Source organism: Leopardus geoffroyi, chromosome A1 (genome assembly GCF_018350155.1).
Source record: "Leopardus geoffroyi isolate Oge1 chromosome A1, O.geoffroyi_Oge1_pat1.0, whole genome shotgun sequence".
NCBI classification, from domain to species: domain Eukaryota; kingdom Metazoa; phylum Chordata; class Mammalia; order Carnivora; family Felidae; genus Leopardus; species Leopardus geoffroyi.
Genome location: NC_059326.1, coordinates 152,471,374 through 152,543,462, shown reverse-complemented (window position 1 = coordinate 152,543,462; position 72,089 = coordinate 152,471,374).

Below are 72,089 nucleotides of genomic sequence, written 5' to 3'. Positions count from 1 at the left end.
TGTGGGAATCAAAGGTGACTAAGACCTATCCTCAAAGACTAACTAGTACATTTTGCACTGAATGCACCTTGTCAAAAAGCAAAGTCAAGTACAAATAACTACTATTCAAAACCTGGTTCAAACCTGAGTGGCCAGTCAAGAGAGGAATCTACATAAGGAGTCAAGATTATTAACAAATACAATCATCTTAAACAAGGCTAGGGGTTATAAAAGAAAGTAACTCCAGGAACAATTCCAGAGTTTATATGAGGACCGTTCCTGCTGTTTATTCAGTGGTGGAAATCTTGGAAGTTAAAAGCAATTGAGGAAAAAATACATGATAGGAGTTTGTAGAAGCCAGTCTATATCACTCTCTGACTTCTTTTAGAAATGTTTTAGTCTCAGAACAGAACAAAGAGAACAGGTAGGAATTTTAGGCTTCGGAACTGGCTGTGCAAATAATTGGCAGAGTTTGAGGTGGAGTGACCAAAGAGAGATTAGTGGACTAGACAAAATGAGGTTCTGACTTTCTGGGAGAGACCAATTGCTAGGAAATAATTGTCATGATGGAGTTAAGTGATATAGACTGTCATGGTATACATTCTTAAATAAGTTCTAGCTAGATACTACCTTTCTCTCAGGTGTTATAAACTCTCCAAAAGTCACATTCAAAATAATCTGACCCTCCTCCTCTCTGTTTATATTTCAAATTTTCATTTCTTCTTTTACACTGTAAAGGATGTTTGTGACATTAACTTTTCATGTATCTTTGGAATGTAAGGTTTCTGTGAGAGGTTTAAAGATGTGGTACACGTGACAAATGTACTCCCTACATTATTCATGTATCAATCTTGAGCTCGAAGAAATCTTACATTCTTGATACACAGAGCTGTGTGACTGTAGCAGAAATGACTGGTCAGTCCAACTTGATGCCTGTTCAGTGACATCCTTGGGGCAGTGCATGAGTGAGAACCTGGAGCCTTAAATTTATCACCACTGTGGTATTAAGGTTAGTTGTAGGAAATAATATTTTATAGTTTCATGTTCAATTTAATCACATACTGAGGTGGATTATTTTAAATATAAAGAAATTATATAGAAAATATCTAGTCTGTGTACTCATTGTAATTAGCTCATCTATATAATTGAGAAACAAGATTTGGGGCTGAACTTGCTAGTGTTTGGCTTGTATTAACTGAGTGATTTCCTGATCCCTTCTCTACTTATTCCTCACAATCTAAACCATCAGTCCATACAAGTAGCATGGCTATATTTGGACCAGAAAGCATGGTACTCTTGGGCGCCTGGGTGGCTCAGTTGGTTGAACATCTGACTCTTAATTTTGGCTCAGGTCATGATTCCAGGGCTGTGGAAAGGAGTCCTGGGTTGGGCTCTGCATGGAGCATGGAGCCTGCTTGGGATTCTCTCTTTCTCTCTCTCTCTCTCTCTCTCTCTTGGTCTGCCCCTCCCATACTGACATGTGCTCTCTCTCAAAAAAGAAAAAAAATAAGACTATTTTTTATAAAGTGTTGAGGGGGAGCACCTAGGTGGCTCAGTTGTTTGAGTGTCCAACTCTTGATTTGGGCTCAGGTCATGATCTTGTGATTCATGGGATTGAGCCCCATGTCAGGCTCTGCGCTGACAGTTCAGAGCCTGCTTGGGAGTCTGTCTCTCCCTCTCTCTCTCTGCCCCTCTCCCATGCATGTTCTCTCTCTCTCTCTCTCTCAAAATAAATAAGTGATCTTAAAAAGAAAAAACATGGTACTTTTCGTCAATCAGAAACTTTTACAGTGAAATGGGCCCATGACACTGTCTTCTTATTGTCAAAACAACATAGATAGATGAACAAACTGCATGTATACAATGTCATTTTATTAACAGGTTTTAAAACTTACTGTGTACAGACTATCTCTGGATATATATTGCTTGTGAAAATTATCATTGATCTTCAGAGGTCATTTTCATTCTCTACACATAGTGGAAATCGGTGAGGATGTTAACAGTTTGAGATGGTCTTAAGTGATGAAGGACAAATTTGAACTAATGTCTATTTGTGGCTACTAAGAAACCCATGAGTTTTATTCGCCACCTACACAGGTACACAATTAGTGCCACCCAACTAAGAACGACCCCTCTTGTATAACCAGCTAAATTCCCCTGGCTGCTGGGGCTATATTTTTTGCTTGATGCAGACATCGGCTAGTTCCTTCCCAGGTGCCTGCTCTTTATGTTTTCTACAGACTTTTCTTCCTCAGTGGCCACCTGGTTTATATTCCTTTTGTTTGATTCTAGCTCCCATCTTCTTTGGTTCTGAATAGTTTTGCAGAGATCAGCATATTCTATTTCTTGCTGAATGCTTCCCTTTCTGTAAGTTACATTTTGTTGTTTTTGTACTCTCATTTAATCTTTTTCTTGCCTCTTTTCTAATTAACTCCATCGTTGCCTCCTTCATTATGCTTGTAATGAGGTCACAAAGGTGTTCTGAAATTTCTGCTTTTCCCATCTGCTTCAGGGTTCCAATTAGTTTTCTTTGGAATTCTAAAGTTTTTTGCTTGGTAGAAGCTTCCAATAAGGCTAACTCTAGGATGGCCTCTTTTCCTCCATCAGTTCATATGAAAACTTTCAAGATTATTCAGGCTCTCAATGGTGTAAAAGGCATCATTTTCTTTAGCATAGAAATGGAGTTAGAGACAACAACAGTTGAGCTACACAGAAAATTTAAATATCTTTTGAAAGAGTGTGAAGTCTGTTCTTCCAGATTGCAAGTAGATGCAGGTGAGAAATTTCAGAAAGACACTTTTATCCACACTTGGACGTGAAGGGTATGTAGCTAACACAACAAAATGAATTTTAAAGGAAATTTGCAAATAATATATTTTAAGGAAAAAGTTTCTTAACTTTAGTATCTTGCTCCTGGAGCATTATTCTCATATAGAATTTTTCAGACTATTGTTCAGCTATTGCTTTGGACTGAATTGTGTCCCCCTGAAATTCATATCTTGAAGCCCAGCACCCAGTGTGACTGTATTTGAAGACAGGGCCTATAAGGAGGTAATAAAGGTTTAAAAAAGGTCATAATCTTGGGACCCTAATATGATAGTATTGGCGTACTTATAAGAAGTGGAAGAGAGACCAGATGTCTCTCTTTTTTTCCCCATGTGCTCTGAGGAAAGGCCATTTGAGGATAAAGCAGAAAGGTGGCCATTTGCAAACCATGAAAAGAGTTATTACCAGAAACCCAACTTTGATCCTAGACTTTTTAACCTGTAGAACTGTGAGAAAATAAATTTCAGTTGTTTAAGCCTCCCAGTCTATAGTATTTTGCTATGGCAGCCAGAGCAGAGTAATAAAGCCATTAAAAGAAATTCTTTTAAAGAGAGAAGCACTTATGTAGTTTATAAATTATTTGCAGCAAATAGAGATCATGGGGAATAACTTCTAAAGCCTTGACTCCCTGAATGGGTGTGAGGGGGTTTCTGTTCGTTAGGGCTAGGGTGAATATTCAGAAAGGAGAGTTTTGTCATCACATGGTACTTAGGAGACATGCCTATCCATATGTCCATGTTATGTTAATGAAGCTTGTGCTTCAACTTGGGTAGAGATTTTAACATTATAATGAGGTAGAGATAACTGCCGGACACTTCATGGTCCATCTGCACAGTTGTGAGTCAGTGGTCAAGCTCAAACTGGTCTAGGCCAGTGGGAGCTCTTCATGTTGTTTGCCTCTAAAAGGTAAAGTTAACATTCCTGGGAAGGATGGGGTCAGTGGGGGTCTTGCTGGTGACAGTTTAACCTCATTAACCCTATGGGGCACAATTTCATATGCACCAAGATCCTAACTTAAAAAGTATAGAAGGAATTGAAACCCTCATATGTTGCTGGTGAGAATGTAATCTAGGCAAAGAGAGCAGCACATATACACCAAGACCAAAGGTAAGCCAGAGTACTGTCCATACAAGAAATTTCAAAAGCTATAAGATTGTTTGGAGTTTAAGGATGGCTCAGTCGGTTAAGAGTCCAACTTTGGCTTAGGTCATAATCTCATGGCTTGAGAGTTCGAGCCCTACATTGGGCTCTGCACTGACAGCTTGGAGCCTGGAGCCTGCTTCAGATTCTGTCTCTCTCTCTCTCTTTGCTCCTCTCCTGCTCATGCTGTGTCTCTCTCTCTCAAAAATAAACAATAATAATAATAATAATAATAAAGACTATTTGGAGTTCACTGAGAGGAGTTGTAATGAGAGGTAAAGTTGGAGGCACCAGAGGGCACAGATCATAAGAGGCCCTGCATGGAGGGCTGAGAGTTTTGGATTTTATCTTGATGCAATGGTGAATCTTTAGTAGGGTTTTGGATCAAGAGAATTCTCCATTATATTGGTACTTACCTTGTTTTCTTTTTCTGTTTGTTTTATTTTAGAGACAGAGAGAGAGAGAGAAAGAGAGAGATGGAGATGGAGAGAGAGAGAACTTAAGCAGGCTCCATGCTTAGTGTGTAGCCTGACACAGGGATTGATCCCAGGACCCTGGTATCATAACCTGAGCTGAAATGAAGAGTTAGATGCTCAACCTACTGAGCCACTCAGGGGACTTAGTACCTATTGTTTTTGAAGAATCCTCTGTTTGGGTTCCATTGTTATAGTAGGTATTTACCTAGAGGCTAGCAAGAAGTAATTTGAAAGTAAAGGAAGAAGAGGCTTGGGAGGTCTTTAAGCAGTGATTTTATCACTTTTTACTCTTCTCCTACTTTCACCTCTTATCCTGTTGAACAGGAAGTTAAAATCCTGGGTCAGAAAGAAAGGGAGACACTTAGGCTGGGGTTTTGGACTGGTTGGCAGGAGAAGAGAGCTGTGACTCTCTTGGAGCTTCACTCTGGAGAGATATTACCAAAGGCTGGCTTTACTCTGAAGTGACCAGAGACTCAAGTTAGGGTTTCCAGCTCTCCCTAGATCTTCCACCCAGCAGGTATGGTCTTGTCTTCCCTACCCTGTCTATCTACCTAGCTACCCTATCTGAGCTTTTGATATTGACAGCTCGTACTGACAGGTGACTCTTAGTTAAAATATAATTACTCTGAATAATATTTTAATTCCATCTTATATTTTAAATTTATGTTATTTAAACCCTCTGTACCACTCTCTTATGTAATAATGACATTGTATTTTCCATATATTTTGGCCACTATAGATAATTTCTGGCTTTTAATCTTATCATCTTCACATACAATATACCATATCGCAAACCAATATTATATACAACTAACTAGAGGTGGAGTCCTTAAGTGCTTTCATGTGGGAAGCGGTGGGTTCAGTGTGGAGAATGGAGCTATTGTAGGGAGTCCATGTGAGGGACAATAGCAGCCTGAGCTGACCAGACATAGAGGCAGAAATGATGGAAAATAATTAACGTACAAACAGTGGACATGGTAATGCCGAATGATAATAATAACAAAGAGCACTTACAAGCCACTTTATTTTGTGCCAAACACTGTACTGTACTTTACCAGGATGTTCCTATTTTACTTATTTAATCCCTACAACAGACTTTGTGAGTTAGAACCCCATCACCTATTCAGATACATCCAACCTTGACTGGCAGCATGTTTCAGCTGACCTTCTGAACACCTTTGGTCATAATAGTATTGATTTTCTATCAGTTCCATTAACATGCCTTGTTCCTCCTAACTCAGGCCCATTGTGTATGCTGTTCTCTATCTGGAATGCTCTGCACACCCATTCCCTCCTATTTCCAAGTCAAAAGCAGTTATCCAGTTAACATTTACTTTCAGATCTAGCTCAAATGCTTCCTGCTCAGAGAGTCCTTTCTTATTCCCAAATCTAGGTGAGATCTAATTATTTCATGATCTTATGACACTATGTATCTTTTTTCCATCAGTAATCTGAGTTATAAATTTATGTTTATTTGAGTGTTTATTTGGCTCATTGGTGTTTCTTACACAAGGTTATAAATATGGGGGATAGGAACCATACCTAGGTTTCAGTTTTATGTATTTATTTATTTTTTGATCATCATAATCCCCTCAGCACTTAACACATTGCATGGCATATAGTAGCCATTTGATTAATATTGTTTAGACAGACTGAATTTGGAGACTTTTACTTTCCTCTGTTTACTTTTGAAAATTCATCCGTTTACAATGATCCTCTCACTACACTTATGATATCCCTTCCCATTACTTACAGTGACCATGAGTACTCCAAAAACTATGGCATTCAGGGTTTCTCTTCAATGATAGTCATCATGCTACTCTGACTTCCTTCTTGCATCTGCCTCCATGATTCATTCCTCTCCCTATTACTAGCGTTCCTCCAATGAAAACAAAGCCTTTTAATTTTGTAGATTCATGATCAAACACAGAGACGTATGCCTTTGAGTTGACCACTCTTCTAGTCAAAACCTGAAGCAGTTATTTTTGAGACAAAAGGATGGGAAATGATCAAAGGCTGGGAATTTTAGTGCAAATAAATGTTGTTTCATGCATTTTAAAGACATGACATTCATAATATCAGAGTGCAAGATGAAATCGCTAAAGTAGAGATTGCATTTCAAGAAGGTAGTAAAACTTTAGCTTCAAAGGCAGGGAGGACCAGCAACTTGATTGCTTCTCTCTACCTGCTTGAGGGAAATTTAAAAATGAGGCAGAAAAAGAGACATCTCTGAACTGAGTTTTCAAAAAGTCAAGGAATTACAAAATTGAATCTACTTTGGGATTTTTATTATGTAAAAATATTCTATGTATATAAAAGTGAAGTGACAAGATGAAAATGTTTTTTGAGGTAACAAGATTATAGGTGAGTTTTTCCTTTATTTCATTTTGATTAACATTCCTATTATCATGTGCAATATATAACATATTTTTCAAAGACCTCCAGACCTTCTGCAAAGTTCCAAATTATAATTACTGTGTATTTGCCATGTGCTAAGTTTCCTATTATATTATTGGAGTTATTTCCAAAGACAACCCTGAGAGGATGATGTTGAAAAGGTTTAAAAAAAAGATAGAAATTTGCTCCAGGTCTGGTACCTTGTGAGAGGCAGAGCTGGTATTTGAGCCCTGTTGGATCAGACTTCAGTTTTGATCCATTGTCCTCCTCTGTCTCCTTTTAGAGTCACTTTTAGAGTCACTTGACACAATCTCCTCAAAGACTTTCCAAATTCCCTGATATTGTTGCACGTATTTCTTCCTCTGCTGCTTTTTTACAATTAGTTAATTATTTCAACAAATATTTATTAAGCATTTGCGTTATTATTCTGGTTTCTGGATCAACAAAGGTAAACATAATGGACAAATCATTACTCTAAGGCCATCTAGTAGAAGAAAGATAATAAACTGTAAAAATAGCAAATAAGAAAGCCATGAGGTCACAGTTAGTGATATGTAGAGAATGAATGTTTGTTATCTGCAAGTGACTAATTATTGGACCCCAGAAGCTTCACATGGTGTGAAGACCTTGAATCTGAAACACTGAATCTGAGACCTGAATGATAAGGATGATACCAGCAAAGGAGCAAATTTTTACAAAGGCCCAGCATGGTATGTTTAAGTGATGGGAAGAGAAGACCAGTGTTGCTAGAGCATAAAAGATGGAGAGGGATGTTATTGGAGAAGAAGCATGTAGCTAGGTCATGTAGGGATGTGTAAACCAGGGTAAGGAAAATAATTTTAGTTTAATGGACATAGAAAGTCACTGAAGGATTTCAAGTAAAAAAAAAATACTATTCCTGTTGCTGAGAGGAAAATGGATGGTAGGGGAACAAGAGTAGAGACTCATAATGCTGCTTTGATATTGTCATACACTGACGCTGGGAGCTGACAGTGGTTTTGATGGGAGCAGTGGTTTGCAGGCCAGGGTGTATGTCAGAATCACTTGGATGGCCTGTTAAAACACAAATTGATGCCTCTTCCTCTCCCTCCTGAGTCAGTATTTCTGGGATGGGGCCTAAGAACTGTTCAGCAAGTTCCCAGATGATACTGATGCTGACTTGCCAATGGACAAAGATGTTAATAATACAGACAAAAGGGGAAAGATTCAGAATGTATTTCACAATTACAGTGGTAGAACTTACTGATGAATTGAATTTAGGGAGTGGAAAAAAAGAGGAATCGACACTTAGAATTTTGGGGAATTTGGGGAGTACTCTTTACTGAAATGAGGAGTTCTTAGGAAGGAGCAGTTTTTGGTGGGATAGAAGTAAGGGAAGAATCAAGATTCAACTAAATTAGCGACAAATATTTTATATATTTATACTGGATTATTTAAATATAACTTTACATCATTAATTACAATGATCTAAATCCTTTCACTGAACGGGGAAGGTTAGTGCAGGTAGCATAGCTAGCTTGAGCAGATCCCAACTAAGTGTTGGGGGTCAAGATGGGGGCTAGAGCAAAAGAGGGCACAATGAGGCTGTTGGAAGCCAGAGGTATGATTCAGGCCAGCTGAACTGACTGAATCAAAATATCAGAAATAAGTATGGTGGACTCTATATGATAGAGTTGGCTGGTATTTTTGTCTAGGGCATGTAGGATGCATTGTGTTTGGTTGAAATAGAGCAATTTACACAAGGAGTGGCAATCTGGAAACATGTTTATCAATATGTACACATGATAATAATTACAACTAACCTTTACTGAGTGCATAGTACTTGTTAGGCATTGCTAAGTGCTTTATATAGATTATTTAATTTAACTCTTACAATATCCTTGCTAAAAGCCAAAAATTCAACTGACTACAGTAAATTGGCTTTACTCCACAATTGGGTTTTGTCCCATCTAGAAAGTAGAAAGGAGCTCTGAAGAGCTGTAGAAAATAGAAAGCTTTTGTAGGCAGAAGGGGGCAGGAGTAAGGATGTCATAAACAAAAGATAGTATTCTTTCAGGCAAGCTGACCTTCCTTTGGGGAAGGGGAGTGGACCAGGGTCTATTAGGCAGATTACCTCTCTGGGATTGATCAGTAAATTCCAGACTGATGTGTTTAAAATTCTAGTCTTTGGGAGACGTTGAAACTGCAATTAGGTTAGGTTTTAAGACCTTTTTTGCTGATGTAGGGCTTAGAACAAGTGACTCTATTTTGGACCTGTTGTGGTTTTTTGAACACCATATACAAGGAAAACCTCTTTCCTCGATTCTCACAACACTTCTGACACCAAATGTGTGGAGTTTTGTAAACCAAGCAATTCTCCATTTGTTGGAGGACACCAACTGGGAGTCCTACTATATAGCCCAATTCTGACACTGACTGGAATTAGTGAAGACCCCACGGGTTAAGAGCTCATTCCCAGAAGAGGGCTCCCCACGTGAGACACCAATTACACGTCCCAGGTTGTCACCTGTAGTTCTGACTGACTTGCTATAAATCAGGGATTCTGCAAACCCGTCTTTGGGTTTGATAATTTGCTAGATGAGCTCACAAAACTCAGGAAAGTGCTTTGCTTATTATTATTGTTTTGTTTTGAGAAATACAACTCAGGAACAGACAAATGGTAACAGTGCATAAGACAATATATGCGGGAAGTGGTGTGGAGCTTCTGTGACTTCTCTGGGTGGGTCACTTTCCCCTCACCTTGATGCGTTCACCAACCTGGAAGCTCTCTCAGCTCTTTGGTCAGGGTTTTTATAGAGGCTTTACCAGATAAACATAACTGATTAAATCATAGGCAATTAGTGATTAACTTAATATCCATCCCCTCTCCTTCACTGGAATGCTGGGGGGATGGGGCTGAAAGTGCCAAACTCTCATCACATTGTTGGTTCCCCTGGCAACAAGCCTTCCCATTCTTAGGGGCTTTCCAAAAGTCACTTCATTAACATAAACTCAGGTGTGGTTGAAAAGGTTGTGTTATAAATAACAAAAGATACTCCTTTCACCTCTATCACTCTTGCACTATATCAGGAGTCAGGGACAAAAACCAAATATTACAACTAAAGATACCCCTTACACCTTTTTCACTTAGGAAGTTGTAAAGGTTTTAGGAGCTCTGGCTGGGAGCCAGAGAATGAAGACCAAAATACATATTGCTTGTTTTATCACAAATTCATGCTTTATGAGATAGGTATCATTATAATCCAATTTTATAGAAAAGGAAACTGGTTCTGAGAGGATCGAGGCAGGCAGGCAGTGTCTAGGGACCCAGAGGTAGTCCCACAGGACCTGTCAAGAGGGTCCTTGGCTTCAAGCGGGATAGTAATCAAACTCCAGCCAAGAGGAAGTAAGAGCAGATTGAAGATACATGGAGAGTGCAGATATGGACAGAGGATCTATGGAATGACTCACACAGAAAGACTCAGAAGTCTCCATGGCAGGCCCAGAAAGAAGGTTGAGTGAGCCTTGTCCTTGCTTGGGGACTGGAGTTTTTACTGAAGACTGTGGTCTGGTATACGTATCCTCTCAGGCATCTAGAAACTGGTCAAAACAAGGACGAGAGTGCTCAAGTGTCCTCCATGATAGATGTTACTTACTGTGTCGGAAGACTTGAAAAACTCTTTGACCTTTAAAAGGAGGACATACGTTATCTGTTTTGTAAGTCATGTGTGTAATGTGGAGGTAGAGGTCCTAGCAAAAATAGAAGCAGGAAAGGAGGAACAAAAATTTTCATGGGATTCCTTTAGTTTCCCTGTCTCAGGGTAACTTACCTGAAGTGACATAGCTAGATAATGACAGAGCTGGGATTCCAAACTGGGTGCTGTTCAATTTCGGTATAGTTTGGAAGGTTTTAATCTGTACCAGTTTGAAACAAACATTTTGCTGGGAAGATTAAATAGCTTTTTGCTGCCTAGTCTATAAAATGTTTAATGTCAGGCTTTAGCCAGGGACGTTATCTCCCTCCACCCACTTATGGTGATATGCCCCGATTCGAGAGACCCCCCGAAAACAAACCACCAGAGTCCAGAGTCAAAGCCAAGTGGCAAGGGTCCTTTATTGCAGGTTCGAACCCGGTCCTCCGCGCACTCGTTGCCGGTGACGCTAAGAGGCCCCGAGCAAGGATCTTACAGCTTCTTTTATAGACAGGCACAAACAAATTAGGGATTTTTTTGAGGTTACAGAGTTGTTATTGGTTGACATTTAAATTTGAACGCTCAGCAGAACTTGTTTGGCTCCCGCCTTTATTTCAAACCACTCAGCAGAACTTGATTGGTTCCCGCCTTTAGGTCAGACTACAACCAGGCGCGCCCTGGCTGGTTTCGGGAATGGCGGGGGGGGGGGGGGGGGGGGGGGGGGGGGGGGGGGGGGAGGGGAAAGATCTTTTCTTTGCAGTTGTGAGTACACCTGGTAATTTTTCTCTTAGCCTCTCATTGGCATTACTTCTATTGAAGAAGCTAGATCTAGTAGCATCATATTATTGATTGCTCCTCTTCCAGGAGTGTATTTCATTGTAAGCTTGAGGACTGTTTGTGTGATTTGTGCCTGAATTCAGTATCTTCAGCACAGAATTAGCTAGAGTTTATATCACTGTTGTTTTTTTTTTAAGTGTTAATACATTAATCATAGTATGAAAGTGTTAAATTTCCTTGAGAAGACTTTTTTTTTTAAACTTCCTAGAAAAGGGAAAATCCTCACATACTGAATGGCCAGGCTCTTTGTCTACTTCTCCTCTCTTTTCCTCATCTTATATCTTTGCTTCCTCTCCACTTGTCATACCCTCACTTTCCAAAATGATGTTTCCTAGGAAAACAGAAAGAACAAAAAATAGCCCAAACACATAACCCCTTAAAGATAGGTGTGCCTTGGGGCGCCTGGGTGGCGCAGTCGGTTAAGCGTCCGACTTCAGCCAGGTCACGATCTCGCGGTCTGTGAGTTCGAGCCCCGCGTCGGGCTCTGGGCTGATGGCTCAGAGCCTGGAGCCTGTTTCCGATTCTGTGTCTCCCTCTCTCACTGCCCCTCCCCCGTTCATGCTCTGTCTCTCTCTCTGTCCCAAAAATAAATAAACGTTGAAAAAAAAAATTAAAAAAAAAAAAAGAAAAGAAAAAAGAAAGATAGGTGTGCCTTTATCCTTTGCCCTTGCTCTGAATGTGTCCCTCTGCTTAGTACATGTCTCTTCTGAGCCCTGACTGCTGGTGTGGTCCCTGATAGTCCCTTACACAGACAAGAAGGAAAATTCAGTAGGTTTGCTTAGGGGATCAGAGAGGTAAGAAAGATATTTTCTTAACACATTAAATTTCATGGAATTTTTTTTAAGTTTAATTAATTTATTTTGAGAGAGAGAGAGAGAGAGAGAGAGAAAGGGAGAGAGAGAGAGAATCCCAGGGAGCCTCCACGCTGTCAGCACAGAGCCCTGTGGGGGCTGGATCCCACAAACCATGAGATCATGACCTGAGCCGAAATCACGAGTCGGATGCTTAACTGACTGAACCACCCAGGCACCCCTCATGGGAATTTTTTTTCTGCCCAGAGAAGCTTTCTAGGGCTGTCCACTTGCTATTTTCCCAGGTCTCTGAATGAGTTTTTCATTTAGACAACTTGAGAAACTGAGCAAGGGTGGGAATGTCGAGGAACTCCTGAACTGAACATAGGTTCTTTGAGGGCAGGGAGATAACTTTTATAAAAGAAATCTATTACTTTGCACCTACTGTATTATGTATTTCATAGAAATGGCTTTTCAGACTGTGCAGCAAAGACCACAGATACACAGTATGTTTAATCCATTGCTGGCTGCCTTTCATTTCTGCAGAAAGGACTTTCAAATACATCTTATATTTATAAGTGAATAATACTTGAAAAATAAGACTTTCCTCATTGTATGAATTTCTGTGCTTTGAAACAGTTACAGAATTACAAACATAAAGCAAAATAAGTTTTGATTAGGTATTGATTTGAATTAAATGGAAAAGCAAGAAAATCCTGAGCTGGTCAAGTATATAGACAGAAATATGATATGATTGGAGGTTGGGAAGGTGCTTGGCAGAAGTTCTTGTTTCTAAATATTTCTCTAATGGCACAGAGAGGTTCTTAGCTGGGAGGTTCTTGCTAATTTAAAAGTGATCTCTTGAAAGTAGCATCGAGTTGTCATTAACACTTGATATTGGAAATATTTGATATCTAATTAAGAGTAAGAGTTAAGGAGAATGGGGTCCAGGGTAGGTTGAATAGAATGGAGTTAAAGCATTTTGCTGGAGCTAGCTTTTTGTGGAGATGGGTGGGAAGGAGTGAGAAGAAAACAAAGAGAACAACTGCCCCTGTTGGGCATATAGAATCTCCCATTCTGAGGGGGACTGACTGCCTTGCTTAAAACGCCTGCTGGCAGGAAGGTGGGGGGATTTTAACATACTACACGACTGAGCTTTTCTTCTTTGGCCAAAACAGTTTATCTTGCTTAAGGGGTTGGTAAGGGGGTAATGAATCTGAAATAGGGGCAGCTGTTTTATAGAGGAATCAATGGCCTGTGGCATTGGCCTAATACAACAAGGTGGGTCGGATCAATTAGATTGTCCCTTTTAGTTATTTGAACTAAATTAATGGAAAGAAGTAAGAGCTCAAGCTGAAAGGATGCTGTCGTGTGAAGCTGGCACCACAGTGGACCATAATGAAATCAAAGTTTTTAGGGAGCTGACAGAAACAGAGTGTAACTGGTTCTTCAAACCTGTGGGTAATCTCATAATAAACTTTGCTGTTCTTATGATGGCCTATGCCAATCCCACTTGTAGTCAAAGGAATCCAACTAATATACTGCCTGATTAATTTTTGTTTAGGTTGATCTTGACAGCAAATATTGAAATATGTAATCACTATGCCACTAAATTTCTAGATATAAGAAGCAGATAGCGTTATTTAAAAGAAATGTATCAGGGCGCCTGGGTGGCTTAGTCAGTTGAGTGTCTGACTTCAGCTCAGGTCATGATTTCACAGCTTGTGAGTTCCAGCCTCGTGTCGGGCTCTGTGCTGGCAGCTCAGAGCCTGGAGCCTGCTTCAGATTCTGTGTCTCCCTCTCTCTCTGCCCCAACCCACTCACATTCTGTCTCTGTCTCTCTTAAAAATAAATAAACATTAAAAAAAATTTAAAAAAATAAAAGGAATGCATCAAATTTAATATGCTCATTGGTAATCTAATTTCAGAATCTCTCAGCTCATGTCAGTCTTCTTAGCCCACCTACTTCTCTGATTTAATCTTGTATGAACATAGGTTCTGAGACTATGCATAGGTTAAAAGAAAAAAGGATGAGTATTTTTGACCTAGAGGGATGTTAGTAAGCATAGGTAGACAACTATGAAATTATCTATAGCACTTGATCCTATCAAATAGATGTGAGGGAAATTTCAACCAGATTTAGCTCAACACTACCATGTAGTAACATCAGGGTGTGCCCAAATTGAGTTTATTAAGCTTTTTTTTTTTTTTTTTTTTGATTAATCCACTTTAGAAAGTATACCTTATAGGAAAGTTTCCCTGTGGCATCATTCCTAGCATTTTGGTTCCCACAAACGATTAGCTGTATCATAGGATATGAAGAAAAAATAAGAGCAAAAGATCATGAAATGAGACCATATTGTCCAAACATGCTATGTATGCCTTGGCAAACAGAATGCATATATTAAGACAAATCACATCTAACTTGCCAGAGAACTGGATCAAAGCTGGCACAAAAAAAAGACTCTTGTTGGACAGATCAGTCAGCAAAGCTTAAACTGTGGTCCCTGTGAAGTAGGGAGATCATTCAATGTATTGTCCAGACTGGGACACTTTTGAGAGTAGTAGGGACACTACTATTAATTGCTAGGTCAGTAGATGTAAACCAGAATGCTTTTAGGAAACTGGATGTATGGTTGCCCTACAAGGAAACCAATTCATCATTGCCTCTGAAAAAATTTCTTTGATGGCCAAAGAGCTAAAAGGTAGAAAGTCCTGAATTTGAAAAAAAAAAAAAAAAATCTAAAATCTGGGTCTCTTGAAAATGCATACTGTTAAAATGACTAATAAAAGTCAACATATCAGAATTTTTGCCTTTAGGGCCACATTTTGAGAAAGTTTATTTAGGCACTGTAGTGGGAACTTGACCTCACTTAAAAGCGACATCTCCAATACTGCTGTGAGGAGTCTTGGCTGCCAGGGGCCCAGATCACATAGGCCAGGCACATAAACTCTGAAGAGTTTTAGGGCCAGATCACAAACACTGGAATTTAGTTTAGTTTAGTTTTGTTTTTAATTGAGATAAAATTCACATAACATAAAATTTAGCATTTTAACCATTTAGAGTTCAGTGTCTTATGGTATCACCATCACCATTGTCTGGTTAGGGGACATTTTTATTACCCCAAGAGGAGGCCTCATACACATAAAGGAATCAGTCTGTATTCCCCACTCTCTTGGCCCCTGGCAAGCAGTGAACTGTTTTTTGTCTCTATGCATTTGCCTTTTCTGGATATTCCATATAAATGAAATTGTACAATCTAAGGACCTCTGTGTCTGACTTCTTTCGCTTAAGATAATGTTTTCAAGATTCATCCATGTAGTAGCATGTATCGGTACTTCACTACTTTCCATGGGTAAGTTATATTCAATTGTATGGATGTACTATATTTTGTTTATCTGTTCATCTATTGATGGGCATTTGGCTGTTTCCACCAAATGGAACTATTTTGGACTATTTTGAACAGTGTTGTTACGAACATTTTTACACAAGCCTTTGTTTGAACACCTGTTTTCAGGTCTTTTGTAGTGTATATACCTAGAAGTAGAATTGCTGGATTGTATGGTAATTCTATTTGAAACTTTTTGAGGAACTATGGAGTTAGTTTTGTGGGCAGGACAACCGTAAGTGTATTCTCATGGAGGTCACCCAGGAGAGGGAATTGGGAGTGGCCATCTTTGTATAGGACCATTTCCTCAAAAGTTTGAGGCATAAAGATGTACGTCACTTTCTAACACCTGATGGATGTATATTTGTTTGGTTATTTCTGAAGTAGGAAGACTCAAGAAGGTAGCCTTAACACCCAACCCCTTACTTCACCAATAGATTTACATATAAAACAATGTAGGAAACTTGGCAGGAGTTTTTGGTTAAGAATTTTCTCTGTGTCGGGGCACCTGGGTGGTTCAGTTGGTTAAGCATCCGACTTTGGCTCAGGTCACGATCTCATGGTTCGTGCATTTGAGCCCCGCGTCGGGCTATGTGCTGACAGCTCAGAGCCTGGAGCCTGCTTTGGATTCTATGTCTCCCTCTCTTTCTGCCCCTCCCCCACTCATGCTCTGTCTCTCAAAAATAAACAAATATGAATATAATTTAAAGAAAAAAGAATTTTCTCTGTGTCCAACACTTCTATTGGTGCTACTGAGTCCCTCGTATTTCTTAGATTTATTTTGTTTACGAACCATTACAAGTTACAAAAGGAAATATCCCTGTGTTTTTTACTTTGTACTTGTCATATACCACTTACCTTCAGAGGTTAATCTTTTAGTATCTTAAGAACCATGTTATTTCCTTGTTTTGATGAGCGACTGCTAATACACAAAGAAACTAACATACGATATAAGCACACTATTTCTTTTCCCTTTACTCTTTATAAAAGTACTATATTTATCTTTTTGAAATAATTTCTTTTCTATGAAATAATTTATTTACTAGAAATAAACCTCTTTGTTGCATAAGAACAGAAAGACCACATGTCTTTGGAAAGCTAACGGATAGGAGTCTGTGTTTTTTACTATTTTACTAATATTGTTTCAGAAGTTTAAATAGAGAGTTGACTAGCTTCCAAAATTAAGTTGAGAGTACTGTAATTTACTTTGGTTTCTTTTGGATGGAGGGTCCAAGAAACAAGTTTTATCCTGAGTTTTGTTGTTTTCAACTAACGAACAGATATGGGATATCTAGAGGAGCAACACACATAATGACTACCTATTATGATTAGGAAGTGTTTCAAATTGTTTCCCAGCTTCACAAAAGCTCTAACCCTCTGCCTTTTAGAATGTTCACTCAACAAATTTATTCAACTTATTCTTCTTCTTATTTTTTTTTACTTGAGAGAGAGAGAGAGAGAGAGTGTTGAGTGGGAGAGAAGAGCAGCTGGAGAGAGAGAATCTTAAGCAGGCTCCATGCTCAGTACAGAGCCAGATGCAGGGCTCAATCTCACAACTGTGAGATCATGACCTGAGCCAAAATCAAGAGTCAGATGCTTAACTGACTGAGCTATGCAGGTGCTCCTCATTCAACAGATTTATTACATATGAGCACAAGATATATTCTATCGATGTGAGTACTTTTGAGCTCATATATGCTAATTTCTTTGCATTTAAATATCATTGGGGGGGAGGTAGATTGTAGATATATACACATATTTATAATTGTATAATCGTATGATTATACAAGAGTCAATTGATTATATTTTCATTCTCCTTTATTTCAAGATATAAGATGAAAATATTCTGTACTCTGTCCTTTATTAAGAGAATTTTGAATATTTTTGTCTTTCCATTATTGTGGCATTTATTTTGCAAAACAAATTAACTTCCCATTTATGCTCCCAAGCAACACACCTGTATTTATTGAATAACTAAGACAATTATAGTTTTGCTTTATTAAATTCTAAATGTTTCTTATATTATAAAACTAGCACAGATGATAAATAATAATAAAAAATTTAAGATGATAATAAAATAATTAGAGGCAATGGCAATAAGAAGGATGAACTAATGAGCAAGACTAGCAAAGGTAATGTTTCATGTAGACAGAAAATGTGTCTCACACACTGAAAACCTTGCAAAGATGTTGGAGGTCAGCACTTTGGTGAGATAATTAATTTTTATCATTTTGGAGATCCAGGCTAGTCCTATTGTATGTGTATGTATGTGTGTGTGTGTGTGTGTGTGTGTGTGTACGTCTACAGAATCAACAATGAAATGTAGACCATAATTTTTAAGTTTTTTCCCCCAAATTTGTTCACCACTATTATTGCAAACCTTGAGGTCTGAACACAATACTTGGGTGTTCAGTGTTGGAAAGAGGATGGTTATCAAAGGAAAATCACCCTGAAGTACCAGATTCTTTTGAATGGCAAAGAAATAAAAATAATCAGGAAGAAAGAACAGCAGCAGAGGGACAGCATCTGTTTCACTTTTTTAAGAACTGCATCTCATGGATCCATTCATTAAAATTCCAATGTGCCTATGCTTGCTTTCTGTGAAGCTGCATTTTAACCCCATTAGATTTGGAAAAGAGAAAGAGAGGAAGGGCAAGAGGGAGAGATAGAGGGAAAGCGTCCTCATTATAAGTGTTTCACATCTACTACATTGGATAATATCTACTATGGGGATTGTAAACTTTCAGGCGCAGTGATATATTTTTGAACATCTGAGATACTACACACTGAAAACACCATGAAATAAAAATAATCTCTTCACACTTCCCAACTGGCTGTTTATCAACTTTTTCCTTTCCCACATTCATGCATGAAGTGTCCCTTTGCAGCCAGAAACCCTGTGGTGTTTTTGGCTCTGATTTGGACAGTAACTTGCTTATTTTCAGAGTTAATGGCAAAAAGCAAAGAAAAATGTAGTCCATTAGTGTGTTACGTTATGTAAAGAAAACAAGATTGCTAAATTCTGCCGTCCCGTATAGTTTCCAAGCATTTATTTAAAGCTCTTAATTTCAAATCAAACATCAAATTGAACAGCCCCGAATAATAGAGCTGGAAAAAAGTTAAGTCTCTGTGCGTCTTACAGTGATTGACCCACTTATTTAAAGTTTCTGTAAACGCATCCTCCATCAAGCAACCTCCAAGGGGAAACACACAAATGTATATATACTTAAATAACCACAGCAAATATTTAATATTGACTTTCCTGTTTTTCTTTCCTTCCCTTCACCCCAAGGGGAGAACAGTGTAGGGTTTAATTCTCTCCATAGCTGCATGCTTGTGCGTGTGTGTGTTGCAAATTTAACAAGCAATGATGATAAAAGATGAGCAAAGTGAATTGCTGGACCAAAAGGGTATGTGATCTAGAAACTTGCTTTGAGGTTCATCAGGTGCAAGTTTTTATAATGGATACTGAGGACGAATGACATTGCTAGTTTGTCGATGAGCCTGAAGCTAAATATATGCTGTTTGGCAGAGGGTTTCAAAGGACATGATAGCGCTACTGAAGCAGATTTTTCTTCTTTAGGCAAGGGATGCTCCTGCTAATAGGCTATTTCAGAAGCTCAGTGCAATACTAGCTTCCGGGCCAATAGTTCCAAGGAAATGTTTTATTTTCTCAGAACAATTAATGAAATTATGCAATCATAGAATTAAAGGGCATTTTCTCTCAATTTATGTAAAAGCAAGAAAAAAAAAGACATATCTCAATGCACTAATTATCTGTATAAAGGCAGTTGCGTACTTATTCTTTATATCTTTATAAGTGCATAAGAAATAGTTTAGAAGAATACACTTCTAACTGGTAACAGTGTTTACCTCATGGGAGCTGATTTGGATTGGGGTGATGACTGGAGTGGGACTTTAGAATTCTTTGTACTATTTGTAGTGTAGTGCACATGCATAAATTTGTCATTTGAAAAATTAAAATAAGTTATTTTTTATTTAAAAAATATTTTTAAGGTTTATTTTATTTTATTTTATTTTTAAAAAATTTTTTTTTCAACATTTATTTATTTTTGGGACAGAGAGAGACAGAGCATGAACGGGGGAGGGGCAGAGAGAGAGGGAGACACAGAATCGGAAGCAGGCTCCAGGCTCCGAGCCGTCAGCCCAGAGCCTGACGCGGGGCTCGAACTCGCGGACCGCGAGATCGTGACCTGGCTGAAGTCGGACGCTTAACCGACTGCGCCACCCAGGCGCCCCAAGGTTTATTTTATTTTTGAGAGAGAGAGAGAGAGAGAGAGAGAGAGAGAGAGAACATGAGTGGGGGAGGAGCAGAGAGAGAGATGGGGACATAGAATCCTAAGCAGGCTCCAGGCTCTGAGCTGTCAGCACAAAGCCCGATATGGGGCTTGAACCCATGAACTTCAAGATCATGACCTGAGCTGAAGTCAGATGCTTAACTGTCTGAGCCACCCAGGTGGCCTCCAAATTAAAATAATTTAAAGTTATCTTTTCCAGGTTCTTGCCCGACAGAAGGGCAGAATCTTAGACAGAATCTAAGTTATTCAAGATAGCGTGTTATTTTTCTAGTTAAAAATTTTATTGAAGGAAAGTTTCATTCCTTGGCATTCTAGTATATTTTAGACTCACCCATGGTTAACATCTTTTCCTTTATCTCTGAGTTAAATTAAGGGAACATAAGTATCTTTAAGCGTTTCTTTTGGTTCTCTTTTCTTTTTTAAAAGTTGAATATAAGTGAAGAATGCTGAGCAATGTTTCATGAAACAACAGGGCATTGCTGAAAATACCCAAGTAATGACAGCATTCAGGACAATTTGACTATCAACATCCCCAATAACATGGAATTATTGCTAGACTAAAGTGTAAGGGCAAGAGTAGGAACAACACTACATTTTGTGTATAAAGCCTTGACTTACAAATATCATAATCCAAAAGACTAAATTTGCGGGTGAACAGTGTAACACACATCAAGAGTTGTGTAGTGGAGTTTTCCCTTTCATCTGCATATGTAGCGTTTACTTTCAGTAGGGGTATTTTTATAATAGAAGATATACCAACACAGTATAATTTGGATAAATCAATCCCCAGACTCTTGATGTATGGCTTTTCCCTTGCTAGGTTCCAATGAGTGGCTCACGCCTCCAGATGCCACATTGGCTAGAAGGATGGTATTGTATTTGTGGGGGCCAACCAGTTTATAAATTTGTCTAAGAATTTCAGAAATTATGCAAACAAAAAGGAAGCCCTTCCACAACAGCACTCATGCATACATATGAGGCCTGCATCAGCTCGTGTCCTTGGCTGCCATCAGTTTGCTTTGCACTGACATGTTCTGCTGCTGCTGAGCCCCAGACTTTCTCCATCTGCCAGTCTATGCAGCACCCATCTTTACCCACCTGGTCTTTCACAGGAAGATGACTCTGTGTGGTTTTCAGTGGGGTCTCAGTGTCTAGTCTTTAAAAAAAATTTTTTTAATGTTTATTTATTTATTATTTTTTTTGGAGAGTGAGCAGGGGAGGGGCAGAGAGAGAGAGAGAGAGAGGGAGACACAGAATCTGAAGCAGGCTCCAGGCTCTGAGCTGTCAGCACAGAGCCTGACACGGCTCATGAACGGCTAGATCATGACCTGAGCCAAAGTCAGCCGCTTAACCCACTGAACCACCCAGGGGGCCCTAGTCTGTTTAATTATACACACAACTCTTCTCTTTTGAGGCCCCATTGCTGAACACAGAGTTGCTTCAGTCTGCCCATTGAGAATCCCACAGTTACCTGGGTATCCTTCCCTCCTGTTAGACAAGGGTATTATCTTCTGCCCAGAAGTTTACTCTCTAGGCCAGGCTTTTCTTCATTCCTTTAGGGCCTTTTCATTTATTAGGCTACATCTGCTTCTCTTCCCTAAATTTCTTACCTGACTTTTCCTCTTGTTTACTGACAGCTATTATTGCACCCGTGATATCTGTTTACTTAATTGCCTGATTTATATACTGTCCAGGCTTCCTGACTACTACTGCCCTTTGTTTAGTATGACACAAAAAGGTCATTCTTCTATATTAGCAAACTATTAAACAAGATAAACATCTTGAGTTTCTAGTAATTGAGAATTCCAGGGATTGTGTCCCATGAAGCAAATAATTACTAAGAAGAATGAGATAATGTATGTTAAGTTGCATAAATCACTTTATGAAGGGTTGATTTATATTGAAAAGGATAGATGTATAAAAGCACAATGTAACTATCTTTAACTTTTTTTGTTTTAAATTTTTGTCCGTATATAATGGGGAAAAATCCCCTTTATTGCAAGCCCGATGTATATCATGATCATAACTATTTGTGTATTTGTGTGGCCACATCATGGTCTGAGCATATCATCAATTACTTTTTTAGAAAAAGTACAATTAAAAATATGTTGGATGGGGTGCCTGGGTGGCTCAGTTGGTTAAGTGTCCAACTTCGCCTCAGGTCATGATCTCACGGTTCTTGGGTTCGAGCCCTGCATCAGGCTCTGTGCTGACAGCTGAGCCGGGAGCCTGTTTCGGATTCTGTGTCTCCCTTTTTCTCTGCCACTCCCCCACTCGCTCTCTGTCTCCCTCTGTCTCAAAAATAAATAAACACTAAAAAAATTTAAAAAAATATTTTGGAAAGCCAAAGCCTATAATTTTGGTTTACATATTCTAACAATTTAACATTGAAATGTTTATATCATCTTAGAAACTCTAATATGATAACTTTATAATAACTGAAAATATTAAAGAGCAACAGCTTTATGTATTTTTTGCAAATGATGACTTCTTCCAAGATACACCAGTATAGTTTTATTGAGAGGATATTAGCATCAATTTAGATTGATAATATTGTTACCCCTTTGCTTTTAGCTCTGCTTAGCTGACTGGGATTTGCTTGCATAGCAATTAAGGCTGTCAGTTCAGAAAACCTGATAAGGTTGCCACAGTCCTTAATAGCTATATTGTTTGGGCCATTGTTTTTACCTACATGTAGAATTCTCTTGTAAGGTTAAACATAATCTAGTCTTCCTTTTATGTAGTTCTAGGTCATTTAGCTTGAATCTATACTTAAAAATCTTTGTCCATGCTATAATATCCTGTGACCCTAATCTTTCTTGGAAAAGCTACTAAAACCAATAAATAGGGGGAAATGGCTATTAGTTAGGGTTTTGGCATGTATTTTCCTTTTCAGATCTTTGAATTATACTGTTGAACAAAGATCTGTGATAACTTAGGTGAGTGAGGCTTGCACAGTTTGATTTAACCTCAAGTACTTTTGTTAAATTTTGTTTTTTTATGAAATGTATTTCACTTCTGACATTAGGAAGATTGCAGCTTTGAAGAATTCATGTGGACCTTCGGCAATCATTTTATTTTGCTAATGAACTAGAATTGATCTCTGTAATTGAAAGATAATGATACTATTTGACTATAATGACTAAATACCAGATGAAACTCTGTACAAGTGAAATTCTACACAATCCTGGATATAATGTGACTGCTTTATCTTAATTGTGAAATCACATTGTGTATCTTCTTGAAATTGTTTAATTATTAAAGAAAAATATCAGATGAAATGAACAGTGAGAAGGATGCTGAAGCAGGTGTCTGTAGACTTGAGTTTAAAATTGGATTCTTTGGAAAACCTTGGGCAAGTCACTTAATTTTCTTGGGACTCAGTTTTTGACCTATAAACCTGGTAGAACAAGGTTATTTAAGGTCTCTTCCAGCTCTTCTGTCTCTGGAATCTGAATCCCACCAAATTGATTTTTCATAGTCAGTAAAAAGTCTGAACAAAGCTGAACTGTGAAATATTTGACAAGCATTAACAGGATTGAACATGTTTTAGACATTAGGTGTTCTGTAGGAGAAGAGAACAGTTAAGATCTACTCCCCCCTCCACCCCACTTGTATTTTTAAAAATTTGTTACACTGTGCAATAGACGGTTACTCTAAACTGGTTTTATACTTCTTGTGGTAAGGATGGAGAGACAATGCTTAAACATATAATTTCACAGGACATGTTGTGCTTTATAAACACAGTGACAAACAGTGGGTTGGGTTGGAGATCTGGATCAGCTTGGGTGGTACATCGTCCAGACTATACTAGATTTATCCTTGATAAACAGGGTCATGAATCTTATTGAGATTTTTTTTTCCATGGAGATAGGAAAAAAAGGAAAGACAGAAGCAAAAGTGCCTGCAATACCAGAGCACCTGCTTTATTAAATCTTCCCCAGGGAGGTTCATTATTAAGCTCTGAAATATAAGATCTTACTATAAATGGCAGATAGGAACCTGTACTCTCTTCACTTGTAATATGCATATTTTACTGATTTCTTATTAAAATCAAATTTACCAATCAGCTTATGCACAAAAATATACTTCTTTGTAGAATTATATGAGTGGATACAGCATATTAAATTGTACAGAGAATGTTCACATATTCATTAATAAAGATTCCTGCATGAGACAAAACGATTCATTTTTATTGCCTTTGCATTTCTAGAGTCTGTGTAAGATAACTGTCTTAAAAATATCAGAGAGAAGATTTTAGAAACAGGTAAAACAGACTTGCTTAATATACCAAAAAATATCTAGCTTTATTTTTACTGAGAGATAAAAATAGTGTATGCGCATATATTTTGAAATGAAAGGATATAAATAAAAATGCAGTTGTAGAGAAGATAACCTGAATTAATAGACTGCTATTTATCTGCCTTAGTATTCACATGAGGCTAGATTTTAGCCATTTACATTAATAAACTTTTTCCCAAATAACCTCTGAGTTACAATACTTGATTTCACTTAATATATTTTTTTAAAGGGCAGAATTTTTTGAAGGAATAAGTATTCTATTGTGTTGTAAAGAAGAATCATATTCTCATAGTCTTTTGTCCTGAATAAACAAATTCTGTGTTTGCCACTCATTGAAACACTAAATAATTCACTTTAATTTAGACAGAGGAAAATAGAACTTTTGTTGCAATTCAGAAATTGCATAGCATTCAAGGACTGTGAAAGATAGGAGGTCTATTTTATTGAAACCTGAAGAAGAAATGTGAAAGGAAGCATCTAGCATGGAAAAGAATTTGGGATTAGGAGTATGTTACTGGAAGGTCTAGGTGAAATGATGGTGAACATAACATGCGGCTGAGGCATGTAATAAGCCCAGTAACAGCATGGGTGCACCAGTAATCGTGACAAACCTATGTTAATTTTTCTGTGATTGGTTGGCTTATCTGAAAAATGGGGACGATGGTAGAAAATATAAGGCAAAAACACAGCAAAATTTGCGTGGAAACTATAGTTGCAAATTATTTTGAAATGAAAAGTTAATTTTCTGTAGGAGTCTAAGTAATATATCAAAGTGGATTTTAATGTCGTAACTTACTAGAGAACTCCAGAAATAGGGATGTTATTTTTTGGGGGAGGATCCTTAATGCTCGGAAAAATGCAGTATTCATAATATGAATTGGAATAAAATCTATTCCATGATTTCAGAAATTTTCTAGAAACTGATAAAAGATAATTTTGAAAATCTTCTGAAAAAAGAGGTAATTGTACTCCAATAAAAAAAGCAGAGAGAACACAGAAACATCAAGGCTTATATATATAATTAAAATCTTTTCCTATCATTAGTCACTTTCATTTTCCAAACCGACGCTATTTTAAAATCAATATATAGATGTATATATTGGGTTTTGGTGATAAACTTCATTACAGTTATTTTCCAAACCAGGAAAAAAAGGCAATGATGTTACAACTAACTGTGAGACCAGAGTGCTGAACAGGTTTGTTGAATTCTGTGCATTAGGCTCAGGAACCGGCAAATGCCTGGGTGAAATTCTTGAAGATGCTCCCGTTCTTCTGAGCTGGTTCTTCAAGCACAGGCAATTTCAGGTTTCCTTATCCAGGAGCTCTTTCTGATTCTTGTGACCTAAATTTGCTAATACATTATATGGGCAATGATAAGTTGCACTTTGATGCATTAGGTCTGTAAATGCTATTTTATTTTAGAGACTGAAAAGAGGGTAAACTTCTGTTTGCCTAAATATTGATAGCTAGTGGGGGAAGGCAACAGAGATAAGGCCATCTTGCCTATATTTGGCCTCTATGTAGATTCTGTAATGATTTAAGAAAACTGCAGCTCAGAGTTCATTTTATACTCACAAAATAGACAAGTGATCATGGCAAGACAGAATGAAAAAGAGTAGCTTAGAAATATAGAAATAGAGCTGTCTTTAGAATAACCTGATAGACACACTATGAAATGCTTAGGGTATAAGTGAGAGTTTGGGGAGGGGGGAGAGAGAGAGAGGGAGACAGAAAGAGAGAGATGGAGACAGAGAGAGTGAGAGAGGGAGAACCTTAAGACTTTAAGGCTTTGATTGGCTCTTTCACAGTGTGTATGGTTTAATATTGCTTTTTACCTTGAGATTTACATGGGTTGAATTGGGATAGCGATTCACCTCAGTGGCAATAATCTTTTCAGTGTTTAGTGTCCCTAAATGCCTTAATCTGGCTTTGGGTACCTTGGTTTTTTGTTTTGTTTTGTTTTCCTGTGCCCTTCCAAATTTTTAACACTGTAGGTATTACCCCTGTCTTCTTTCAGAGAGATGACAGAAAAGTAATGTGATATTGAATGTGATTTGTGTATCATGATTAGAGACGTTATTAGAAATAAGAATACAGCAGTTTACAGAAAACTGGTTTAGAGAACAGTAGTTCTTAAGATCTGAAGATGTGGCCATTGGGCCAGCAATAACAGTATTACTTGGAGGTAGCCAGAAATGAGAATCTCTTCCCCCAATACTGAATCAGAAACTCTGGTAGCAGGCCCAGCAATCTGTTTTAACAAGTCCTCCAGGTGATTCTTTGGTGTGTTAAAGTTTGAGAAGGAATGTCTGGAGACCAGAGCTCTTGTCTCAGTTCTACCACTTTCTAGCTCTTAGATCTTGGTAAATTTGCTGAGCTTTTCGGAGTCTCTCCTCCTTGTGTCTGTAAAATGAGAGATGGTCAACAATGGCCCTTCTGGTTGTGACGTTCTGCGAGTGTGGGGTTCTAAGTACTTGGTGAAAGGGAATGCCGTAAGGATAAACAATGCCAAGACATCCAGCTACAGAGATAAATCTGGTATTGCTCAGTTACATGCTCCTTCCACATGTTTAATGTATAGCGATCCTTCTCAATCCTCATTAGCTCTGTATCTTTCATGTAGCAGTTACTGTTAAATAAAATGATCCTGCTAAATAACTCAAGACCAATTCAATTCCAAGTAAGTAGGATAGATTACAGTGATGTTATTTTTAATTGTTGAAGATGACACAAAGCATCAATGATATTATTAAATGTAATTTAGAAGTACACAGCTTTTAGTGGAATGGCTTTCACCAAATTCACTGTAAATCGAGTGCGCAGAGAGTACATAATTAAGTCTAGAAGCAATAATAGGGTGACATAGCCCTCTTTTTACCTGATATAATGTATTCAAAGTTTAGAAAGTGATAAACATACTTTTTAAGAAGGACCTGCTAAAGCACACTTTGGATAGCCCAGTGGAGATTAGTTAGTTCAAATGGCCAAAGGATACATCTTTTACTTGTAGATTTTCTATTCTCCTAACAGCAATTTTCAAATGGTAGCCTGCTTTTCAATTTTTGCAGAGGTATAATACATGATTTGGAAAGCTATAGACTTCTTCTGAAAAATGCTAAATGTATCTCTTTAAAAGTATTAGCTATGGACTTGAGTATTTGTGTAATATAAACCGGGATTCAGGTCTGCTCTAAGAAACTATGAATTCTGGATACTGAGAAGTGCAGGTGTGACATTTCATTTCGTATATTTGGGTTACATCAATACTGCAGAGAAAGTTAACCTCCTTCTTCATTCCATTTTTGTAATGATCTGAGTCACTATATTTTTAAAAGGCACAACAGCGATAAATTTGTTTTGAGTAACTTGAAATAATTGGGCAGAAGATTTGTTATGTTAAAAAGACAGATTAGCTCACCAGACACAAGTGGCAAAGGTATGATCTGGCTTTCCTTGTCTCTGTCTGTTCATAATCTCATTCAACCAAGTTGAGTACAAGATATACTTAGTAGCTTTGTTTAAAAGGCTCTGTCTATGTATATCCATGCTATTTTCTTTATACAATTGAATGCTTAGAAATTGTAAGCTTGTTTATGGTATTATGGAAATAATATGACAATAACAATTAAAAAAAATTTTTGCTTATATTCTAGCTATACGTAAACCAGGCAGTTATTTTAAAAAAGATGCTTGTAAATGAGATCTTGGAGTCGCTGCATAGAAAATTATGTAAGACCAATTTCAATTGAGGGTGACTTCTGCATTTTGTAGAAAGTTGTCATATACTCTCCTTTACAATAAATGATACCAAATTATTTTCTTTTGGCTTTAGGTGGACACTGAAATTCTTTGCATCAAAACCTGTTGTTAAAGATACAAAAAGAAGACAATAAATGGTGGTATGTTCTTTTAGAGTGGCAATGTCATTTGTCCAGAAGGGGGAGCTCTCAGTCCGCATGCAGCAGAGCAAAGCAGACAGTCTAGTATCTTATCTGCTGCTTGGAAATTGTCTGACAGGAAAATATCAACACAAACCATGCGATTTGCCGCTGGAGCACGCTGGACCTCATCTGCTTAAAAAGATGCACGGATATAGTCATCACAGTTCATAATTTAATAAACTGCTAAAAAAACCACACATTTTCATTTTAGCGACTTTGGTCTCACAACTAAATTCACATTGCTACAAAGACATTTGAATTTTGCACTAATATGTCATGAGCACTGCACCCATTGCAAATTAATGAGTCTCTGAATAGCACTGTGCATTTGTCATTTGAATTTATGCTAATGCAATGAGGTCTCCTGGTGATGCTGATAGTCCATAGCAGCTGCTCGAACCACAGAATGTACCGGCACTTTTCTTCTACTTTCTATTGCTACCTCTTTTCTTGGCTTTTCTGGCCTGTCACTTAGGCGACAATTCTGGAGCTGGTTATTGATAGGGCTGCTAATTATCTTTGACTTTACACTATTGGCCTGACCCCCAACACTGAGCAGAAGTAATGGATCAGTGTTGAGAGAATTATGTACATCATATGGTGACAGCCTCAGACCAGGAGGTCAGAAGGAGTTCATGGAGAACCAGTGGTATTTACAAAGGATGTTGGTATGGAAATTGGTAATATTTTTCAGTGATATTGTGTAATTTATATCGATAGGTCAATCTAAGAAAGTGACGGTAACCTTTGTGATCATAATGAACAGCGTATGTGTGTGTGTGCAAAAAGAGAGGGTGATCCTTTTTTTAATCTATTCTACTGCAATCTAAGAAAATGGTCATGGCACTACTTCTGGGTAATCAGGGCATTTGAGTCTTTGTTATGGTTATACACATTGCTTATTGGCCAAAGAGATGTGTTGGCACATTTGGATCTAGTGGAGGGATTGTTGGCATATTGTGTGTAGGAGGGAGATGCACAAATAACCATTTTCATGGGACACAAATCAATGACAAAAGTTTCTCACTGTTATCTTCCTTTCCCAAGTCTTAATTATGAAATTAAAATTTTTTCTTAGACTATTGTTTCCATTTGACCTGCTTCTGGAACGAAAAATGAAAGTATGTAGAATTTATTCTAATAGATTCAGGAAATTAGATTTGGTGTTTAGTAATGTCATGGAAAAATTAAGCAGAAAATTAAAAGCTAAAACCAGAAGTATCCATTAGATTATGTATCTTTTGAAAATCCTTACTGAATTTAAGAAATGTTCTTTTTTCCTTCCCCGGGGCCAAAGAAAAGCATGCAGACTTTTTCTTTCAAATAGAAAAAAAACATTTTCTTTACAAGGGACAAACAAATGCACACCCTGGTTAAAATGTGGCATTGTTAGCTTTCATTTCCTCCATTGTAAGAGGCTGAGATAAGTAAGACTCGATTCCGGAATTATCTCCAGGGGAAAAAAACATTCCAAGGCAGATACGTAGAATTATTTGTTCAGTGATGTCAGAAAGTACGTAGTATAGAAGTAAAAGTGACCGATCAATCTTAAATAGTGCCCAAGACCAATAAGGCTGTTTTTCTTGTGAAACTCATAAAAGGAAGAGGATTTTTATCCTGGTTCCACAGGCCACTAAGCTGCTCAGGGCACAAGCCCCAGGAGATACTAATGCTTCTATTTCTCTCTACCTGTGGGTACCAACCTAAGATTTAAAAGGCCACTCTAGAGAAAGAAACTTGACTGAGAAGGCAGCACATAGATTCTTACTACAGCGCCTCTGTTTTCCATCAAGGCAGGGAGACGTTTTTCACTCTTCTTGGAAAAACTTTGAAATGTAAACTGTTTCGATTGATGGCTCCTTCTGGCCTTGGCAACTCTTTTTGGTAGCTGGTGCTCTTTCTGTAATACTTGTTAAAAACGTCTCCGAAGCAAAGATGTTGTTTTTTATGTGATTTTTTTTTTTTAAGTCAGCACATGTGTGAGTACAGACAGGCTCTCATCTTGCACGGCGGAGACTGGCAGGTGAACACCTTCTCCTGTTGCCCTTATTCATTTGCAATACTTTATAAGATTAGTCTCTTTGAAAGCTGTTTTCAGTCTAAACTGTCAATCGTCTTCGAACGTGGTCCCTCTCACTGGGAATGACTCCTTGGAACTCAAGAGAATGTTGTGGCCTGAAAGTCCCTTCCTTAGCCCAGAGATGTCTCTGTGAGCCTCTGTTATCTTGCCCCTAACCCTTCTACAAGACAGCCTGGGGGCAGCTTTCCAAAACAGGACACACATCTAGGGTATCATATGTTTCAGAGCTTTAAACTACAGACATTATTTCCACCTCCATCCACATAATTGTTACTGTTTTATCTAGTGTTGGAAATTTCATTTTTGGTCAACCATCTATGAAATGATTATGCATATGGGCTTTCTTAGATTCTTATAACAGTCTTAAACTATATCCATGTGGAAAGAATTTAGGTGGTGACATAGATCAATCTGCTTAAACCAATTCATTTAGAAAGTGAAATTGTCAAACTGTATAAAGCAGTATGAAAAATGACCATTTTAATCAAAACATTGACTGCTTGTATTGATCTGTTGGACTTACAATGGCTAAATTATTTCTTTTCTTTTCTTTTTTCTTTTTCTTTCTTTCTTTCTTTTTTTTTTTTTTTTTTGAGAGACAGAGAGAGAAAGAGCGAGCACTCGTGAATGGGAGTGGGGGTATGAGGGTGGGGTGGGGGAAGGGGCAGAGGTTGAGAGGGAGAATCCCAAGCAGTCTCCGTGCTCAGTGTGGAGCCCATGCAGAGGCTCAATCCCACGATCCCGAGTCGAAATCAAGAGGCAGACACTCAACCAACTGAGCCACCCAGGTGCCCCATTATTTCTTTATCCTGTGCTATATCAAGTCAAGTTCATGAATTACATATTCTTATTTGTTGGGGACTTATTTTTCTTTGTCTGATCGTATTGTATGCATTATACTATTCTCTGTTTTGCAGCTGTTGCTTTCCTTTGGATGCATCACAAAGAGGAAAGCCCTGTGACCTCTTTCTGAGTGAAGCGACCCTCTTCTCCAGTGTCTTGTACTCTGAGTTCTCTCATTGCCAGACACTCTCTCCACCAATAGCACATTCTGAGGCAGGCTGCAAATCAATATATTTTTGACTTGTGAGTGTTAAGGCAGGCACTGATTGTGTATAATCATAAGGGCAGGAGGCCATGCTGGCTGTAGTCCTCTTCAGGTGGCTGCTCAGGGGTTCAGAGATGCTTCTTTCCTTCCATTCTCTCATATATTTGTACACACATTATACACACACACACACACACACACACATACTTGTTACCTGATACGCAGGCACACACATGAGGTTAGATTGGGAGTATCATACTCTGCTATTTTTAGCTTTTCTAATTACAGGTAAAAAAAGAAATACTTGTGTAAAGTTATCAAAAATATTTCTTAAACATATTTTTTAATTATTTGATGAAATATAGGTAAATTTAATATGTCTTAAATCAATAGGAAACCTTTCATTTCCTTCTTATGACACTAAAATTTTAAGTAATGATTGATTCCATTTCATTTTAGCGTTGAAGCACATGTGTACTTGGTCCATTATGATTCCTAAGCAGTATGTATAAGCCCTATGCCAAGGTCTTTGCCTTCAAGAGGTTTTAATCTGGTATGGACACAAGATTAAAAATGACATAATGTAAATAAATATAAAAGGTATAATCAATATAAAGTTGTTCTTTTGTATTAAAGTGATGTGTATTAGGGAATACTTTTCAGAACCATGTTCTTGATTTCTTACATATAATTCTTATATTCTTTGTTTTTCAGAATATGTGAAAAAATACAAATCAGTAACTAAATGACATAATGGTTTTGCAAAATCAGTGCTTGGCTTGCTTCTCTTTCGCTCGTCTCCTCTTTTTTTTTTTTTTTTTTCTCTTGGTCCTATTAGGGTCCTCAGAGCTACACTGTGACCTCATTTCCCTTGCCATGAGGGGGAATATTTAAGCCAAGGAGGAACCAAAAAAGAATGAGACCTCTCTGTAGAGCCAAGTGGAAGTTCTGGTATCATTGGCCTTTTTGAAAAAGGATTCAGTTTTCAATAAATTCCTGCCCTTTCAAAGCTTTCTTTCTTTATTATAATGGGTTACATTTACTAAAGAGAATTATGGCAGTTTACTCCCAGGTAGGCCTTAATGTTCTCATTTCTAAAGTAAGATAAATTTGTAAAATTTATAAACGATTAGATGATATCTAACAAACCTTCTAAAGAAAAAAAATTCTCTTTTCTATGCTTCCAAATGATAGTATCACAAAGTTCCAATTTTGGTTACTTTGGGTCCTGGAGATTAATGTATAGCAAACAAAACAAAACAGAACAAAAACCTAAAAATATTTAAATCAAAGTATGTTTTGAGTTTAATTAAAAGGTAGTGGAAAGAAAAAAAAATATCAATTCATCCTAGTAAGATTTTTATTTTAAGAGTTGAAGATATTTGTAGGAAGAAGACAACTATATATATGTGTGTGTATCTATCTATCTATCTATCTATCTATCTATATATCTAGAGAGAGAGAGAGAGAGAGAGATGGAGTAGGGTAGGGGAGAGAGTGAAAAATTAAACAAATTATTATTACTGTGGTGAGAACACTTAACATGAGATCTGCCTACTTGACACATTTTTAATTGTACTATACAATATCATTAACCACAGGCATTATGTTGTATAGCAGATCTCTAGAACTTACTCATCTTCGTGAGCGAAACTACATGCCAGTTGAACAACTCCCCACTTCTCCCTCCCTGAGGTCTCTAGTAATCACCATTCTACTCTCTGCTTTTATTATTCAGCTTAAAAAAAAGAAGGAAATCCTGTATATGTGACACCATGGACGAACTTGGAGGACATTATGCTAACTGAAAAAGGCCAGTCACAGAAAGACAACTACTGTATGCTTCTGCTTCTGCTTATATGAGGTATGTGAAATAGACTCCTAGAAGCAAAGAGTGAGCAATGTTTTAGGGAGTGGAGGAGAATGGAAGTAGAAAGGGACGTCACATATAAATCCCTTCTCTCAAGAGCGTCACTGAATCTCTGGTATCACCTTCCAAGTTCTTCAGCTTGGCTTTCTTTTATTAAATAACTCACCTTTTCTGCTTCTTTCTGCTCCAGACACTGGAATATAAAAGTGTAAAGACTCTTGAACCCTCAAGGTATAAAACAAGTATGCACCATTCCAGTTATGTGTACTATGTGGAGGGGGAGGAGAAGGGCAAAGATATTTAAAAACTTGTAAGTGCACTGATAAGAGAAAAATTATTGAAGTGAGGAAATTTGAGACTACCATCTAGCATTTATTTAAGGTCACTTGAGAGAGCTTTTAAAATCATAAACGAGAAAGGGAAATTAAAATGCTAAGAATATTACTTGAACAATGTCTGCATAATATAATGATAGGGCATTTGTGGGGCCTGGTCCAATTTATGCAAGGACATTAGAGTAAATTTTCACACTCTTTTTTAAAACTTGGGAACACCGTGATCGTGTGAACTAAGGCCCTGCAAGGGGAGGCAGCTGATCCTGAAAATATGATCCATGGCCCTTATTTTTTGGTTAGATGACTAACAAACTTTAGATTCACAAGCTTGCAAAGCCTGTGTCATATCCCTTGACCTCTTTGTGTTTCCTGGAGGGCCTGACTTTAGGGTATGGTCTCTGCAGGGCAGGCATGTAGGAAGTGCTTGCCAAGTGATTTATTTTGCTAAAATATGATAATCGGCTTAGTAGGACTTGGTAGCTTAAAAAATCATAAACGGTATGGGAAAGATGTCTACATTTCTAAATCTTTCAAAAAAAGCCTTCAGAAATTTTATCTGGCACTATGAAAATAGACTCCACAGAAGATTCTTCCCCTTCCTCCTCCCACTCCCCAATTTAAATCAACTAATTAAGAAAGACTGTAACTAGAAGGGAATGATTAACTCATTAACTTAATCATTGTCATACTTGTGAATATGGACTTGTACCAGAGTTAAGAGGTTAATGAATTCAAATATATTGTCAAAACTGCCTATGGTTTTCAAAGAGGAGGATTTTATGCTCTGTAGTTTATATGCTTAGAAGTTAGGACTTGGCTGTGATAAAGTTTGACATCAAAACAGGTTACTAAAATTGTGCAGAAAACGGTGAGTAGGAAAAACAAGAATTTCTCTTTATCACCATTGCCAACGTCACTGCTACCTTCAATGCCACTGCCACAAATTCTACCATTATTTTCACGTGGATTTTTCTTTTTTCACCTGGGTAGCAGGGAATTGACCTGTTTGGGCATAAGGCTGCCCATACATAGTGATGTTTGAGCATATATCCTTACTATTAATGTTTTATAGCAATGGCTCGATGGATTAATAGCTAATGAGCCATTACCTACCCTGTTATCCATCAAATATAGCAGGCACTGAGCTAGGTACAGTGCGTGGATCCGGTGTTCAACAGAACAGACACTGCTCTTGCCCTGGCAGCCCTTACCCCTGGGGAGTTGCATTGAATATATGATACAAATAATTGTCTCATCATAAATTGTGATTAGTATTCACTAAAGCACGAGAGAAGACTAGAGATTATTGCCTCGTGATGGGACTCGATTTAGATTAGGAAGCTTCTCTATAGAAGCAGCAATTATGTTGGAACCTGCAGAATGAGGAGAAGTGACCTGGTGGAAGGTTGGGAGGGAGAGAAAACAGCACGTGCAGGAGAAGACCATACCAAGACTTTGCTGACATGGGATTTAGGATTTTATTTTAAGAGAAATAGAAAACCACTGAAAAATCTTAAGAAGGATTGACATGATCAGAATTTTATTTAAAGAAAATCACTGTGGCTATTTGTGTAAAATGTGCTGGAGGAGAGAACATAGTAGAAAAATGAGAACAGTGGTCTAGCTAAGGGAGGACGGTGTCTCAGATAAGAAGGCAGAGATGGAGAAGGGGACATTGATTCAAGATGTAATTTGAGTTGATGGTTAGATTATGAATATTGAATGGATATTGAATTGATAGGAAGAATTGGTAGATCAGATGCCTGTTGAACAATGTGTAGTAGGGAAGGGTTTGCGAGAATATCTCACTTGTCAGAGATTTCCTACCCCACTAACCATCCACACAATTGTATGGTAATTCCATCCTTAGAAGAGAAACACTGTGCTGCACAGTCATATAGCACAACTCCAGGGGAACCTTCACAATGTTTCCATATGTTTGGTGTCCCCTGGAATTGTGCATTGGAATGGCCCTGGGGCTATGGAATATTGATTGTGCTTTGTTGTCTGTAAGGATTATAAAATAGGGTGTTGTTTGCACTGAGGGCCCCCATGTATGGTTATGTTTTCCTGAGGATCTGGCTGGGGACTGGAAAATGTATCCTGTCATGGGACTGTGTCTTTCCCTAGGAAGCAGGCACTTTTTTCTAGTTGGTCTATCCCAACTAGGAGAACATTTAATAATTCACTGTTCAGAGTGTTGCTCTTGTATAATTTGTACATCCTAAAGAGTGATCTTTTTCTAATTATGTACTAGTTGTAGCCCTGTTTCCATTACTCAGATATACGTGTGCCACAAATTCACCTCTTCAAACCATACAAGATGTTGGTAGACAGGGCATTAACACAAACATTTATAAGTTGGAGATTAAATAGACATCAGAGGAAAATTATCCATAGTAGTAAGAAGAAGTCATTTGTCAAGGTAGGAAATTTGGAATCCAAAGCTTCCAGTTATCATTTTCAAATCCCAGTTACGTTCACTTGAATAAGTAAAATCTTTAAGCAAGCCACTCCTACATCATCATGGTCTGCTTTCACCTTGGAATTCTAGGTCTAGTGTCATTAGTGTTCCGTCCCATGTTCACAGCTGCAGATCACTGATATCACCTATAACAGATTCCTTCCTTGGCTAATAGGAAATAAGCCAATAGAGAGAAACTCAGTATCTGTCCTTCTCCCTCTCTTTCCCTATGTTCTCCAAGTCTAAAGGGAGAGCAAATTTAGACTTCCAAAGCTGTTTTTTTTTTCTACTCTTTTGATTTCTGAGTTTGATAGGCCTCTGAGTCAAAAGCTAAGGAATCTTGGTTCGATCTTTTACATTTAAATTTGAAGTAATCCAAATCTCCAACTTTAGGTCTCAACAATCTAAAGCAGAATAGAACATCTATTTTACCCATAGTTGTTCTATCACTTTCTTCACTATTACAGCGAATGCACCACCATCAACCCGTTTGACTAACATGGACGTTAACATGACTAACATTGACTAAATGACTAACATTTCAGAACATGGACATTTTATAGTTCCTTTGTTCTCCTTTCTCTTCTCACCCTCATCTGGTCCCTAAAGCCTATTTCTTGAATCTGTCTTCTTTCCTCCATATCCATCGACCAAGTAAAGCAGTTAGAATGAGTTTTCTCAAATGCATATTTGATCACTTCATTCCTTTGCTTAAAATTCTCCAGTGACTTTTTATTATCTTCAAATAAAATTTATTGGCAAGTCAGACAAAGTCTTTAATAAATAACTGATGACTCCCAGCTACCTGTTTGTCTGTTTTCATCCCCTGCCATTCCCATTTAAGTTACAGTGAAATGTAGATTTTGACAAACACCTGGTCTTTCATAAGGCTGTGACTTTTCATATTCTTTCTTTTTCCTGGCTCCCCCCTTTATTTTCAATGTTACAAATCATTCCATAAGTCTCAGATCAAAAACTATCTCTGATAAGCACTGAAACAGCCCCTGCACCTGACTCAGGCACCCTCTTCCTAGGTGGAATTAAAGGCTTCCCTTGCATTCTGTGCTTGGCTCTACCATGTGATTTCATTGTGTTGTCTCTGTTGGTTCAGTTTTTGGTGTAGCTCTGGTGTATTGAAGAGTGGCTAGGAAGGTGGCCTTTTGGAGTTACACAGACCTAATCATATGTGTGACCAGGTAAGTTTGGGTTTCTAAATCTATTTTGATGGATTATTGATTTAAAAAGATAATGAAAGTAAAATGCATAACTCTACCTGGTGCACACTACGTGTATGATAAGTATTGTTTGTTGCTATTGGTATCAGTCGGAGTAGTATCTTTTATCCCTAGTTTCTAACATGATGTATATCACTTAACAGATACTTAGGACATTTTGGTTGAATATGTGATTAATGTTATTAACATACCTGATTAGATAAGATTATCTTTAGAACAATTTTTTAAATCTATGGATATTATTCATAGTAACCAATATGACTAAGTCTTGGTTATATATACCACTAAAGGAGATTAATCGTGTGAGCAGCTCTCTAAATGTTTCTTTTATTGAAATTTGTAATATGCTTTGACATTATTACTTGAATATTAAGTACAAATATTTGGTCATGGAAAAGAATTTGAACCAAGCAATAAAGACAAACTGCCAACCATAGGCAGGCCTGCAAGTATGCAGAGACTCGTGCTCTGATTGACAGTCAAATTTGGCGTCTAGGCTCTGAGGGTCAGAAGGGACCTTAGAGACCATGGAACCCAACTTTCGACATAACGAATGTTTCTCTTCGTGCCCTATCCCATAGGTCATTATCTATCATCTTTCTGACCCTTTCCAGTTTCCAACACCTTTAGCTTATGAGACTTCAAATAACTCTAGGGAATGTTTTAACTTTTTTGAGCAAAATCCTATTTTCCTGTTAACTTCCATCTATTTGTCTTAATTGTTCCCTGTGAATGTATTCTGAGTATTGATTTTACTTGATGAAAAGCCAAAACAGTACTTTATATCAAAGATGGTTATTTTATAGAGTACACTAGCACATTTCTACTAGAAATTCTGGGGTTTCTAAGGTAAAAATCAAGACTTCTGTGATGAGAGAAAAATTAAATTATTCTAAAAGTTTTAATCATACTTCCTCTTTGGGAGAGACTTTTTTTTTGTCTCTTTGCAAAGCAAATAATTGGGCCATTTGAGTGTGAAAAGATAGGTCTCAGGATGTGGTCTGGAAGGTGAGGACTCCCTGGCTCTGCTTGAAAAATATGTTTTTTTCAAGGGCTTCCCAAGAGGGAGATGGTAATGGGCAGGGGATAGGGGAGAAACCAGTATCTATAAAGCAAAAAAGAAGAGGGTGAAAATATAGCCTGTGGAAAAAATATTGGTGTGGTATGTTTGGCACAAGCGCTTAAGGAGAAGGGGTGTCTACAATACATTTTTATTTTTTTTGGTTTGCACGATGCTTCCATGTATATTACTTTCTATCTTCAGACACATTCTACTTAACCTGTAGTTAAAAATCTATGCTTCACACTCTGCCTTTTTATTCACTAGTGCCTTTCATTTTTGGTACTCAGGGAAGAATTGATGGAAAAATGGGCTGTATTTCATGATTAGGTGAACAGAAGAATAATAACAAAGCAGAGAACCTTGAGGATATTTGGGGGGTGGGTGGGCCTGAGACTAGATTTTCTTTGTTTCTTTCTTTTTTATAAATGTTTATTTATTTTGAGAGAGAGAGAGAGAGAGAGAGAGAGAGAGAGAGAGAGAGAATGAGCAGGGGAGGGGCAGAGAGAGAGGGAGACAGAGAATTCCAAGCAGACTACACACTGTCAATGCAAAGCCCAACACAGAGCTCGAACTCATGAATTGTGAGATCATGACCTGATCTGAAATCAAGAGTTGGATGCTTAACCAACTGAGCAACCCGGGCTCCCAAAGACTGGATTTTGTATTCGTCATATTGTGATATAAGGCTATTTAAAAAAAATTAATGCAGGGGAGATTGAATACAGTTGGAAGAGTTGAAGACACTCAGACTATTAACATAGGGTATCACTTAAAAAAATTGATATCTCATGGTTGGAGTGGGCTACTGTGGATGTGTCTGGTTATGTTGGGGTGTGAAGTGATGGGATTATCTGACTCTCCTTTGCTGTTAATATTTTCTGTGTTATCTGAGTAGAAGCACTGTCTATATTCTGTTAACATACCTCTTGAAAAGTGGATGGTTGTTTCCCTATGTTGGATTTTTATATATTTAAATGATACAAAAGCATATTATTTGAGATAAGATCTAAGTATTTTACTTTCTTTCTACTCATGGACTCACCTCTTAGATAGTTGTAAATCATTTGCTCAAACTGTGATCTTCCTTGGTTGGTGGTTCTAACTAAAGAAGTCCTATGGTGTAGGGTGAATACACTAAACTTGGAGTTGGAAGATCCTGTCTTGCATGTTAACCCTGCCAATCACAACTAAATGAATGGTTGGAATGTCACATATTCTGAGTCTGAATTTCCTTATCTATATAATTCAAATAAAAAACGACTTTTCTGTCTCCCTTATAGAATTGTGGTGATTGTCAAATGCCACGATATGAAAGGATCTTATAAACCAAATGCCTTATATAGATAGGAAGTGATGTCATTTAAAATGTTTAATAAATACCCTCTAAAGAAATGGCATGAGGCATAAGGGATAATTAAAGCACACTAGAGATGCTTTTGAAATCTCTTCCTAAAAAAAAAAATAACCAATTGGAAGAAATGGAGATAATATTTTTTTGCTTGTCAATGAAATCATTATTTTGTTTCTATAACTTTGTAACTATCTAGAATTGAGTGAACCATCCAAATGATGAATTTTCTGTATGTTAATTCACATCTTCAATCAATGAAATTCTTCAGATAAATTGCATGTCTTTTAAAAAAGTTGGTAACTATGCGATACAATTTACTGCTTTAGCAAAGTAGCTACTCAGTGTAGCTACTTTTTTTTTTTCCTGTGGAGGGCAAATGATCATTAGTCAAAAAATAAATAAATAAATAAATAAAACAAGAAGAAGGAAAAGCCCTAAACTTCCAAACTCAAGCAGTATAATCTATTTTCTAGTGAGAGGCATAAATATACATTTCACAAACCATACAAAAATACAATTTTATTTTTTTGATGTTTATTTATTTTGAGAAAGAGAGAGGGCACGAGTGGTGGAGAGGCTGAGAGAGGCGGAGAGAGAGAATTCCAAGCAGGCTCTTCACTGTCAGTGCAGAGCTTGACACAGGGCTTGATCTTACAATTGGTGAGATCATGGCCTGAGCTGAAATCAAGAGCTGGATGCTTAACTAATCGAGCCACCCACGTGCCTCGAAATACAATTTTATACCATGGCCAGTTAAGGAATGAGAGACACTGAGGGAAAGAGAAAAGGAAAGAGTCTGAGGACAGAATTTTTCATTCATTGCATTTTGAATTCGTATATTTCTTTGTTCTACCGCCTAAGCTCTAACTCTTCTTTCCAAAGGTTTGGAAAAGCATCTTTCTCCTACCTAATGGCTATTGAAATCCATGACTGTTGCCTGGTACCCAATATCTCTTTCTTGGCTGCTCTACTGGTTTTCCAACCCACGCCTCTGCCTCTCCTGGATACCCACCTTGATCTGAAGGCCAGGATCATCTCAGTGCCTGTGGTGGGAATGTGGGAACTAGCACATCTTTAAATCATCTCTCTTCTGGTGATTTAAGTCCTGTTGCTTTTTCAGTGTTTGTATTTCCTTCTCACAACCAATCTTAACTGCTGAAACTAACTGTTTGGGACATACCCGACTCTTTATGAGAATCTCAGGATGAAGTGTTAGACATGATGTAGGGGCCTCAACCATACAATTAGAATTCTATTTTGGACCTTTGCACAACTGGATGAACTTATCAATCAAGGAAGGGATGTTGGGTAGGCAATTAATAAGGAAGGTTGCCAGGGGCTTAATGAAATGAGGTTCAAGACTGGTTTCAGTTTATTGTCTGGTTCCCCCTCACCAGTCTAATTAAAGCACAGATTTGAAAGCTAAGGGGAAGAATTGAACATTATCCTGATTAATTTTCATACTGGTAAGACCTTAAGCTGATTTCTTACCTTCTCTGGGCCTTTTTGTTTAAAAAAAAATTTTTTTTTACATTTATTTATTTTTGAAAGACAGAGAGAGACATAACACAAGTAGGGGGGTGGGCACAGAGAGAGAAGGAGACATAGAATCTGAAGCAGGCTCCAGGCTCTGAGCTGTCAGTACAGAACACAATGCAGGGCTCGAACCCACAAACTGTGAGATCATGACCCAAGCTGAAGTCAGACACTTAACCGACTGAGCCACCCAGGCTTTTTTGTTTTTTGGCATGCATAGAACAACTGCTTACATGGTGAGCCATTTTTCCCAAGAGACTGACGCTTCCAGAAAACCCAGTGGATGACTTTTCACATCTTATAACCTGGTGTGAACTTATGATGCTGTCAAATTGGAGGTCTTACCGAGCTTCAGTTGGACCAAAACACTAGTGAATGCCGAGGGCCAGCACAGTGCCTACTTAGTGACTGTTGCTGACTGCCTCAGCCATGCTGCTGGTGTTGAAGTTAATTCCATTTGGAAACAAGTCAGATTTTGGGGGATGCTAGAATTTTATAGTGTGTGCTTATGTTTATATAATCAGCACATTTTCTAATTAAGTGAGAATTAGTTTGTTTTACTAAGTATAGTTAAAAACCTTTAAAAACCAAGCTAGACTGTAATATATAACTTACACATTTGTGCATAATAACAATATATTATATAGTGCTTACTATGTGTAAACATGATTTTCATTGCTTAGCCTGTATTAGTTCATTTAATCCTCACAACTCTGTGAAATTAAGTTTTTCTATTAACCTCAATCTACCTGTCAGGATATTAAGGCCAAAGAGGTTAAGTGATTTGCGTAAATTACACAAAACATCCCACCTTTTTTCTTGCATGACAAAAACATTCAACAGAATTCTACATGGACTCATGTTTACAGGGATTTGTGTAGGAAAAGGCAAAGAATCAGGAAATGGGTACCTGATTTAGAGATTTATTTATTTTTTTAAAATTTTTTAAAATGTTTTTTTATTTATTTTTGAGACAGAGAGAGACAGAGCATGAACGGGGGAGGGGCAGAGAGAGAGGGAGGCACAGAATTGGAAGCAGGCTCCAGGCTCTGAGCCATCAGCCCAGAGCCCGACGCAGGGCTCGAACTCGCGGACTGCGAGATCGTGACCTGAGCCGAAGTCGGACGCTTAACCGACTGAGCCACCCAGGCGCCCCAGAGATTTATTGAATTAAGATCTAGTGACCAGGAGGGAAGATTTGAAGACTCACATGGCAGTGTAGATGGTAGTATACAAAGTGTAAGAGTGCTGGAAAATTCAATATACAAGGAATACGTGTCTTGAAATTTTGTGGAGATAATCTATAGATGAAGTAGTGAGTAAAGATGGACAATGAAATAATTCGAGGAAAAGCAAGAAAGGTTAATTCAGGGAACTTGTGTGGACAAAGTGTATTCCTGATGCGGATTCATGGTTGAGTTGTTCAAAGAAGCCTGTTTTGATATTCAATAGAAGAATTGGTTGATACTCTGAATGAGAAGATTGGGCTGCACTAATGACCAAAGAGATCCTGTCTTTCAGTTGGGTGGGAAAAGGGACAAACTGCTGAGAAATTCACCCAAGCTGTGAGACACATGGGTGGCAGTCAATAACTGTATGCATTAAGAATGGCTATAGGGGCGCCTGGGTGGCTCAGTCGGTTAAGCTGCCGACTTCAGCCCAGGTCATGATCTCGCGGTCCGTGAGTTCGAGCCCCGCGTCGGGCTCTATGCTGACAGCTCAGAGCCTGGAGCCTGTTTCAGATTCTGTGTCTCCCTCTCTCTCTGACCCTTCCCCGTTCATGCTGGGGCGCCTGGGTGGCTCAGTCGGTTAAGCGTTCGACTTCGGCTCAGGTCATGATCTCACAGTCTGTGAGTTCGAGCCCCGCGTCGGCTCTCTGCTGACAGCTCAGAGCTTGGAGCCCATTTCAGATTCTGTGTCTCCCTCTCTCTCTGCCCCTCCCCTGTTCATTCTCTGTTTCTCTCTGTCTCAAAGATAAATAAACATTAAAAAAAATTAAAAAAAAAAAAGAATGGCTATAAACATTGTACATTTGAGTCATATCTCAATCCAAAGGAATTGTCTAAAAATGGGGTAATGATCAGTTGGATGCAAAGATAATACCTTCTTTTAAATTTTTTTTTTCAACGTTTATTTATTTTTGGGACAGAGAGAGACAGAGCATGAACGGGGGAGGGGCAGAGAGAGAGGGAGACACAGAATCGGAAACAGGCTCCAGGCTCTGAGCCATCAGCCCAGAGCCCGACGCGGGGCTCGAACTCCCGGACCGCGAGATCGTGACCTGGCTGAAGTCGGACGCTTAACCGACTGCGCCACCCAGGCGCCCCGATAATACCTTCTTTTAAAATGCCAACATTTAAAAATGCTTCCAAGAATTTGATGGGCCATGGTGGACACATTTTTCCTTCAGGGCTTAGTCCTCTTTGAACCAAAGTTCTCTTTTTACAATATTTATTTGGCAATGTCACCTATACTTTCCTGAAATAAAATCCACGGATAATATAAAATCAATAACACTACACTATCAGAGGAATTCCAGATTCCTATATAGAATTCTGAAATTCCAGATTTCTATATAGAGGAAAATAAATGAAAATATTAATATTAAATTAGTATATATTTCCATATGTAAATGTTCTGGCAAAGTGACCCTGAAAGACATAATGAAGCAGGCAGGTGTATGCTCCTATTTGAGGAATTGCTGTGGATTTAATTATATAAATACAAACTGACACAGTTGTGTTATACTAGCAGTCCAGATACCATGTGTAGTATTGCTCTCAGTGATGTGATTTTCTAGAATGATGAACAACTATAAGTATGCTTTCAAACAAAATAAAATACAGTCTTTTCTCTCTTTCCATAGTAGCTACATTCCTTGAATATTGTGGACCTAAAGACTGTACAAAGCATACTTTGTGTTTATATGTAAAAGGAATTTAAGTGGGAAACTCAGGTTTTTCACCTAATTAAATATTTGGCATGATATTCTCAAGTCAAAATAGATGCTGACTAATTTCTTGTGGTGCACGATGTCTGGTATTCCTGGGCCCCATCCGCTAAATGCTATTAGCTCCCTCCATCGCTATGGCAATAAAATACTGAAATGCCTGATTCAATCTTGGGCACCCATAGTTTTTAGTCTGCAAAAGCATAAGAAATCAGTAGTGTCTCAAGATGATCAGAAGATCACTTTTGCTTTGTTGGCACCTGCCTAGGCCATGTGAAAGCAAAACAGTAAAATACCCGCAAACAATTGTTTAGAGCAACACCGCTATGTTATTTCTCACAATTTAGTTGATTGGTTGGGCAGTTAATTCCTATGAATGCCAGTTGAGCCTCTCTAGTTATGAAGATAGTCCAAAATACCCCCATTCGTTTTAAATTTTCATCTGGAAAACTTATACTCAGTCTCCAAATCTCAGTTAGATATCACTTTATATAGGAGACATTTTCTGATTCTGTATACTAGACTGAATTCCCCTTCTAGTACTCCCACAACATTCATTTCCTAACACTCATCACATTTTTAATTGCTTGGGTATTTTCACTGTCACACTATGAATTCTGTGAAGGTGAATCTTATATTTTGTTCATCATCATATCTTGGTTATCTTGTCCCAGAGAGTTAAAGGAAACATATTTTTGCATTATATTGTATTAAGTTGATTTGAAATTCAATTATGGATCAATTGCCAAAAAAATGTGGCCTAATAGTTTTAGAAAGGGTTGGTGGATTATTTAAAATGTCATTGTATCCACTTAATTAACAAAATTTCCCTTGAAGATGAAAGGAAATGACATTTTTGATAAATAGAAAAATATTTGTACAAATAATGTATATTCACCCTTCAATGAAGCATCGTATCATTATGTTCTCCACTATTCTGCTAGTGGGTGCTTAGAATCTTCTTTGGACATGCATCCTTATCCATCTGGATTTCTAATCACTTCCTATCCCATATTTCTTGGGTACACACTCTGAATCTTGAACTTGGTTTGAATTTGTAGTTATTTGTATGAAAACCCTGGATATCTTTTTCCCCAAGAGATTTGTCTATGGTTTTGAGTCATGCTTAGGTCTCAGTACAGCGTATTCATCCATTATGGCTGATGGTTGGCTATACTCTCTCCTCATTCACAGGCGACACCTGATCGGCACAAATGTGAGTCTCAGACCTACTATGTATCTAAGCCCATGTTTTGTCCCGAACCTGGGAAGGAATTGAGGCACCCACAAAATTGATGGAAGAATGAATCTAGAACATGATTCTTCGTAGTTCCACTTTCCCTCTGTGTGATCTCCAGGCAAATTATATTGGTTTATTCACTTAAAAGTCCCTTAAAATACATTCTTATCACCAATCTGTGAGTCCTGTCATGGTTCTAGGATTACAACTTGGGGAAAAAAAATCTGACTTTAGTTAATATAAAGTCCACTTCTCAATTTTCTAGGATTTAGATCACAGAGGCTTTTTTTTTTTAATTTTTTTTTAACGTTTATTTATTTTTGGGACAGAGAGAGACAGAGCATGAACGGGGGAGGGGCAGAGAGAGAGGGAGACACAGAATCGGAAACAGGCTCCAGGCTCTGAGCCATCAGCCCAGAGCCTGATGCGGGCTCGAACTCACAGACCGCGAGATCGTGACCTGGCTGAAGTCGGACGCTTAACCGACTGCGCCACCCAGGCACCCCTGGATCACAGAGGCTTTATTGAGCTATCATGTTAGCTGAACCAGTGCAATCTACTTTAACTATAATTTAAGTTCTCCCTGTGAAAAGCGGGCCCTGGTGTAGATAATTTCTAGAGTCCTTAGCAAATACAGTATCAGAAATTCTGGAATTCCTCTCAATTGCTTCTTTGTGTATACCCCATTGAAAACTCTCTGGCTTACTGGTTTCTCTCTGTCTCTACTTGGTGCAGTATTAATTCCTAGGTAAGAAACTGGAACCTGGGAGAGTAAGGTGGGATGTGAATAGGTAATTTTTTTTTATTTGCATGCTGCCTTACACATATGCTTAATCAGCCTTGTAGTTTGAATAAGTAGTAGAAGCAATGCATGTATTTGAGCTATTTTGAGACATTGAAAACATTGTGTCTCTTTCAAAATTGGCCATGTCTTTCTTGATTTTCTTCCCACTCTGAACATAAAACAGGTGCACCAGCAATAGTTGGCACAAAGTGAAAAAGTTTTTGCACTGAAGACTGATCATTTCTTATAGTTCACTTTATCTTAGTCATCACTGTTGATTCAGAGATATTAAGTATGGTAATAATTTGAAGCCAAATTACTCAAGATTTGGCCAGCGCTAACCAGGGTTTGCTTTTACTGTGGGAGGAACTTGCAAAAGGCAATATTGATTATGTCTGGGATATGCCAATTATAATTTGACATTCTGATTTCTGCTTTTTGTTTAACTTAGAAGCAGATTCTGCTTTGCTCTATTTGTGAAAGACAACTGGATGAGGGAAGATTACTACTTGCAATAAGACTAGCAATTTCTCTGAAATCAGGGGCAGAGAAAACAATATCTACTTTTTGCTTTTTCTGACTCAAAATGTGTGGAGATGAGGAATATCACTGAACATTAAGTAAAAGGAGAAAGATGAAAACAGGAATAAAGCCACACGTGATAGTTGAGATGAAAATGAAAACAAAATATAATTAAGTACTTGGAAGATTTAAGTATGATATGTAGAGTAATGAAAACAATGAAAAAATTATGTTGCCATGAAACAATAGTTGGGAACTGAAAGGATGCAGGGTGAGTTGATACATAGAAAACGGGTATTACAGAGAACTAAGTTGCCACTTTGTGATCAATACACTCTATAACCCAAAACAGAGATGCTATTCTGGCTGAGGTAATTGCACCTTAACATGTGTAACAGGATGTTAAAATGAGACCCTTCTCTCAGTTTTGGCTGAGTCATGAAGACGTTGGAGGCTACATTCAAGAATGAATTATGAGGGAGACCCCTTACCTGAGAATCAGAGAGATGACTATGAAGCTTATGTTGAGGACCAAGAAAGAGGGGGAGAGAGAAGGATTTTGTGAGGGGAGCTTTTGGAGAGAACTCTGAGTGCTGTGGAGGTTCCCCCAGCCTCTACACATGAGTGTTTGGAATCTTGTGAGTGAAGTTCAGCTCAGAGAACTACTTGTGTGTTTTTTAAAGTTAGGAACAGAGAGGACTGAAGTCTGATTCATGCCTGAGTAAGCTGAAGCAGCCTTTAAGGAAAAAGGAACATGTCAGGAAAGTTTCTGTATATGCCTGTTAAGGGGCCAAAGGTGTATGAATTGTAGCCATGAGGAAAATTCAGTAAAAACATTAGCCTGAAGTCAATTAACCATGGGACTCTGCAAAAGAAGATGATGCATTAGGGTGAGGAGGTCCCAGAGTCAGTGGCTAAGGGGTATGCCACTCAGGTCAGAAGCCACAGGAGGTTTAGAAGCAACCAGTCATAGGTGAGGCACTGCCTTGGTCAAGGGAATCACATTTGCAGGTGCCCAGCATGACAGTCTCCAAACAATCTCTAAAAACACCTATGAGAGGGGCGCCTGGGTGGCGCAGTCGATTAAGCGTCCGACTTCAGCCAGGTCATGATCTCGCGGTCCGTGAGTTCGAGCCCCGCGTCAGGCTCTGGGCTGATGGCTCAGAGCCTGGAGCCTGTTTCCGATTCTGTGTCTCCCTCTCTCTCTGCCCCTCCCCCGTTCATGCTCTGTCTCTCTCTGTCCCAAAAATAAATAAACGTTGAAAAAAAAAAAAAAAACAACAACAAAAAAACCACCTATGAGAGAATGATTCTGTGAGGTCTGAAGAACATGGTACCTCTCCATGACAGTAAAGTTGATAAGAACCTTTCTATGTCTTTTTCCTCTCCCACCTCTCACCACGTATTTGAACCTTTAAGAACAAGACCAAGCAGCTATTGATTATGGGAGAAAGATAAGAAAAGTGAGGGAAAGAGGGAAGAAATGGACCACATATAATTCCTGAAGGTGGGTGGCCCATCTGCTGCCAGCCTTAGCTGGAGAGTAGTGAAAGAGTCTTAGCTGTGAAAAAAAAAAAAAAAAAAAAAAAAAAGAGTCTTAGCTGTAAATAAAGTTTGAAGCATTCATTAATAGATTGGATTAAATACTGGATTAAATACTTCTCTCTTCTGAGAGAAGAGTTAAAGTGACCATAGGAGTTTCTATTACCAAGAAGAGACTAGAAAATCATGGGGACTGCTTGACTTTTAATTCAATGACAGGCATGAATTTCCTGCTCTGATCACATTTAAAAGTACAAAGGAAGACAGAAATCATAGAGATAACTTTTGATTGTGTGCCATGAGCACTTTTCAAAGTACTAGCTCTGGAGGAAAAAGCCTAAGCCTTTTCTTGAAGAAGAGGTTCCTTTTAGTTAAAAGGTCATGAGCTTTAGAATTTGTTTTAAAATCTCTGATCTGCTATCTTAGCTATAACCTCGAATAATTTACATAACTTCTCTGAACCTCATCTATAAAATGAAACTAATAATTTGTGTGGATCCAGATTTATGCCCAGGAAATATTATTTTTCTCTACCTTTTCATTCCCTTTTCAAGATAAAATTTGAATCAATTATTTTAAAAACTAAACTTCATGAAACATGGGTGTAGACATTGTGGGGTACCCAAAAAGACTCCCACAGGTCTTGGTTACTGTTTATAGATATATAATTCTCTCTAGAAAACAGATTGTAAATTCCTTGAATGTGAGGAACAGCAGCTATGATGAACATCCTCAAATATGACAGTCAACGGAGACAGAATTACAGAGGAAAGATCACCAACATGGGTTATTAGAGATAGCTATGATGTGAAGTGGTCAAGTTCAGCTGTATGGATAAAATCAGACCAACTGGATTCGATAGGATGATGGCATTACATTCAAGCACGCAGGATAGAATCTACAATTATTTCCAAATAGAAAAAGATAACTTGAGCAAAAGTGGAAATGGGCAAAGTATAATGAGGGAACAATGAGCTGACATTTGTGATGGAACAGAAGACTGGCTTAGGTTTTGGGATCCCTTTGTAGGAGACAGAAGTAAGCCAGTTGATTAAAGATTCTTATGTATCTTACCCTTTTGCTTCGTACACATATATGTGCTATTTATCCTAAGGTGAAGACCCTGAAAGTTTTGGGTGGGAAAAAAACAAAACAAAACATCGCTTGAGAAAAATTAATCAACTTTGGCTTATAGGGATGGATTAACTGGAGAAGAGACTAGAAACCGTGAAACCATTTACAGATTTTTGCCATAGCTAACTCATAGGGATCCTGAAGTCAGAAAGTAAAGCTGTGAGGATAGAAAAGGATGAAATATAATGAGTGAAGCATTGACAGGCTTCAGAAAATATTTACATTTTCAAACATGATACAAGGAAAAGTCTCTGAACCAGCTCCATTCAGCCGAATTTTCTGTGATTTTTGAAATTTTCTCTACACTGTGCAATGGGGTAGCCATTAGCCACATGGGGCTATTGATCTCTTGAAATATGGCTAGTGAGAAATTGAACTTAAAATTTTATTTGATGTTAATTATTTTAAATTTAAATTTAAATAGCCTCATGTAGTAATGGTTGCTATATAAGTGCAGCATCTCTTTCACAACAAATTGCAACATCCACACCTGAGTTGATAAAAGGATATTTTGAGTATTTCATTGTCAGCGTTGCCTCCTACCCAGTGACTTGAACTTGGCACTATTGCTGTCTTTGGCAATTTGTGCAATGATTTGAATATTTTATTATATTTTTTTCTGACTGCATTCTGGAAATAGAAAAATGAAAATGCTATTACTAGTCTTAATAAATGTGTCTCATCAATTAAGTACAATTAAGTCACGGATGGAAATTATTAGGCATCCTGAAAGTGGTAAAACTTCTGTCTCAACCTAACCTGGGGAGAAAATAAAGATAAAATCATATACAAAAATGATAGAAATATATTGCCAAGCATAATTCAGGATTTCTATAATTTTGTTATTATTGTTCTCATTATTTAGCAAAACTCTTGTAGATGCAGTGACATGGAACATTATCATTTACTTTTCTCACATTCCATTTCTGGTTACAATTTTGACAGTGTATTGTATATGAATGCAGGCACATCTTTTATATATTGCTTTTCACAATATTGTAAGCTATTACTATCCTTATTTGTAATGAAGAAAATGAGACTAACTTTTCTACAGTTAGACATCTAGTAAATGACAAATTTTGAATTGATCCACCTGATTCCCAAATTTCCATGAAAAAAAAAAATACTTGTTTTAAGTAGGCTCCCTGCCTGGTGTGGGGCTTAGACTCACAACCCTGAGATCAGGAGTCACATGTTCTACTTACTGAGCCATCAGGAGCTCCCAAATCACCATTTTTGTAAGTAGATGAAAATGTGACAGAAAGTTCTCAAACTAAGTATATGCAGTAATCCATGTTTAACATTTTTAATTTGGGTTGTTCAGATCAGGCTTATTCTCTCAGCATTAAAGCTAGACTTGAGGCGCCTGGGTGGTTCAGTGGTTTAAGCATCTGACTTCGGCTCAAGTCATGATCTCACAGTTTGTGAGTTTGAGCCCTGTGTCAGGCTCTGTGCTGATAGCTCAGAGCCAGAAGCCTATTTCAGATTCTCTGTCTCCCTCTCTCTTCACCTCTCCCCTGCTCGCACTCTATTTCTCTCTCTCTCTCTCTCTCAAAAATAAACATTAAAAAAATGTTTTAAATCTAGACTGAATCACATATTTGAATCATTAGAGATTTGATGATTGATTACATACATACAATGTATTATTATGTTAATAAATAATACTTAGTGTTTATTAATGAGATAAAAATTAATTTCTTAAGACAACATATATATTTTCTTATATAATAAGAAAGTATTATCTGTGAGAAATTCTACACTGGACTGTAACAATCACCATTCTGATTTTTTTTTTTTTCTGAGACTAAAGCATTCTTACTCTTTAAGTTCATGCGAGGAAGTACAAGAAGGATTGGTCCTTTGTTCTATTCCCAGTTGTCAGCAAGGAACCACAAAAGTGGTTGTAAACCCTTCCTCAACAAACAGCAGTCTTGTTCTGCGATCCATGCCTCTGAAAGCCTGCCAATCACTAAAAACAGTAAAGGTCAGCTAGTACCTATATATTCCCATTTTTTAAATTCAGCCAATCCCAGAACTCTGTGCTTCCCCCAAACCCAATACAAGATCAGGTTTTTGCTTTGTTTAATAGACTGATTTTTGCCTGTGTCTTAGCCTGCAACAAACACATCTCTGTTTCAGTTATAGTTGGCAGGTGGTTTCCTCCCTCAATATTTCTTTCCTATTTTACTAGGTGAGTGATGCTCTCCTAGTATCTATGACTAGATGTGTTTGGCAGGGGACAAATGACAAAAGAAACATCTTTCTCTCCTGAGTTCTCATTCCCCTCCCAAGAAGACTCAAAGAATATGCTAAAAGATGGATATAGTGACCAGTTACAATTAGACCTCATAAACTAATAAATGTTAAATGTCCTTCTTCCTCTATCTCCTTTTTTTCTTAGGGTTCCTCTAGTACCTACTGAGAATGGGCTGAACTTACATAAGATCCAAGGGAATGGGACTTCTTTACTGACTTCAAAAAAGAATTTGTTGAAAGTATTTTCTTTTATTATATAAAACACAAAATTTATATAAAGAAACATCTGGCTATTGATTTAATGCTAAATTTCATAGGGTCTTATACTTGATCTCTATTGTAATTTATGTTACAGAATATCTTTCTGCCCCTTGTAATTCCTAATGAGAGATTCTGGAATGTCATTCCTGCAGTTTCTTCTGCAAGAATAGCATTGCCCCTGCTAGATGGGGAGTATCACCTTCATTAATAGTAGTCCATAAATGATTACATGGGCCTTGTGGTTTTTCCCTCAGGGCTACAAGATTCCTGGATCTTCAGAGCTAGGACTTGAAATCTGACAACATTTGGCACATTATGATACCACATTGCTATGTCCAAATGAAAATGACCAAGTTAAATTTACTTTAAGAACGAGATTGCTAATGTGCTTCCTGTGAGGGATTAGAAATGGGGCAAGTCACATTAAATAAAGAGTATAAATCTTGATTGGGGAGTTTCTCCGTCAAGCCGTGTCTTCCCATGGCATATAATCTTAATATATTTTAGCATTCATGAGTTGATAAGGATTACTTCTATGGGATCAAGCTTTTAGAACATATACAACAGGGAATTAGGTAAAATAAACTGAAAACTAATATGCAGTGGTGTGGTGAAATCCCTATGTATTGGCTCAGCAGAGCTGATTGTTATATTTTCAGGAATTTTCTAGTTGGTTGACATCACATTGGTAAGCTTGAGCTCTGCCATGACGGGAGTCTTTACACCAGTGGAACTAACAAATACTATAAATCAAGGTTTTCTCTCATTCCCACCCCCACCCCTTGTGCCCTTTGTTTATAGTTACCTTTGTCTGAAGATTGATTTTGACACCAGTTTATCTTTATGAGCCACATGGACTCCATCATGAAAATACAGTGTTCTTATTTCTTTGTGGAAAAGGGATAACAGTAGACAGAGTTGTTTTCTGACTAAATTGAAGTGGAATTATTTACAAATTCTAAAATGCAGTTTAAAGGATTAAGTTCTGACCCAGTCTGCTCCTCCTTTCCTTTTTGTGGTGACAGAGAAACTATAGGCTCATTGGTATCAGGTATAGGTCTATTTTCATAGTGGCTACACTATTTTACATTCCCACTGACAGTGTACAAGGGCTCCACTTTCTCTACAACCTCATCAACACTTGTTAACTTGCTACCTTTTATTAGTGTGTCTGTGATAACAGTCATCTTACAAGCGTAGTGTTATTTTATTGTGGGTTTTTAAAAAATTTATTTATTTTGAGGCGGGGTGGGTGAGGGCCAGAGAAAGAGGAAGAGAAGAATCCCAAGCAGGCTCTATGCTGTCAGTACAGAGCCCAAGATGGGGCTTGATCTCAGGAACTATGAGATCATGACCTGAGCTAAGATCATGATGCTTAAAGTCTGGACGCTTAACTGACTGAGCTCCCCAAGTGCCCTTTACTGTGGTTTTTATTTGCATTTCCCTGATGATTACTGATGTTGAGCACCTTTTTATATACCTGTTGGCCATTTATATGTCTTCTTTTGAAAATGTATATTCATGTCTTTTGCCCATTTCTCATCAGGTTACTTTTTATTACCTATTTATTATTATTATTATTATTAATACTTATTATTACTTATTATTATTATATTTTTGCTATTGAGTTGAGTTTTTGCTATTATTTTGGATATTTTGGATATTTACCCTTTATGAGATAAATGGTTTGTAAATATTTTCTTCTGTTTTATATATTGCCTTTTTCCCATTGTTAATTGTTTCTTTTACTGTGCCTAAGACTTTTAGTTTAATGTTGTACCCCCCCAAATTAAAAATAGAACTACCATATGAGTTGGGAATTCCACTTATGGGTATATATTCAAGATAACTGAAATCTCAAAGAGATATCTGCACTTCCAAGTCCATTGTGGCATTATTCACAATAGCCCAAATAAGGAAATAATCCAAATATCCATTAAAGAGTTAATAGATAAAGAAAATGTGGCATATATGCACAATAGGATAATGTTCAGCCTTTTATGGAAAGGAGGAAATTCTACCATTTGTGATCACATGGATAGATCTGGGAGACATTATGCTGAGTGAGGTAAATCAGTCAAAGAATGACAAATATTGAATGATTCTATTTATAGGAGGAATTTAAAATGGCCAAACTCATAGATGCAGAGAGTAGAGTGGTGATTTCCAGGGAAGGGGGAAATTGAGAATTCTTGTTTTTTAATAATTTGCTGTCATCCTAGCTAACATAAGTGCATACAATGTAGTCTTGGATTCGGAAATAGATTACCGTGATTCGTCACTTGTATACCATACCCAGGGCTCATCCCAACACTTGCCCTCCTCAATGCTCATCTCCCATTTTCCCTGCCCCCTCTAAACCTCCTCCTCCATAAACCCTCAGTTTGCTCTCTGTATATAAGAATCTTTTTTTAAATATGAAATTTATTGTCAAATTGGTTTCCATACAACAACCAGTGCTCATCCCAAAAGGTGCCCTCCTCAATACCCATCACCCACCCTCTCCTCCCTCCCACTCCAAATCAACCCTCAGTTTGTTCTCAGTTTTTAAGAGTCTCTTGTGTCTGGCTCTCTCCCTCTCTAACGTCTTTTTTTTTTCTTCCCCTCCCCATAGACTTCAGTTAAGTTTCTCAGGATCCACATAAGAGTGAAAACATATGATATATGTGTTTCTCTGTATGACTTATTTCACTTAACATAACGCTCTCCAGTTTCATCCACGTTGCTATGAAAGGCCATATTTCATTCTTTCTCATTGCCATGTAGTATTCCATTGTATATATAAACCACAATTTCTTTATCCATTTGTCAGGTGGTGGACATTTAGGCTCTTTCCATAATTTGGCTATTGTTGAGAGTGCTTCTATAAACATTGGGATACAAGTGCCCCTATGCATCAGCACTCCTCTATCCCTTGGGTAAATTCCTAGCAGTGCTATTGGTGGGTCTATTTTTAATTTTTTGAGGAACCTCCACACTGTTTTCCAGAGTGGCTGCACCAGTTTGCATTCCCACCAACAGTGCAAGAGGGTTCCCGTTTCTCCACATCCTTGCCAGCATCTATAGTTTCCTGATTTGTTCATTGTAGCCACTCTGACTGGCATGAGGTGATATCTGAGTGTGGTTTTGATTTGTATTTCCCTGATGAGGAGCGACGTTAAGCATCTTTTCATGTGCCTGTTGGCCATCTGGATGTCTTCTTTAGAGAAGTGTCTATTCATGTTTTCTGCCCATTTCTTCACTGGGTTATTTGTTTTTTGGGTGTGGATTTTGGTGAGCTCTTTATAGATTTGGGATACTAGCCCTTTGTCCGATATGTCATTTGCAAATATCTTTTCCCATTCTGTTGGTTGCCTTTTAGTTTTGTTGGTTGTTTCCTTTGCTGTGCAGAAGCTTTTTATCTTCATGAGGTCCCAATAGTTCATTTTTGCTTTTAATTCCCTTGCCTTTGGAGATGTGTCAAGTAAGAAATTGCTGTGGCTGAGGTCAGAGAGGTTTTTTCCTGCTTTCTCCTCTAGGATTTTGATGGTTTCCTGTCTCACATTCAGGTCCTTTATCCATTTTGAGTTTGTTTATGTGAATGGTGTATGAAAGTGGTCTAGTTTCATTGTTCTGCATGTTGCTGTCCAGTTCTCCCGGCACCATTTGTTAAAGAGACTGTCTTTTTTCCATTGGATATTCTTTCCTGCTTTGTCAAAGATTAGTTGGCCATAGTTTTATGGGTCTAGTTCTGGGGTTTCTATTCCATTCCATTGGTCTATATGTCTGTTTTTGTTCCATTTGTATTTAAGAATCTTTTATGGTTTGCCTCCCTCTCTGTTTGTAACCTATTTTTCCTTCCCTTCCCCTATGATCTTCTGTTAATTTTCTCAAATTCCACATATGAGTGGAGACATATGATATCTGTCTTTTTTCTGACTGGCTTATTTCATTTAATATAATACCCTCCAGTTCCATCCACATTGTTGCAAATAGCAAGATTTCATTCTTTTTCATCGCGGAGTAGTTTTCCATTGTATGTGTGTGTGTATATATATAACATCTTCTTGTTCAAGGGATATAAAGTTACAGTTACACAAGAGGAATGTGTTCTAGAGATCTGCTGTTCAACATAGTGCCTATAGTTAAACATATGGTATTGTGTGCTTAAAAATTTGTTAAGAAAATAGATCTCATTTTAAGTGGATTCACCACAAAACAAACAACCCTCCCCCACAAAACAACAACAACAACAACAACAATGGGACACACGACACTTTAGGAAGTGCTGGATAGGTTTATTACCTTGATTGTGGTGATGGCATCGTTGTATACTGTGTCCAAACTCATCAAATTGTATACATCAAATATATAGTTTTTACAACAATTATACCTCAATAAAGCTGTGGAAAAAAAGAAGTGAAAATCTAATGGCTACATCTTTAATTCATTGTTTCCCACTTATCTTAGAATCTTGGTGACTATTAAAAAAATGAGAAATTCTTGGCTATTTGGGAAAACAAAGGAGTTTGTTACCGCAAATAATTGCAAAAAAAAAAAAAAAAGTAACACATTTTCAGCAGAGATGACATCCTCTTTTTGTAGATTATTTTCTAGGAAGGGCTTCTAAGGCTGTACCAGCATCATCATAATAAATAAGTATGGAATGCTTGTCTCCTTTGTGTTCTGCATGATCTTTGGCAATTTTGAAGCCAGATTCAGTCCAGATAGAACAACACTGAATGAGAGAAATCATTCCGTGGTACTCTGTGGAAGAGGGTTTATGGGATTGTGGTGCGGCTGGAGGGCATAGGAATTGGCTGCACTTTGGAAGATTCATCCTTACTGGAATCTGATTAGTTGGTGATTAGTGTTAAACAAAATTAAAAGATGATTTGAGTGAACAGGGTGAGACTTTTAAGGCTCTTTTTATTTTCCTTTTTGCTTTATTGCTGTATCTGAGAAATTATTTGGAGTTAGATCTCATTTCCTATTTTATTTTTTATTGTTAATATAATATATTGATTCCCAACTCTGTCTGCACATTAGAATCACCTATGGAGTTAAAAAAGAAATCTTTACCCCTGGCCTCTATCCCAGAACAATGAAATTTGAGAGCAATTGAGAATCACTGCTCAGGAATGTAAACTTTTAACGGATTCAAGATAATTTTAATTTAATTTTGTTTTATTTAAGGAGTTAATTTTTAAATTGGTTGTTTTTCTGGCTATCACTTTTTCATATGGTTCTCTTAACTTTCTTTTTTTGTATATATGAAATATTTTTGATCAGATGACACCTACTGGATAGGCTGCTGTTATGTCCAGGACATCAGTCCTACACGCTGTTAATTTGATAAGCAGTTGTATGTGCTTTGTTTTCTTTTATATAAAAAAGAACCTATTGAGACATCAGCACATCTGGGGGGAAAACATTGCTTTTAATACTTAGGTTGTTATTATTCACTTTGAATAAAAAGCTATCAAACTTGACATGTATCTTTAAAAAATAGAAATGAATCCTTATGGACAACGATGAGTATGATTTTGAGAAGAAAGCCAACTAGGCAGAAAGCCTTAAGGAGTTTTCCTTGTTGTTATTTTATCATAGGAAAGGACCTTTGAGGATATTAAAATTTGACTCTTGTCTGTTGACCTTATAAGAGAGATAACTCCTGTTAAACATGGTTGCTTTGTTTTTTGCTCTTGTTCTGCTGGCTTATACAGCAGTTTGTTGATTAAAAAAATCCTCAAGACATGAGGTAAAATGACTGCCGTGTTCTGATGACTGGTATATACCAAACTAGAAGCAAATTCACATGAGAAAAGTGCTCGACAAAAATATTTCATCTAAGATATTTTCCAGCTGAGTTGCCTTCGAATTCTGTTCCCACCACATTCTCTGAATTGCACGGTGGAAAAGCTGAGACTTTTAACTTGTGCTCTGCAGAGTACTGGGAACTTGGGCACAGAAACCAGGTCATTTTTTTTATTGCTGTCTTTCTGCAAGGATTTAATTCTTTTTCATATTGTTTATGTAAGGGAAGAAAAAATTTAGGAAGAATTTACTTTCTTTAAGAACTGTCAACTACCCCAGTTATATATTCCCATGCTGTATGACAATGTATTTTGTTATTATTGACAAATTATATAGATCAAATGATAATGCTCTTGTAGCCCTTTATTTGGGTTTACATATAAACCCATATATACATATATATGTGTATATATATGTGCACATATACAATAGAGGAAGCCTAATATTGTTAGTAAAAAAATGTTTATTAATAGCATATATACTAATCAACAGAGATCAATGTGTTTTATTGAGAGCACATTGCCTAAATTTGAGCTGTTATGATGATTGATGTATTGATGATTTCATGCCTACAGTGTGCTCAGGTCTCTACAGTAAACATAAAGTTTCTTCCTTAACTGTTTACTGTGAAAATTACGTATTAGTCATCGGGACTATCCAGGCATGAAATGAACATGTTACTGGATTCCTCTCTGTTTATATTCTATCTTTGTTTCTCATTTAGATCATGAACCACTCGGTGAGAACCATGCCTTAATCCTATCAGCACTTATAGAATAGTAAGTGAAGTAGATCCCTACCAATTTATTGAAGAATTCTAGTAGAAGAGACAAAATAGCTTTACCAAAGAGATTGTATAGGATTTGAAGAAATCTGGGATTTTGAAAAATGGCTGACTTAGAAGAATATTTCTTCATTCTTGGAATATTAATTGACCACCAGTTTTATCAAAGGCATCCTACTAGACCACACACACACACACACACACACACACACACACACACACTTTTTCTTCTTTATTCCTAGGAAACTCATAGTCTAGTTGAGGAAATGAGATGAATACAAATAACCACTAGGCAAGATAGATTGTGAAAAGTATCAGGCTAAGATTTATACTTAATCCTGTTCTACTATTAACTAGTTATGTGACAGTAGGCAGATCATACAGTTTTTCTGGGACTTATTCTTGTATTACAGATGTGGAAACTATGAACTACTTTGTCTCCAAGATCCTTTCCAGTCCTAATAAACATTCTTAAAGAGAGGGCACATTTATATGATGTAGACTTTAATGCACTGAAAACATAGTCATTCTTCACTAAGAAATTATCATCAAAAAGCTGATAAAAATTGAGTGCATTGGTATGAGTTAGAAAAGGCTGGCATGTGAATCAGTTGTGAGTAATCAGGAGAAAATCCCTGCCTTGGTTTTCTTCTTTCCCCTTCCTGGAATGATCTTCCCCTAGACTCTTCCTTGGCTCTCTTTCCATCCCCCAGGTCTTTGCAAATAGGTCACTTCTTCTGAGAAGCCTTCCCTGACCAACTGATTCACAAAAGTCTCCCTACCCACATCTATCCTACACCTTGCTTTTTCTTTTTTTCATAGCTCTTATTAATGCCTACCATTGCATTTTATATTGGTTATATAGTTAATAATCTGCTTCTCCCACTAGGATACAAGCTCTCTTATGAGGGAAATTTTATTTATGTGGTTCATTGCTGTTTCACCAGCTTCTAGAACAGTGTCTGGCACACTGAAGATACTTTGTAAATGTTTATTGGTAAAGAAAGGAAACTCCTTTATAATGACTCCAATTTTTGAACACTAGCTGTTCCTCTTTCTCTACAATATCTATTTACTTTCAGAAGTACTGCACTACCTAAATAGCTTACTAATGTGTGCTAGCTTTTGTAGATGAGATTTTTGTCCCGTTCCTTCTTCCTTCCTTCCTTCCTCCCTTCCTTCCTTCCTTTCTTGCTTCCTTCCTTCCTGCAATGTGTAAAGGAATTTTGAGTTAAGTAGTAAAGAATGTGGAGCTTTCACTTACTTTTTGCCTAAATGTTAAACTGGAGACCTTTTGAGATTTAACTTTCTCATGAGTTTAGTGTAATTTATAAGCTTGCAGACAGAAGAAATGATTCTTGCAGATTGTTTTCCATCTTATTTTTAGGACAACCTGAATGTACATAAGGAATAAATATACATATATATATTTATTTTTAATATTAAAATTAGCTTTTTAAACTTTATAAATTATTTGTGTCTGCTCAGGTCAGAAAAACAGATTGTACTTTTATTTTTGATTCAAAATAAAGTGTCAGAACAGTGAAAAGCTGAACTGTAGCTAAATTTGGTTCCCATCACGAATCATTAGAATACTTAGATAGTCACATTGTCACTGGCTACAAAGTTGATGGGAGCAGTTGCATAGGATGAGTTAACTCTGTAAGGAGAAATCTCTTGGCACTCTGTAGGTAAAAAATGCTTTTGTTATTTTGGGGAAAAAAAGAGTTAAATTGCTTACATCAAATTTGTTTTTCATGTACACAAAGACTTTAGAAGTCCAAACAAAATAAAAGAAATTAATTGGTTGCTTATATGAAGCTAAATTATAAATTTATAGGGCAGAAGCATAAATTATTTGAATGAAGTAAGAAAAAAAGATCATAGTTATATCATAAAGCTTGTATTCCAGTATAATTGATATTGACTTATAGCTTATGTTTTTATTATATACATTCATATTTATGAGTTCTTACTTTTTATTAATTATTACTAGTATACTAAATATACTTCCAACTATCATAGATACAGACATAGTGTGGGTATTTGCATTTTGATTTCAGGAATTAATATAATTAAAAAGATTGGAATATCAGTTTTCATCTTGGAATATAGGCTTATTCTAATCTCTGATAGCCTACATATGTATTGCTGGTCTCTGCTCAAGAAAGAAGCCAAGGTCAAAAACACCTTGTGTAATTTGGATCTGTTTGCTGCTTGACACACTCTTGTTTTAATGTGACTCCTTGCAACAAAAGGCTTTGATGAACTGTGTTCATGCTACAACTGTCTGCTATTAACATGAGAAAACAAAGGGTTGTACTTTTAAATAAATGGGCTCCTTGATATTCAAAAGCACAGAAAAGTCAATCAAAATATCTACTTGTTTACCATTAGTATTAAGCTTGCATGTCTGTCCTTTCCAAAGCCAAACAAATTGGATGTAAATCTAGGTACCTAGGTTTATACAACCAAAGTGATCATGTTTGTGCCTGACAGTGATTGCATTTGTATCTCTGTTCATTTAAAAACTGACTCATGGCTGAATTATGAATGGGGCATTGGCTTATAATTTACAAATGGAAAATTTTGGACCAGTACCTCCTGGTTGTAGCAAAGGCAGATTTTATCAGTTTTGCGCTATTGGTAAGCACAGTATATCAAGAATATTAAGTAAATCATTTTACTGGTTAACGACATTGAGCATTTGTACTTTATGTGACTAAGACCAGTACAGCTAGATTTTCTGGTTATAGGCTGAGCCTAGGTTACCATCTGGCTTAGATGCAGATTCCTGTCTACCCATCTGGGCTAGATTCATTAATATTTCCTCTTAAGACATCTTGGTAGCCACTGTTACACCCACACTTCCAAGTTCCAAAACACCATACTTTTCAAAAGTAGAGTACACAGTGGTAATTTAATACATATCTAGATTATATAAATTCATATTTGGGGTTTATAAAAATATATCTGGTTTATTGAAGAGTTTCAACGGAGTGGATTATTAACATTTTAATATCTGCCTTCAAGTGTACTGTTATGAATCTTTCTGGGTTGTGGAGCCCATAGACACATTCTCTGCAAATTGGGTAACTTTCTGGGTTGATTCAGTCTAGTTCAGTGGAAATCTTTAGTTCGTTGACTGATTTAACTTGGATAACCATCCCTACTTCCAGAGTAGAATTGGCCAGAAGGGAGAAAGTGAATGAGGTCTCTTCTTTCATCCTTCTTATTTTAGTGGGTTGGGAGGGACGGTTACACACTGTGTGTCTTGTCTTGAATGTCTTGTGTTCCTCCCTACTCTGGGTCTAGATCCTCTGGCCTTGTAGGAGGGAGAGAAGAGGGGATGTTTCCCTTAGTCAGTTTACACTTAGTTATCATTGCTTCCCTGGTGTACATTTTAGTGACACCAGCATGGCAGGTATGTGCAGGCTGGCTTCTCTGAGGGCATGTGTGCGAGTTCTTCAAAGACCTGGGGGCTAGTGCGTGGGCTACCTCACTCTGTCTTCCCTGCTGTGTGGGTTCAGGTTTGTGGTCTCCCTCTTGGGTGGAATTCAGGTTAGAGAGCTCAGGCCAACTACTCTCTGCCCTGTTCATTTGAATCATGGAAAACTGGTGTGAACCTGCCCGCTGTTCTCACCCTACTGTCCACATCCCCAGTTCTCTTTTTCTTTCTTGAAACAGGCACTGAGGCAGATGAGTAAGTCTGCTGCCTCAAAAACTATCATACTGAGAGCGGAACACCAGTCTCCTCCATGTGGCTTCCTCTGGACTTCATAAGTTATTCTCCTGGATCCTTCCTCATTCGTCTGGTAGGGAGAAGGCACCCCTTTCCTTTCCCTGTGAAGAGTCAAGAGAACCTTTTCTCACCATGAACTCTGAATTTCCCATAAAGCTGATGATTCCAGTGACTCTTTCTTGCTCCTTTTTTCTGGCCATGGCTAATATCTATGGTAATGGTGGGGGTAGGTTGTCAATAGTTAATTGGGTAGAGTCCTCTCAGCTGACTCTTAGTAAGCCTTGGGGAGGGTGTCTGTCTCTAATTATTGGTAAATCTCTTTAAAATTTGGAGGTATTAAGCCTCTCCTCCAACCCCCCTCCCCCCCCCTTTTTTTTTTTAGCTTTGAGCCTTATTTGTTCATTTTGGGATTGTTTAAAATATCAATAAAGTCTCACTTTGTATTCAAAATTTGAAACAACAACTCTTCTCAATTAAAAAAAATTCTAATAATCCCACAACTCAAACCTGGTGGGTCAAGTAGACCAAGTATTGAAACTATATTTTGTTTATGTCTGCCTGGAGTTGACACCTAAGTTGTAAATGGTGATACTCCCATCCTTTGTAACATGTGAATTATGTGAACTCACAGACTGTGAGACCATGACCTGAGCCGAAGTCAGATGCTTAACTGGCTGAGCCACCCAGGCGCCCCTGAAATTACTTCTCTGTTTGTACTCAGAGCCCTAAAACGACATGGACAGAGACTAAATGTAAGTTTAACTAATAAATTCTCTTCTAAATTAATATATGAATAAATGTGTGGATAATAATTGCCATTCATATCAGTAACAGTATTAATTTTGAAGCTATACCCAGAGAATCATTAGGGCCATACAAATTGAGAATTACTCTATTTGAAATGCTTATTTCATTGGAATCTGCTTATATAAAATATTGCAGGGAACCTGTTTCTCAAACAACATTGTAACATCATATAATGGTTGAGGAACATACCTTGGTCACATTTTATGTACTGGATGAATGAAAATCCTGCCCAATTCAATACTCACGAACCATTAGATCATGACCTGAGCCGAAGTCAAATGCTTAACTGACTGAGCCGTGCAGGTGCCCCTGGACAATGGTCATTTCTGACTTTTGCACCACTTGAACCTCTGAGGCTAACTCAGATTCACGTGGATCTCTGGAGAGCAGTGGCAGGGGTGGTGGTTGGGTAGGACAGGGGTTTCATTTGCCTTCTACCTGGCTGTAGAACCAACATAAAGGAAGGTTTGCAGGAGTTCAGTGTCCAAGGGACTGAGCCCACTTGGCCTGATCTGGGTTGGCAACAGTATTTCAAAGCGCTCACAATAATTTTTATCACCAAGTTGGGCGATCTGCTTCCAAAGAGGACTGGCCAGTTGAAAGCAGGAGTCTGGCCAGGACTCAGGAAGGGAGACTGAGCTGAGCTACACTGCAGACTGAGTCCTAATCCAATGGGGTTGAAATGGCTCCAGGAAACCAAGCATAGTCATTAGAGAGAGAAATATGTCCAGCGCTGGAGGACTGTAGTTTAAGGAGACACAGGTGTTTGGGACCTTTCCTAGGAGCCCCTCATACCAAATTTAGGTCAGAAAAACTGGTGTTTCTAGTACCTCCTGGCTGAGGAAGTGACATCCAAAACAACACGAGACTTTGCTGGAATAGTCATATGACCTGTGGGGGTTGATGGTCATCAGTGCATTGCCAGGCAAGGCTAGGGAAAGCAGGAACCAACTTTGCTCTTTGCTTTTGTTCTCATTCCGGCCAGAGACATGTTTAGAGGGCATTGTCTAATGGTGTGTGTGTGTGTGTGTGTGTGTGTGTGTGTGTGTGTGTGTGTACACGCATTCTCATTCTTCACATCTAACTGAAAAGCAGTTTTTAAGGTTTGTATGTGGATTTTCTAACAACGCATACAGTGTTTCCGAGAAGGAGGTTGGAATATGTGGTGAAGGTCTATGGTACAGAATCTAGCAAAGATAAGAGACTTTTACTTCTTTAAGTTTGGGACTTCATGTCTTTAAACAAAAAGTGGGAGTGGATTCAGAAGCACCCGCTGGTTGTTTCTTCATTCTTTTTAAGGGATAGTTTATTCTTGCCTGAGAAATTTAAAAAAAAGCTCCAGAGGTTTGGCTATGTATTTTATTTATAGTCAATATCTACACTTTTACTCTGAGATGCTCTGGTTTAGAGCTTAGATGGAGGAGGATTTGCAATAAAAAAATGTACAGAAGTGAAGGCTATAAAGAACCCTCATGACAAAGGCATAAGCTTTTGCATTTCATGTTTGTAAATGACTCATAAAATAATGAAACCCTTTATGGCGTTTCCCCATATGAACTGAAGTCAAAAGCTTCTAATCAGATCTTAAATGCATTCTCCAAAAATTTTAGAAGGAAATTTTGCTTTCCCTATAATAAGAGAGATGGGAGTATCCATTTGGATTAATTGTAATGGGAAGGAAAAATTAGTTAATTCTCCTTATTGTGGGTGAAAATTGGAGGTTGCTTTAAGGACATAGGCACACGAGTGACATGCCAGGACTGCTTCCACAGAAACTCATGTGCTTGGGTTCAGTGTTTGGCCTCAGGCCAAAGGCTGCAACTAACAGGAAAGTGTCAGCATCTCAATATAATTGCATGTCCTGGAGCCTATTATTGCACTAATAAAAATGCTTTTCAATAAATCTGAGAAAGGAAGTGGAAAAAAAAACACCAGAAAGAAAGGAACTGCCTGAAATATTTTATTATATTTAATAAAATTCTCATTAATGGAAAGAGTAGCTTTCTGCTAAATAAATGTACTTTAATTTTATTTTCTGATTAATTTGATTTGGGTGAAATGCAAGTACTTTTTTTCTCAGTGTACTTTCTTAAGAGAAGAGTGAAAGGCAAGTAGGCATCCCTGTAGGTGAGTGTTTTCTCAAGGAGAGGGAAGAGGAAGGAGGACCAGGACACCAGAAACCTGGGGTTTACCTAGTAAGTATGTCACTAATGTACTGAGCGACCTTGGGCAAATGATTTAAACTCTCCATCCTCATATGTAAAATGTTAATGTTTTATGCTTACAAAAGTCTTTTAAATAATACGAACGTCAAAAGTATTTGACATGTGTACTATTATTTATAATGGATGCAATAGAGAGCATATATGATCACTAACAATGATCTTCATCACAAATAGCAGTCAACCTGACTATTCTTATAGACAATAGCCTTAATACTGTTAGTATATGAATGTAATCTATAAAGATTTTTCTATTGTGCTTCCTATGAAACAAAGAAACACAAATAAGAGGAATAATGATAACTAAATTGTGTGCTCACTTACTATGGACGATGTTCACAGGCATAAGGGGAAAGTAAAGCAAAAGAAATTGTTTTGTTATAAGCTTCTACCATGAGCCAGATGTTTACATACATTACCTTTTTTGGAGCACCTGTGTGGCTCAGTCGGTTGAGCCACTGACTTCAGCTCAGGTCATGACCTTGTATTCCGTGAGTTCGAGCCCTGTGTCAGGCTGTGTGCTGAAAGCTCAGAGCCTGGAGCCTGCTTCAGATTCTGTGTCTCCCTCTCTCTCTCTGACCACTCCCCACCCCCACTCTCTGTCTCTGTCTGTCTCTCTCAAAAATAAACATTAAAACATTTTACATACACTACCTTTTCTCTTAGTTTTAAGCAAAATTTCTGGCACATACTAGATGTTCAACAAATATTTGTTGGATGAATGAATGCTTCTTGCTTCGTTTTTTAAAAAATTTCAAAATAACTTGGAAAGCAAACCTTATCTCTATTTTACAGAAAAGAATCAGGTTAAAAATTGTAAAATTTTGATTAGGAGCACATGACTAGCAAATGGCACAGCCAAATTTTGAAAACTGGTTTGTGTGTGACTCCCAAATGAATATTTTTGGTAATAAGACTTTGATAGTATTTTGATTAATAGAGGTTACCAGTCCAAAGTTTAATAGTAATTATGATGGCTTATTGAGTGAGAAAGACGTTGATGTGACATGATCACCTACTCACTTTGGACTTAAAGAATTTGGTTAGCCCCTTACATGGAAGAGCTGTTTCTGAATGAAAGTGTGAGAGAAAGGGCAGTGCTGACTGCCTCTCCCTGGAGGAGAAGCTCATTATCTGGTGTGGCCTGTGTGGGATCTTGTGATCAAAACCAAGCCACAAGAGCACTCCTCACATGCAGTCATGGATACGAGGAGCTGATGATTGGAAGATGTAAGTCAGAGAGCAAGGAAGCCTCAGGTGCTATTGTGAGCTGGGGAGACAGGGAAGATCAAAGGAAAGAACAGCAGGTGAGCGGGACGTGGGTTGGGCATGTACTGGTATGAAACTGCTGCTCGGGCTGAGCTCGCCTGTCCCAGCTACTTTGGTAAATGGCCAGAGGGAAGGATCATGTTTTGCCCATCATTGGCAGAAAGCTGTCTGCCTTGTGTGCTCATTGTTACTTATTGCTCCTCTGTTCCCAATCCATCCTTCTTTGCCCTGCTTTGTGCTGCTGGAGCTAGAACCTGTAAACAGTTTTCCTTAGCCAGCTGGCACAGTGTTATCTCTGTTGGTAGAAAGAGCTGGGAGGACAATGCGGGAGGGAGGTTTCTCTTCATCTTGTTGGTGTAATTGTTTGTTCTTGCTCCCAGTAGTGAGCACTGTCCTGGTAGTTTTGCCAACACCCAGGGGTGGTTTCTCAATGAATTTCACCAATACTCCAAAGGGTGGCTTTTTGGCTAGTTTCCAGCAATAGTGGGGGCTCCCTGAAGGGTCTCACCAGAGTGTTGAGGGCAGCTTCCCAGAGTCTTCCTTATGTTCCAGGGGATAGCTTTCTCTTTGGCAACCCACCAGACAATTTCTTGTGGGCCAGCCCTGATCATTGGCAGTGGAGCTAACTCCTCAGCTATCCAAAGGCCAGGGCCATACCCTCCCTAATGAGGCTCAACTCTTAACCATGGGGGGAGTGCCCTCTCCCAGATTTATTTTTTCTCTGAATAGTTCATCTTATCCCTAGAAGTAGTGGCTGCTTCCTTTATCTGCTCTTCTCATGTTCTTTACTATTCTCTTACCCTTTGGTAGTTAATCTTCTGATGCAAGTTAATCATTTTTATGTAATGTTTTCTCTGTTCATATTTCTGGTGTGGTTTCTGTTTCACTACTGGACCTTGGTCAACACACCAACTTGCCCTCAAAAGCAGAGCTGGAGGCAGAGGCCTATGTGAGAGTTGTTTATGTAAGAATATAATCTTAGGTTGCTGGAGACAAGGACAGGGGAGTGAAACAGGAAGAAGGAAGAGCCCATACAACAATGTGTTATGAAGTTGGTCATGCCAATGGACAACTGATTTTTCAATTCCATAGAACTTTCTTTTTTTTTTTTAATTTTTTTTCAACGTTTATTTATTTTTTTTGGGACAGAGAGAGACAGAGCATGAATGGGGGAGGGGCAGAGAGAGAGGGAGACACAGAATCGGAAACAGGCTCCAGGCTCTGAGCCATCAGCCCAGAGCCCGACGCAGGGCTCGAACTCACAGACCGCGAGATCGTGACCTGGCTGAAGTCGGACGCTTAACCGACTGAGCCACCCAGGCGCCCCTAGAACTTTCTGAGAAACAATGAGAACTATGTCTCAGAACTGATAGTGGAAAGAATAGAGAAAATATTTATCCTTTGGCTCCTCTGTCCCATTGTTCAGAGTGAGGTCCTGTCACTCTGAACACTCCTGTCACTCTGAAGATCATTGAAGCCACCAGAGAAATCGTTGCTGCAGAACTGGTTAGAATACTAGGTAAAGCTGACAGAATGTGCAAATTGGTACAGAAGAAGGGTTTGGTATAATCAAAATAAGAAATTGATATTTAACAATCTTTTCTCGAATGTCTTACAAAAACTTTGCTAAAGTTTCAGGGTGGAAATATTAAGTTGGTAATTGAAAAATGGAGGAGCTCAACTTGGTTCCTCCATTTAAGGTGTCTAGCTAGATTCAGTAAATGCGAGAGTGGGTGGGAGATCAGCCCAGGATAAAATAAGCACTGATCATGGCAGTATGCAGTTGATGTTAAATTATGTTACTACAGGAATTCATGAGGAGACATTGCGTCTTCCTGGAGCAAGAGGCCCGCTAGTCCAAGAAATGGCATTATCTCTGCCAAAGCTAAGAGGTCATAGATGACTATGGCAAGGAAGATGACACAGTGTCAGAAATTCAGGAAATAGGAGAGGTAGGTCAAGTTGCTAACACTTAAGGGAGCAACTAAAAGGAAAGGCTGGAAACCAAACGTCTCAGGATTTTGTTATTCCTGGGGCTATGGATGTGATTAGAGAGAGAAAACTGTGACTCCGGGGAAATTCTGATACCAAACGTGGAAAGTTTGGAGTAAGAGCAATACCCTCTCTGCTGATACCCTCTCTAGTAGACACCTCCTGATCTCCTCCCATGCACTTTCTATCTCAGCTCAGTGGTTCAGGGGAGAAGCCTGTGCCTTCCTTTTCCTCCAGGCCACTTCCTGACCTGATGTCGTAACTCTCTCCCTCCTCATTATCTGAGGCCCAACTTACCATTTCCATTTTCTAATCTGTTAGCAAAAATTACAAGGCTTGACACTTATTGGCAGATACTTATACTTTTTGATTTGGAGACCTTCAAGCATAGTTTTGAATTTTTATTTAAAAATATTTTTTAGGGGCACCTGGGTGGCTCATTCGGTTAAGTGTCCAACTTCAGTTCAGATCATGATCTTGCGGCTGGTGAGTTTGAGCCCGGCTTTGGGCTCTGTGCTGACAGCTCAGAGCCTGGAGCCTGCTTCGGGTTCGGTGTCTCCCTCTCTGTGCCTCCCCTGCTCACGTTCTGTCTCTGTCTCTGTCTCTCTCTCTCAAAAATAAACATTGAAAAAATTAAAAAAATATTTTGTAAAGATTTAGCATTTTTGGATTCTAGGAAGCTAGAAATTTATGCGGATCATGCAGAAAGGATATACAATTTCCTGCAAAATGATTAATTTTTCCACTAATATAACGGTTAGGGGAGGAGGGAAATTGGAAACAAATTTTAAAGATGGCGATAAGAGCCAACATTGAGAAGTCAGGCTTTGTGTATAAGCTTTCATTTATCTGGTTAGAAATGCTACCAGAAAGGCATTATCTTAGATTTTTAGCTGAAGAGATGGACCACAATGGGGCATGACTAACATGCTCTAGGTCAGATGGATCAGCCTTTCCTGGACTCCTATGTCTACTGTTATTTCTTCCTTCTCTGAGATCCTGTTGCGCATTTTATATTTAGTGTGATTTTGGCCTTTCTGGTATCCAGACCTATACTGTCAAAATATTTCTAAGTATAGCCTCTTCAGTTAGACTAAAGACAAGAAATATTTCCTTAATATCACTAGTGGCTAGTGAAGGTAAAGGGAAGATGCACTCTGTGTGGTCCAGAGAGAAGACAATAGGTTTGGTGGATTGATGAAGTCTGTCACTTCCCAGCTGGTGATCACAGGAAAGTCTCTTAAACTTTGCTCTTAAGCTCTTAAAGCTGTGTCTCAGCTTTATTATTTTATAAAATGGGCATAATATAACCTATGTGCCAGATTTTTAGAATGAGGAAACTAGATATTGTAGCTAAGCAGTTCCCCAAGTGTGTTCTTTGGGATACCATACTCCTCTGAGGGAAAACCCCTTGCTTAAATTACTTTGTGAAAGGTAGTGTATTGCATAAGTCTTTTGGATCACTATGTAAACTAGTACACTCAGAAGTCTGGAAAGTTCAGCAAGAAAGAAGGGTGTTTACCTTTTTGAACAGTGTGTTTCTCATCTGTGACCACCCATCCTTCACATGGGTAGGTAGAAGGTGCACTGAGAAGCATAAATAACACTTGGTGTTTATGTTTTGGTATTTAGATTTTAGGATTTGATCACTAGATTGAAAAGATTATAGGATTAGATGGGAGTTTATCCAAAAATGTTATTAAGTAAAACAAAACAAAACAAAACAAAACAAAGTGCAGAAGATGATCTCATTCATGTTTAAAAGAGGTTATATATTGCTATATTGTATTGAAATTTGGGGAAGGATATAATAAACCATTAGTAATAGTTTCCTCTGTGATGGTGTCTGTGGTATAAGGGAGTCACATATATAGATATATTTACCTTTTTGTACTGTTTCCATTTTTTTTTTACTATAAGCAAGTATTACTTGACTAAAAAGAGAGAGGACAAACTAAAAATGCACCTTAATTTTTCATGAGTTTTAATAGATTAAAACTTTAAGAACGTTTTCATAGTGTTACTTTCATAACACACTTTCATAGTGTTAAATCATTTCTGAATCAGTATTTTTGTAAGGAGGAATTTTATGATCAGCAGGCCAGTTTCTACATTTGTTATGTGAGTTTACCAGATTGGTAATATAAAAATATAACAGTTTTTTACTTTGTTGTGTGCAAGCTTCAGCAAAGATGCTGGTCTCCCAACTTGGAAGCCTTCTTCCAGATGTCTTACACTACAGAAACCAGTGCTAGAGATCTTTAGTAATATTAATCTGTAGAATTAAGTTTCCAGTTGATTCTTTAATCCAGAATCAATTTACTATATAATGCTATCTTTGAGAATCCCAAATAATTCATGAAAAATTTAGTAGTTGTATAAGATTGTGTATTTTCTGGCTTAGGAAATTTAAACTACAATTAAGCTAATACACTCATTCAGAAAGGTCATACTGTGTGACATTTTACGGTTTCAAATCCAAAAAGTACTAAGTGTTATAAAGTACATCCTAGACATCAATTTCTTACAAGGCAGAAGAGGTGAATTTGAATATGCAGTGATCGATAGTATAAACAGGAAAGAAAGAAAAAGCTTCTTTTCCTATTCACAACATAAGGAAGGTAATTTGCAGTGTATTTCCAGTACATGAGGTACTTAAAGCACATTTGGCAACACTTAGCAGTAAGTGGCAAATCATTGTTATGTCTCTCGGTACTCTACACACCCTCATCCATCCGGTGTTGGGGCATTAGAACGGTTCTGTGGCTATAACTGCTCTGTAGGTCTTGCCAGTCTTTTGATTTCTGAATTTTGCCTTAAATCAACTGGTCTGTTTTTTAAAAAGTTGTTCTTTAGACATAGATGGAAGCTACTGGTTTCATCCCTAGGAGGAGAAAAAAGAAATGAAGATGGCCTCTTGTTTGACCAGAATCCATCCATTCTTCCCCTGTCCAAACCCCTAGTCTGTTCTCCATTACTGATTTCCCACTGGGCTCCACCCTCTGATCTCTAGCTAGAAAATTCACCATTTCCTAGTGGACTGGAATTTCCTGTTTGATATCTATCTAAAAATAAAGTCAGAGGGAAAGAAAGGAGAGGAAGTTAAGAAAGGTCAAAAGGAATTCTCTGGGGGAAATTTCTTGTTTTCAGAAGTGGCAGATTAGCATTTAAACCAATAAAAGAGAAAGCTGAATAGCAATGTCTTCAGGTGCCTTTTTAGTCTTCTTCTTTGTTCCTTTCCCAGTGCCTGTAATTTGAGAACTGGGAGACAACAAAGGATGTTTTTACCAACCCCAAACCATCACGACCCAAGAACAATGTGCTAAAAGCATGAATGAAAATATCAGTGATCAGCTAGAGATAGTTTGTAGTATTGGGAACAATTTGTTCTTTATTCGCCACAGTTGTGAACATTTGTTGAACAGTTACATATCTTTACCAACATTAGGATGAATCTTGACTGGTATTTTAACATTTTAGAAAATTGTAAAGCAGAGATATGATAAAGATAAACTTTATTTGTTTTACCATGTGTTAGGCACAATCTAGAGTACTTTATATATAACAGTTCATTTAACCATATGTCAACACAGTGAGGTAGGTACTTTGGCTATTATTTCCAACTTAAATAAAGAAAATGAGGCATAGACAAGTTAAATAACTTGCTCATGGTTTCACAGCTAGTGAGTGATCACGTTGAGTCTCAGGCATTCTAGTTCTAGAACTATGTGCTTA